Source organism: Symphalangus syndactylus, chromosome 22 (assembly GCF_028878055.3).
Source record: "Symphalangus syndactylus isolate Jambi chromosome 22, NHGRI_mSymSyn1-v2.1_pri, whole genome shotgun sequence".
NCBI lineage: Eukaryota > Metazoa > Chordata > Mammalia > Primates > Hylobatidae > Symphalangus > Symphalangus syndactylus.
The window spans coordinates 71,701,994-71,774,082 of NC_072444.2; the positions used below are offsets into that span (position 1 = coordinate 71,701,994).

Genomic DNA, 72,089 nt, shown 5'->3' on the forward strand with positions numbered 1-72,089 from the left:
GCATTCCTTGAGCTAGTCACAGGACCTGACATTTATAATAAGGCTCAATAAGGATTAAACAATGATATGTGAAATATGAAGAGCTATATTCGACCCACTCGGGCACTTGGAGTCTCTGTTCCTCCAATCCTTCACCTATAAAAGAAAACAGTCATCTAATCCAGATGTTGTGAAAATAGTTTAGATAAGACTAATAAATCTGAGTCATTGCTCTACTATTACAAAATATGGCTTGTAATAAATTTCTTTCCTTCTATACAAAGAACACCTGAAACCACTGTAAATCAAAATTTATATGCAAGGAGGCAGCTGTGGTGCTTCAAGAGTTTTTTTCTGGCCAAGAACCAAAAATCTAAGATCTACCATGCTTTGACCAAAGATTTCCTAAAGAACTCAAGATGGGCCTTAATTGTTAAAGGCAGAGGTACAGACTGTCATTAGCTAAAGGGAACACCATGTTTTACTTTTGATTCAGATTTAGTATGACAAGACAAATAAAAATAGCTTTTAGAGCAAAATATGGAATACAAAAAATCCATATGTCAGAAAACTTTCAGTTACACCTCTTGACTTCCATCCCTTTGGATCCGTCAGGGTGTCCGCTGTGCTCCTGATCCAGTGAGGCGCCCACTGCTGCTCCCGATCGGGCTAAAGACTTGCCATTGTTCCTGCACAGATAAGTGCCCAGGTTTGTCCTAATCAAGCTGAACACTAGTCACTGGGTTCCATGGTTCTCTTCTGTGACCCACGGCTTCTAATAGAGCTATAACACTCACTACATGGCCCAAGATTCCATTCCTTGGAATCTGTGAGGCCAAGAACCCCAGGTCAGAGAACACGAGGCTTGCCGCCATCTTGGAAGTGGCCCATCACCATCTTTGGGAGCTCTGGGAGCAAGGTCCCCCTGGTAACATTTTGGCGACCCAGATGGGACCTCCAAAGCAGTGAGTAATATTGGACCAGTTTCACTTGCTATTCTGTCGTATCCTTCCTTAGAATTGGAGGAAAATACTGGGCACCTGTCGGCCAGTTAAAAATGATTAGCGTGGCCGCCGGACTTGAGACTCAGGTGTGAGGCTGCCTGGGGAAAGGCTTTCTAACAACCTTTCTGGGTTGGGAGCATTTGTCTACCTAGAACCAACTTCCACTTTCAATTTTCCTGGGGAAGCCGAGGGCCTACTAGAGGCAGAAAGCTGTCATCCCGAACTCCCGGCATTAGTCAGTTGAGACCATTGCACAGCCAGAAGTCTCTATTCAACAGTCGCCCATGCGTGCACCCTACCTTTCCTTCTGACCCATACCACCTGGGTCCTGACCACGACCTTCTTGAAAGTGTAGCCCCAAAATTCTCCTTACCTCTGAATCTACTTCCTCTGATCCCTGCTTCCTAGGTAGTAATGGTTCAGACTTTCATTTCCTCTAGCAAGTTGTATCTCCAAAGGGATCTAAGGAAGCTCTGTGCTGCGTCCTTAGGCATCTAGGATATAAACCCAGGGAGACTTGTCCCTGGTGTCCCTACCGATTTAGGTATATAGCTCTCGACATGGGCAGTTATGTGGGACCCGTTCCCCATCACCCTTGCCAGGGCCCCAAGTTTGTAAATGGCTAAGAGAGGTAGAGGCAGACAGAGAGAGAGACAGAGAGACAGGGAGGAGAGAGAGAGAGACAGAGAGGGAGTCAAAGAGAGAAAGAAAGATAGCAATAGTAACACAAAAAAAAACAAAAAAAACCAGTGTGCCCTATTCCTTTAAAAGCCAGGATAAATTTAAAACCTATAATTGATCATTGAAGCTCTTCTCTGTGACCATATAATACTCCAATAATACCTTGTTGTCAGTGTAAACGAGTGTCTGAAAACGCTGGGACCACTGACAACCCGTAGTCTTCCTATCAAAAATCCTTAACCCAGTGACCCACGGATGGCCCAAATGCATTTCAATCTGTAGCAGCAACTGCTTTGATAACAGAAGAAAGTAGAAAAGTAATTTTTAGAGGAAGCTCATTGTGAGCACACCTCACCAGTTCAGAATTATTCTAGGTCAAAAAAGCAAAAAAGTAGCTTACTAAATCAAAAATCTTAAAGTATGGGGCTATTCTGTTAGAAAGAGGTAATTTAACACTAACCGCTGATAATTCCCTTAACCCAGCAGATTTCCTAACAGGGGATTTAAATCTTAATTACCATACAAAAGTCCGACCAGACCTAGGAGGAACTCCCTTCAGAACAGGACGATAGATGGTTCCTCCTAGGTGACTGAGAAGAAAAAAAAAACCACAATGGGTATTCAGTAATTGACAGGGAGACTCTTGTGGAAGCAGAGTTAGGAGAATTGCCTCATAATTGGTCTACTCAAACGTTCTAACTGTTTGCACTCAGCCAAGCCTTAAAGTGCTTACAGAATCAAAAAGACGATCTCAATCCTGACTCAAAAGGTTACCCACACCCTCTCTAAATGAATTTGCATAAGAACTGTTGTTTACGGGAATGCATCTTGATGGGGCAGCTGGGTTGTTAGGAAATGCTCAGGAACTCAGCCCAGCTCTAGGACTCACCCCTGAGCGCAAAGGCAATGTTGGGCATGCTGGTAAAGGACCACTAAAATCCAGCAGCCCAGACCCCTTTCTCTGTGGTCAAGAAAGGCAGGAAAAGGGGTGCAGGACTGCTACATCGGTGAGCGCAACTAATCCAGTAAGCAGAGGCCCATGGGTGGTGACGCACTCTGGAAGGGAATACGCATTAGGACCATAGAGGACGCTCTAGGACTAATGCTCATCGGAAAATGACTAGGGGTGCTGGCATCCCTATGGTCTTTTTTCAGATGGGAAACGTTCCCCGCAAGGCAAAAATGCCCCTAAGATGTATTCTGGAGAACTGGGAGCAATTTGACCCTCAGACGCTAAGAAAGAAATGACTTATATTCTTCTGCAGTATCGTCTGGCTACGATATCCTCTTCAAAGGGGAGAAACCTGGCTTCCTGAGGGAAGTATAAATTAATAACACCATCTTACAGCTAGACCTCTTTGGTAGAAAAGAAGGCAAATGGAGTGAAGTGCCATATGTACAAACTTTCTTTTCATTAAAAGACTTCATGAGATCACCTGCAAGGACTATTTCCCTGCATCAGAATCACCAAAGTTAATATTTAAAAGTACGTATTTCTGGGCCTTTTCACAAATATATTGGGTCAGAATCTTGGGTTTGGATCCAGAAATCTACATTTCAACAAAATTTTTTAGGTATTATTTGGCTTACTAAAAGTTGATAGGAAGAATATTTCTCTCCTATTCATTGCTAAATGTCTGGTTTTTTGAAGTGCCTGGCACACAGCAGGTTCTTATAAATAATTGCCAAATGAATGAATAAAAGAAAAAAAAGTAAAGAGCTAAGAACATTTTGAATACTTTTTATCTCCTACTTACTCCTTAAATAAACAATTTCTCTTTGGAATTCTAGAAATATATTCCTATAGGCTTATTTTGTTCTATGTACTGTATTCATTACAAAACTAAGCATACATTCCTCTTTTCCCAACATTACTTATGGATTACTAAGAAAAATGTGGAAACCCCTTTCATGTAGCTGTTTCAAAGTATATACACAATTTTTACTTTTTAATGGATAAGTATGTGGAGACATGAAGCAGATCATTAACCCTGAAAATTCCTTTTAAGGCTTCAGTTATTATCTGCATAGCTTTTCTTTTCTGTATCTTTATATTCATTCTTCATTCCCTCTACCCTACATTTAAAAAATCACCTAAAATATTTCTTAAAACTTCAGTTACTAACCCCATTGCCCCTGACTGCAGTCTCCAAATTCCAACTACACTTTTTCTTACAACATTGCTTTTTATCTGTTTCCTTTTCTCTGATTTTTTTTTTCTTCTCCTTTCAAATGACCACCTGCTTTCTCGGCTCTTGAACTCGAATGGATTGTTAGCAGCAAAGAGATGAGAGACCTTTCTAGCTGCTGGAGAGAAGTTCTGAAGTGGTGTGGATCATCTGGCTCCAGTCTACAGGTCACCTCAGACCGGCAGGAAAAGAAATTAGACCCTCCATTCCATGTATGGAGGCATTTTGTCTGCAAGGCAGCACCCCAGTGATAGCCCAGGCACAGATTGGGGACATGCTGAAAACTTTCAACATGCCTGCTTCATATTTGATGGACACAAAGAGAAAAAAGACTGGCTTTGAAAGACAACTTAACCTTCTTGAAAAGTAAATCAAACTCAGAATCCTCCCAGACACCAGGTAACTCATTTTCCAACTTCATCCTGGCCAGGCTGTTTGACCCTGCTTATTTGGTGGGAGTCCTTGGGGGCATCTTCTCTGATTGAATCCAGCTGCAGTCTAATGGCCAGCTGTCCTCTCAGCCTCTGATCAGGACCTTTCAAAGGTCTAGTCAGAAACTCCTGGGGAGTGGTATATGGTATCAGAGACCTGAGTGTGCTCCAATTTGTCATGGTTCTGATTAAGTGGATACATAACAGATGGTGTCTTGTTTTAGATGGAGATGAGTAGGTGAGAAATTGTCTGGCTATGTTGAATTCTTTTAATTAAAAAAAGAATGGGAAAAATAATCTGCAGCTGGTATGTCATTTTTACCTCATAAGCACAGTTTTCTTTCCATTCAGTCATAAAAGGCAAGAAGAGAAAACGCAAACTCTCTCAATTTGGGACAAACCTAAGAAAGTCATTTCCTCTGTGGTATGAATATTGGATTAGCAAACGATTTCTTTAAAAAACAAAAAACAGTCAAGTGCATTTATTTTTCCTTTGAAATGGACAGCAACAGAATAAGGGCATTATTTATGAAACAGTTACAGGTCCCCAGACCAGCATTATCATCATCACTTGGGAAGGTTTTGTAGACAAAGTCAGGCTCTACACTAGACTTACTGAAATAAGAACTCTGGGTTGAAGAGTCAGTTAGGGCCCAGAAACATGTATTATAACAAGTCTGCTAAGTGATTCTGATGTGCATTAAAATTTGAGAACCACTGTTTTAGAATATTGAAAACTCACTGTACTGGTAAGAAAGCTGTTAATTTTTAAAAGACTTTCAGCATCAATCCCCATATTTATATATATATATATTTTAGTATTTATCAAATGCTTATACACGATGAGGAAACTGAAGCAGAGAGAGGCTAAGTAACTAACCCGAGTAGTGCAACTAATAAGTGGCAGAGTTAGGATTTCGACCCAGGAAGTCAGGCTCTTGAGTGCAGGCTGCTCAGTTTTCCCATGTGCTCTTCAGGAAGCCAGCTTCATCTCCAGACCTAGAGGTACTGTGTATGGCTTAGATACCACACAGTCCATGTCACTCTCAAAAGTTTCAACATCTCCTGTCAACACCTCGTATCCTTTTCTCCTCCAACTCTGTAAACTCTACATTTAGTTACTTCATTACTTCATTCTCTTCTATTAAAATGTAAGTTCCATGCAAAAAGACATTTAAATTTTTTTCTTACTATGGAAATATTCAAACATATGTGAAAGTAGAGAAACAGTATAATTAATCCAATTTATCTGTTACCACTTTCAAAAATACCAATATATGGTCATTCTTGTTTCATCTCTATTTCTACCCATTCCCTATACCCTGGACTATTTTAAAGTAAATCCTGAACATCGATCATATCATTTCTTCTGAAAACATTTCAGAATAAACACCTAAGAGATTAGAGCTCTTAAAAATATAACTTTAATATCATAGCTTTAAAAAACACCTATAATTTCTTAAAGTCTTCGATGTCCAAGCAATATTTAGATTTTTCTGATTTTCTTAAAAGTTGCTTTAAAATATATTTGTTTAAATCAAGATCCAAATAACGTCCATATATTGTGATTGGCTGGCAAGACTCTTTAAGTGGCACTAGGTCTATAGGTTTCCCCGTCATCATTCTATAAATATTTCTCCAGTTTTTTTCTTTAAGTATTTTGTTGTTATTATTATTGATAAAATCAGGTAATTTTGTCATGTTAAGTAGAGGTTAGCAAACTTTTTCTATATAGGGCCAGATAGTAAATATTTTATGTTTTGAGAGTCATATGAGCTCTGTTTCAACTATTGAACTTTGTTGTTCAATCATAAAACAGCATAAACAATATGTAAACAAATGAGCAAGACTGTGTTGCAATAAAACAGCATTAACAAAAATACGTGAGGAACCAAATCTGGCCCACAGGGCATAGTTGCTGATCCTTCCTATGGAATGCCACAGTCAGATTTCATTAATTACCCACCTATGGAATCCTTTATCAGGTCTTCTTTTCCTTCTAGTTTCTGTAAATTGGTAGTTAAATCTAAAGGCTTGATCAGATGTAGGTTTTTGTTTTCTTGATCATATATTTTTATTTTATGAGACAACTTATATACATACATGCATATAAGTATACATATTTTATGTATACAAAATATGTATATATGTATACATGTAGTATATAAGTTCTCATAAAATAAAAATATATGAAAAAATGTGTGTGTGTGTATATACATATATATATGTATATATATATAATTTTCATTAGGGGGTTATTACAGCAAATAAAACAAAAGAAAACCAACAAAGAAGCAGTGCATATTCATCATAGGGTACTTCTGTCACATTTTGAGGTGTATTTATTCATTAATGATCATTGCCCAGATCTATTAATAATAATATCTCAAGAGCTAGAAGATAGTAATATTCTTATTTCATTATTACTTCTTTATTTATTAGATAGAACAGTGTTACAAAGAGAAATTATCTTTGCTCACCCTGCGGTACAGTTCATACAGGAAAGACAGAATAATTGCTTGATGATTTAGCTTATCATAATGAGTTTGTTCTCTAGCATCCTTAAAAGATATCTAAACTTTTAAAGTATCAGTATAAACCTATGATATAAAGTTTTTGAAGTTTTTAATCAATTGTCCTTGTTATTCATATGGCACACACATTTTTCCATCTTTGTTCAGTAGAAGTTTTTCCAAATTGTGTCTGATTCTTTTTGGCACAATCCTACTAGTCTTTGAAAGCATCCCTATTTTAAATTATGGCAAGATGTTTCAGATTTATCTTATAAATTATCTGCCCCAGATGCTGAATTATCCATTTCTCCAATGAGTCCTGGTTCCTTTTACTGACAAAAGGCATTTAGAAACCATAATCTGAGCATTAGGGTTGTACTTGCTAATGGGTTAGTCATTGTTTCTAGGGCTATTCATTGAACAGAGTTGGAAATTATTTTCTTAAGAACACATATATAACAAATTCATACAGAAGCCTCAAAAATTTTTGGCCAGGTAGAGGGGCTCAGGCCTGTAATGTCAGAACTTTGGGAGGCTGAAGTGGGAAGATTGCTTGAGTCCAGGGGTTTGAGACAAACCTGGGCAACACAGTCTCTACAAAAAAACAAAAAAAATCAACCTTATCAACCTTCAATCTGTATCTTCTTACAATCATGCCAAAAATCTCAGTTCTCAAGGACATGGACATGATTACTTATTTGATTTATTAAATATCTCACAGTATAGACTAACAGACTCAGAATAACAATAACAATATTACTTTCAAAAGTATTATAACTTAAAATCATTTAATATTATTTTTAAGTTCTTTTTGTCATTTTAAGTTCTTTTTGTCTGAGGGATATACAATCAAATTCCTGAATTTTAAAATCACCTGGAGTAGTTCCTTCCTATGTGACTATTCTGTTTCTGTGCTGTCTAGTATGGTAGTCATTAGCCACATATGGCTAGTAAAAATATAATTTAAGTTACTTAACTATAACTTAAAATTAAGTTTCTCAGCATACCAGCTGCATTGTAAGTGTCCACTAGCCATATGTAGCTAGAGGCTACTATTAAATGGTGGAGATATAGAACATTTTCACCATCACATAAAGTTCTATTGGGTACATGGTTAAATTTATTTTCTTTCCTTTTAAAACATTTTTAGAAATTCTTTTTGTATGTATTTTATTCTGTTTTGTTATTAGGTGAAAACCTACATAATTCCAAAGACAAATCAAGAAACAATATATACTCAAAGAAGTCTAGTTTCTATTCCTGTTCCCTCTGCCCTGTTATCTCCTTCCCATGATAGATCAAGTTTTAACACTTCTGTGCTTTATCTTTCTATTGGTTTTATTCTTAATGTGAACAAATATATATATATATATATACACTTACATACATATATATAATTCCCAATTTTCTTAGATAAAGGGCAGCATACTATTTATTATTTAATTGAATAGTATTTTTCTATTACTTGCAAAGAAAAAAATGCAGTATAATATAACCACTAATTCTTTAGAAATAAATCAGTGCTGACTCACCATTAAAGCCTTTTTTAAAAATGAACCTGGAGATGTGGAGAAATCAATGAGACACTAAATCCCAGGGAAACTTAAAGTTTTGGACAGTTATTAACACAGTAACTTAAAGCTCAAGTTCATGATCAAAAGTAAATTCTGAAATCCCAAGTGGTGAGTGAAGGGGCCATATGTGTTGGAACACAAGAATGACCAGACCAGCCCAAGAGGATGCCAGAGAGTGATACTGACTTGCTCTCCAATAAGAAAATTTCAAATCCATCTGAGTTGGTTGCCAGCAAATGCAATTTTTTTTGAAAGGGTGGAACATGTTCATATTTCCTTAGTTTTTGTCAACAACTTAACAGCTGTGTTCCAAATGGACTGAAGTTGAGCCAAAATATTGTCTGGCAGCCCTGAAAACAAAATCTGACAATAATTGATTTTCAGAGCATTCACAGTACGAATCCCAACATTCCACAGTCTGGGGATGTTGGGGAGATAAGAGGGTGGTGAACATAGGTCTTTATTTTCTTAATTCTAGATAATACATGACCAAAGAAAATCTAAACAAGAGATTAGCCCAATCATTGTGTTCTGTTTCTTAAGATAGAGTGAATTATCTATGAGATATGCAAAAAACAGCATCTTTTTCTGCCTGAATGCTTCATACTAATCTAGAAGGAGCCTTGGCTACCATTATGCCACTTTAATGACCCAAAATAGTGTGCATGTAAGCATCATATCCCCCATTTGAAAATAAGAGAAACATCAAGTATTACATGCAATGCTGAGGAATATATGGAAGGCAACTCTCACAAGTTCTCAGAAACCTGTGATTCTTACAAGAAGAAATAAATGAAATATAAAGTACTGAACATATTTCCCTTTGAGACATTCTCCAAAGCTAGTGGAAGGCATTGCAGAGATGTAAAGTATTCCATGAGATTGTTTAGCAATTCCATCTGTGGGGGAGAGAAAATGCAGCTAAGATCAACCTTGGGACACCCCTCTAAACAATATCAATGCCTGCTTTTCATCCTATATTTTGTTTGAGATCAAGTCATCTGACAGTACACTCAAATTTTCACCTGAAATATTTACTCAATTTTTAATGAAAATAAAAATAAAAAACTTTTCTCTATTAAAGAGAAAAGATTTTATATCCTCAGTAAACAACCTGGGACAAATTAATATATCATTGTCACCTCTGGTTTTCAAAATTTGTAGTTTTCCTCAGCTTTTCTGAGCTAGCCATATGTAGATATTTTCACTCAGCCTGACCATATTCACTAACCATATATGTCTACCTTTTTGGAAAATATTCCCTATATAAATGTGAATGAAATTATAAATTTGAATCCTGCATACTCATTTTTTGAACTCTATTTACTCACTAGCCAATATTCACTTAATTTGGAAACCTGTATGGTGAATCTCCTATTCATACGTTTGATGCTCATCTGGGTCAACCAATGAAAAAGGGGGAAAATGAATTATGCTTTTTAAAATCATTAATAAGGTATAAATCTCTAATAAAAATGCATGAATCACAAATGTGCTGTCACAGAGAAAAATAATAAGCTGAAGAAACCTCAAGGTCCTCTGGTTCAATCCTTTTTCTTAGTAGAAGGAACTGAGGCTCCAAGAGTTTATGAGTGTGTTTATCTTGCCATACTTTTCTAGCACATCAGGAGCAAAATTAAGCTAGATGGGGCTCCTGCCTACCTGTCCAGAACTATTCTCTCATAGCATCAGGTTGTGTATTATCATGTATGAGCAGGTACCTGGATTATTCTTGTTCAAAATAAACACTACCAGTGATCATCAGAATGAGGGTGTTCCCTGCCAGGATCACATCCTTTTTCTGATTCACATTTCCTGACTTGGAGAGCACCTACCTGCCCTCACTGCTGGCACCTCACAAATCTGGGATGATTTAGCTGACCTGGGCTGGAGGTGGTTGGTTTCCAGAACTTTGGCTCCAAGAACCCATTGATGGGCTGTGATCTTGGGGCATATTTGCTCTGCTTGCTGCAGCCAAAAATGTGCTTGCGTCCGGTCAGCATTCTTGAAAGGTTTGCCTTTGAGTCACACTTTTCCTATGGACCTTTTGTTCATACACTGCACTTTTAATCATTATTTAACATTTATTTAATACCTCCAATATTTCATCTCACCACATACCACTAAGATATTCTACAGAACAATGATTTTACTTAGATGCTTAGAAACAACAGTAATAAACACAGTAGGAACTACAATAATTTGAGTACTTATTATATGTTAGGCAACTTACACACCTTTTGTCACTTAATCCTGAGAACCTCCCTTTAACACACACTGTGAGACAGGTATTATTAAATTGATGTTACAGATGAAGAAACTGTTTCAGAGAGCTTAAGTAAATTGTCTAAGGTAAATGGGAGAAGCAGGGCTGTCTAACCCCTAAGGTTCTGTTCCTGATTACCATTGTCTTGAAATTAAGAAGTACCACCTTGCCCATTTCATGGCCTACAGCTGGATCACAGTTTATTAACGCACAGTTGGGAAATCAAGACTGTGTTGGAACATATTCAATAAGGGGAAAAAAATCAGTCATTACTTCAATAATTACATTTCACCCTTTTAAGGAACCCCTCCCTCTCAGGATAACTTAAGATCTTTTAGTTATTCTTGAACATTGAATGTAAAGCCCTTTATCAATCATACCGCACATACTCCTACTCCCTCCTCCTAAATCCTCCTTCTTCAATACTCCAAAACTTTTTTCTCTTCTAATAGCAGCTCTTTCAAGCTGGTCTTCACCAAACAAACTTACCCCAGTCCCTTTAACATTTTTAATGATGTGTTTTCCTCAAGTTTACTTGTTTTTTTGTTGTTGGTTTTTGTCTTTTTTTTGAGACAGAGTCTCCCTCTGGTGCCCAGGCTGGAATGTAGTGGCGCGATCTCGACTCACTGCAACCTCCGCCTCCCGGGTTCAAGCAATTCTTCTGCCTCAGCCTCCTGAGTAGCTGGGATTACAGGTGCGCACCACCATGCCCGAATAATTTTTGTATTTTTAATAGAGACGGGTTTCACCATATTGGCCAGGCTGGTCTCAAACTCCTGATCTCCCTGCCTCGGCCTACCAAAGTGCTGGGATTACAGGTGTGAGCCACCTCGCCCAGCCAAATTTGCTTCTTTTTAAGATCATCTTCTAAAACTATATATCTAAGTTGTTGGCCACTATTGACAGAAACTTTCAGATTATATTTTTTTAGTAAAAATAAAAAAAAATTTTTATAAAGTAGTTAATAGTTTTATTGAAGTAAAAAATTGTAAACCAGCATCTTGTTGATCCATATTATTCAGACATTTCCTTTTTTTCTAGCTCATCTTTCCACTGCCTCTTTTTACCCCAAAAGGAGACAAAACCGCAAGTGTTTCACAGCTCATTAAGAAATTGAACAAAAGATGAGAAATGCCTCCTAGAAAATTTAGCTACACTAAAACTGCCATTAAATCTAAATGCACAGCTAGATGAATGTTCTTTATTCTGTCATTATTTCAGTATCATGATAGTGAATGTGAATGAACTTTGTTCAAACAAACATACCTCAAGGGATTCAAAGAGTATCCCTCATCACATAATCATGCCATTACTATTCATAGCTTTAAAAACATCAAGCTGAAATATATTTCTATCATAAATGTAGTAAGAGCATAGAACTTGATAGATTTGGGAATCAACACAGAACATTCTCTCTTCTTCAGATGCATCTATTGCTCCTAGACTGATAGGAATCAAGCCTATTATAAATATATAGATTCAAAATGACCTCTCTCAAACATAACTTGGGACTCAGACAACTTAGTTGGATGCAATCTGTCCCTGGATCACTTCCATCTTGTCTTCTTCTCAAGGGAGTTGGGCCATAATGTGTAACTATTCTCAGAAATGGGTAATCCTCAACCCCTGGGCATCTCTCATGAACGTTTTTTCCAGCCAAAACTACTTCAGACTTTGTAGCTTTTTTTTTTGATAGGCCAGCTTACCATCTCTATACAAATAGTTATCTCACTATTAATATCATGCCTCCCTTCCAAAGCCCTGAAATCTAGAAAATACGACACAAGCACAAGTCCTTATAACAGCCATGAGTTAGTTACACAGGTAAGAAGCAACAGGAAGATAAGGAGATTCCCAGAATCACCCTTAAAAATCAGTAAGCTACAGATTGAATCTCCACACTCTGATTCACAGACATTTTTTTCCTCCTCAAAGAAACAACATAAACTCTTAGGAAAAAAAAGAAATATTGATGAAAAAATTTAAGTTCCAGAAAAATGCCAACAGCCTCTTGAATCAAATGATACAAAATTATAAATGAAATTGAGCATGATCTCCAGGTACTGAGCCTATTTATTTGATGCTAAACGAATGAATGTGATCATACCAGCAGATGTGGTGGGGGCAAAACCAACTGAGCCAAATGGACCAAGATGATGCCAAGAGCCTTAAAGAAATCAGAAAAAGGAATTCAAGAATCAATCCTGGCAATATAACAGAGAGCCGATGTGAAGATTGCAAATGTGATGAATATGCTGTGGCCACCTGTAAGAACACATGCTGCTCTGTTCTGGGGAGGAAAAGTAGGATTTTGTCATTCTATGGCAAATAGAGGCTCTTGAAAGGCAGTACCTTCATAGTAGAGAGCTGAGTCCTCAAAGTAGGGAAAAATATGAATGCCGGTTCCTGATTAACCCCAAGCCCTAAGTACAAAGAAAGAGTTGGTTATCAACTAAATTCTGATAACCAACACTTGGCCTAGGCTACGTTACCTGGGCTGTTTCTTACACTGTCCTTCAATGTAGGCCAATTATGTAATATCAAAGCACAATACAGTTAAGCAATTCTACAGAGGGGCAAAGGAGCAAGTCCATTTATGCAACGCCTTCTACTAATCTGCTTAATCTGGGAATTGATTTTAAAGTAACTTGAGAAGTGTAGGAATTGAATATCTTTCTGAAATTTTTTCAAAAATACTGCTTTTGCAGCTGAGCTTCTACAAAGAGTTGGACAAGAGTAAGTTCAAGATTTTACTCCTGGGAAGTTACCTAGAGAAATATGATCATATATAGTCTGTAAATAGCAGAGAGTAATAGCATACAGGTAGCAACAATGGTGGTAACAATTTAAGAATGGATATAGCAAATATAGTCACGAGCGTGCTGAAAGAGGGAGGCAGAAGATTTGATCACAGAAGAAGGCAATGTGACAATGGAAGCAAAGTGCACCACTGTCTGAGGATGGAGGAGAGGGCCAGGAGAGAAGGATGCAGGCGGCCTCCAAAAACAGGATAAGGCAAGAAATGGAGTCTATCCTGCAGCCTCCAGAAGGAATCGTCTCTGCCAACACCTTGATTTTAACTCACTGAAACTTATTTTGGGTTGCTGACTTCCAAAACCATGAGAAAATACATTTGTGTCATTGAAGCCACTAAGTCTATGGTAATTTGTTAAAGACACAACAGAAAGTAAATACACATGATGATCAAGAACATGGTCTTCAGTGTCAGGGACATCTAAATTAGAAAACTCTCTCTGACACTTACCAACCTGGTGACCTGGAACTTAATTTAATTTCCCAAAGCTTCAGCTTCCTCATGTTTTGAGCAATTAATGAGATGATTCATGTTAAGAGTTTAAGCACAGATTATGACACAGAATGTGTACAACTAATGGAAGCTAATATCATTAGGGAGGAAAGGAATCGATGATTATTGAAGCCAACTAAATCCCAAGTACTTCATGGCTCCTGTCTCATTTAAGTCCCATGACTCTCCTAAAGGTAAGGATTTCTGTCTTAGATGTTTTACAAAATAGGAAACTGAGATTCAGAGATGAAGTCAGTTATGTAGCTTATATTAGTTTATATTTATCCCAGTAACATTCACTATCTCTCTGTTGATACTCTGACAATAAAATCCTTCATAGAAGTTTTTTCAAACCAAAGCAAAATCAAGATGAATGTACCAAATCCAGTTGGTGGAAAGAGTGTAGTTCAGGTATGAGGCCAACCTAGTCCTTTGCCCTCCTCCCTGTGATCAACTAGTCATAGACTTGGCTATGCCTATGTTTCTTCACAAGTGAAAATAAACTGGTTGAAAGATTAATAATGAGATAAACATGTAACTTTTTAATTTTCTAGACAAATCTTATAGTTGAATTGTTATCAACTATTTTTATACATAATGTCTCTAGACTAACCAGCAATTTTTTGCCAACTTGATTTTGCAGAATAAAAGACACTATAAACTCGAATTGAATTGTAGCATTCTAACTAAAATGCAACTATATCATTTCAATAAGACAACATGGAATTTCCACTATATTCTTAGAATCAGTAATATTCTTTCTTTTAAAAATATACATTAATAGGTTGGGCATGGTGGCTCACTCCTACAATCCCAGAACTTTGGGGGCCGAAGTGGGAGGATCACTTGAGGCCAGGAATTCAAGACTAGCCTAGGGAACATAGAGATATCCTGTCTCTACAAAAAATTTAAAAAATTAGCCAGGCATAGTGGTGCATCCCTGTGGTCCTAGCTACTTTGGAAGCTGAGACGAGAGGATAGCTTGAGCCCAGGAGGTTGAGGCTGTAGTGAGCCATGATCGCACCACTGCACTCCAGCCTGGGTGACAGAGCAAGATCCCGTCTCAGAATGTATATTATGAACATACACATTAATAAAGGTTTGGGAATTAAAAAAAAATGCTATTCCCTGGTGTTTATACTAAATCAAGTAAAATCCTTTATGATGACCACAGAGACATTGTTAGAGAATAACAAATTAATTGGTTATAAAAGTTTATTCAAGGACTTGCTAACACCATGTCTGTTTCTGTGGCAGCACAGAGAACACTGTAGAATATGAATCTTTGTTCATAATTAGCCCTCAATATAGACACAATTTTTATCTTCAGAATTTTCTCTACCATGGCAACAGAGACTATTTAGACTCTACTTACTTTCTAGGGACACTGAAGGCTTTAAACTCCTCAAACAGCAGAGTGTCTTAGCATCAGAGGACTCAGGCTCAGAAGACTAGATCTAAAGATGACTTACATTTCACTTTTAATTTCCAAAAGCTGTCTTCTATGTTTTCTTATTCACCAGCTACTCTGCGTATGCGACACTGATGGAGTGCTTAGTAATTACACAATGTTCCAGATATCTATTTTCTAGATTAAAAAAAAAACAAAGTTCTGAAAGGCTGAAAGGTGAAGTGATATATTTCAAGTCATACAGCTGACCACCTGTAGAACAAATATTAGAACTCAGGCACCCCAAATCTTACACCCACTCTTCTCTTCCCACACCATCCACAAACTATAGCAACCTCTGTGGAAAGACAGCAATATGTAGATGCTTTATGTGCTGCCTGAACTGAAAAATGTCATGCTTGTAAAAACTGTCATGGCTGGTTACCCAGAGGAAGTACTACTTATCTTTCCATTTCATTAGCCCAGTTTATTTTTAATAAAAGAAAACAAATGGTTCTCAAAAGTATTCTATACCTTGTAGGCCCTGCAAAGAATCGGAATGAATGGAAGGACACAACCACAGTAACCAACCCTGACACTGTCATTTCTAAGCTGTACAGCTTCTTCCTAGAAACTTCATTCTCTGAACTATAGTTTTTCTCATTGGCAAAAAAAAAAAAAAAAAAAAAAAAAAAAAAAAAAGCCTGGATAGTAACATTCTAAATAGTTAATACAGTAAAATAGAAACCTATGTCACAGGACTGTTTATGTGGGGGAGGAAAAAATAATTTTCCCTGTAACCTTCTGAGTTCCTAGCTTAGATCTCTATAACGTAGAACATATTAACAAGAAAAAAAAACAAACATGTTTACTAACATGTGAGTTTTATATATATGGGGGAGACTACTCAGATAAAAAATATTTCTCAAAGAGGTAGCTTAGAATTCCAGCTTACATGCCATCTTCACCGAAAAACAACATATTTTTTGAGAAGTGACAAGACAAAGGAAAAGGACCTTGAATCTCTAGGGGCAGGAAATGTAGGAAAGTGAACACAGTTGACCCTTGAACAACACAGTCTGAATTTTGTGGGTCTACTTATACACGGATTTTCTTCTGTGTCTGCCACCCGTGAGAAAGCAAGACCAACCCCACCTCTTCCTCCTCCTCCTCGACCTGCTCAATGTGAAGATGATGAGAATGAAAACCTTTATGATCATCTACTTCCAATTAATAATAGTAAATATATTTTCTCTTCCTTATGATTTTCTTAATATTTTATATCTTTAGCTTACTTATTGTAAAAATACAGTATATAATACATATTACATACAGAATATGTGTTAATTGACTGTGTTATTGGTAAGGCTTTCAACAGTAGGTTAATAGTAGTTAAGTTTTTGGAGAGTCAAGTTATACAAAGGCCAGGTGCAGTGGCTCACACCTGTAATCCCAGCACTTTGGGAGGCCAAGGTGGGTGGACCATTTGAGCCCAGGAGTTTAAGATCAGTCTGTATAACACGACAAAACCCCATCTCTGAAAAAAAAATACAGAAATTAGCTAGGTGTGGTGGTGTGCACGTATAGTTCCAGCTACTGGAAAGGCTGAGGTGGGAGGATCACTTGAGCCCAGGAGGTTGAAGCTGCAGTGAGCCATGTTCACACCATTGCACTCCAGCCTGGGCAACAGAGAGAAACCCTGTCTCCAGAAAAAGAAATGAAGAAGGGAAGAAAGGAAGGAAGAAAGGAAGAAAAGAAAGGAAGAAAAGAAAGAAAGAAAAGAAAAGAAAGAAGAAAAGAAGGAAAGAAGGAAGGAAGGAAGGAAAGAAGGGAGGGAGGGAGAGACGGCAGAAAGAAAGAAAGGAAAGAGAGAAAGAGAGAAAGAAAAAGTTACACATGGATTTTCAACTGGAGTGGAAGGAGGGGGCAGTGCCCCTAACCCCCACATTGTTTAAGGGTCTACGGTATATGGGAAACTGTTAGTAGATAAAGGCCAGTTAGAAAACTTTGTGATGTAGATTCCTCTGGTGCAGTCTCTAGGCCAATCAGGGTCTAAAGTTATCATTGATAATGAACAAACTCTGTCCTTTCTGAGGGAGCTGTTTGGACAAACAACTTTGCAGATTTATGTCCTGTTTTTATGCAAATAGGAAAAGGGCAAAGAACTTTTCTGATACCTGCTTCTTCTCAATTGCCTTCAGCTCAAAATAACCCTTATGACGAGGTAGGTTATATTTTGGGGTGGTGTATTCTGCTACCTTTCATTTTTCAGGTCAAATAGTAATGACAGCACTAGTTAATATCACTTTTTAAAATTATTGTAAATTAAGCATTCTGCTCAGCAGTTTATTCATTTAATTTTATTTGATCCTTGCAATCACTCTAAGAGGTAGATTCTAGTATTATTTCCATTTTGTAGATCAGGAATTAACCTTGAGTGTTCAAGTCATTTGCTCAAAGTCACAAAGCTAATTTTAACTCCTCTTCACCAGTATGGGTAAGAACTTTTAAAAATATAAAGCACTATAAGATATAAATCACATATTCCTCGGTTTTGTCTCTAAGACTGCTATAGTGGATAAATTGATATACATGCTTATTGCAGGAGCCACCTCTGGGATAGTAAATTAGGATAATTGCTTGTCTTTCTCTCCTTTCTTATTCCCATACTGTCAGCAGCTTAGGGATGAATTAAGAAAGCTGATGAGAAAGACAATAGCTGTGTCAGTTAGTAGGACACTGTAAACTCCTGAAGGCAGGAACTGTGTTATTTCTGTGTTCTATTCTCTGCTCAGTGTTATATACTGAGTGCCTTGCCCAAAGTCCTGCTCATAGTGGAGGTTCAATAATATTTGTTGAGTGAATAAACAAAATGATAAATACATGCCTACTAGGACAGATTTGAGTGTTGTCTACATTCAAAGTACCCATAAAGCTGACAACTATCACTAAGAACAAATTGATGTAGATGGCCAGGAAAATGCAATGTGTTCACCAAATTCTGGTTCTGTTTCCCCCAGGGCATACAACCAGACCATATTTCCTAAGCTTTCCTGCGGTTACTTGTGGTTCATGCAACCTAGATCTGCCCAATAGAATATGAACAAAATGAGCTATACCATATTGAAGCCTGGACCCCCAAACCTTGTAAGCAATTCTTCAACTCTTCCTTCTCTTGACTTCTGGAGACACAGAATCCAGTGGTAGATTCCAGAGCCCTGGGATATGGTGAAGCCACTTGGTAGAGGGATTGTGGGTCCCTGAGTACGTGGAACAGGACACCACCACTACCACCACCACCATCATTGCCACCAACTCACAATGGCATGTGAGGGAAACAAACTTTTAATTTATTAAGCGTTTTAGTCCATGTGGACTACAGTAACAGAATACCATAAATCAGGCAACTCATAAGCTACAGATATTTATTTCTCACAGTTCTGGATACTGGGACGGCCAGTATCAAGCAGATTTTGTGTCTGGCGAAGGCTGCTTTCTGGTTCACACCGTCTAGCTGTTTCCCCACATGGTGGAAGGGGCAAGGCACCTCTCTGGGGCCTCTTTTATAAGGGCACTAATCCTATCACCTGATCTTATCACCTTTCAAATGCCCCACATCCTAATAAAATCACACTGGTGATTAGGTTTCAATGTTTGAATTTTGGGGAACACAAACATTCTGACCATAGCATTAAACCACTGAGATTTGGGGAGCTCTTGTTACAGCACTGTGTTTCTCTACATTTTTTCTCCTTTTCATACACTTTTTCCTATACTCTTAGACTGCCTTCATTTCTCCTCCCCATGTATTGCCTATGGTTGTTGTTGATCTTAATATAATTTGTATAAAAATACTTATACCACAGAGAGGAACAAAAAGAACATCCTAGGCCCCAGAAATTCAAGGATGAGAGCTCAAGAAATAAATCCTTCTAGTTATCATGTCTGATCTGCTCTTACAAAAAAGCTAGGGTGACACAACACTTGGGAACTCCTTGGCTTAGAAATACATACAGGTTTATAAAGAGAATATGCAAAGCTAAAACTTCCACCTAGGCAGCAAATATTGAAGAGATGGACAAAGTGAGCCTGAGCCCAGAGTTAAAATCCATTCGTTTCGTTTGTGTAAAAACTTGGACTATAAGAGCCTATGGTTCCATACAGCCTTTAGCTAAAAAGAATTTGGATTTAAACTCGATGGCCTGGGAGGGTGACATGAAAACACCTTTAAACACTCTGAGTGTGCGTAAATCCCTGTCACAGGAAAGACTATGTTTCTTTCTATCCTTTATTATATTTTCTGATTGCTCTTCTAATAATTTGTGTGATATTTCCCAGTTGTGAAATGTCTCTGATTGCCAGTGATTAAGATTAAATGAGAAGACTGCACTCCTCCCCCAGGTGGTTGTTAGGAAACATCTGAATCATAGTGATTTGTTGGATGAACTAAGAGATTGCCTATCCCTAGCCATCTCGGGTTTACATAAATAAACATTCAATATATGCCACACCAATACATTTATTTGCACTGCAGGCTTCTGACCTGCAGTATCCAGTTTCTTTATGGCTTAGCAAATCATAAGCATGTTTGGAAATACAACCGCCTGGATGTCAAGACTCACGGTTTTACACATATTAAATACACCAGGTCTGAGTTTCAAAAGAATGCGGGCATTTGAGCTTCATAAATATAAAGGCAATATAATTCTCAATTGATGATGACATCATCCACAGTTCTGTTATACCCAGGGAAATATTCAGACTTGTCTTATTCTTTGGTCCTATGAAAACACTGAAACAAAAACAAGAGGAAATAAAACAAAAATGATGTTCCCAGAAATGATAAAGATGTGGCCACCAGGAGGAAAAATGTACGGGCCACAATGAAAGGCTGTGTCTGTGGTGCAGCTGACATGGAGGTGCGGTGCCATCCAGTGGTCTCCTTACATTGGGTGATAACGTGGACATCAAACTTCTAAAAAGAATAACCAAAACCTTTTGGAAACTTTGGCATAGTTACATGATATTTTTTACTGTTTTTTAGATAGATAGTAGTATAAGCACACCACGCACTGCCATATTTTTATAGTTATTTGTTCCTTCCTCCAAGAATATCTACCTCCTGTATTTGGGGTCAAGCCGTTTCTCAGTCTTCAAATCTTGCCTCAAGAATCACCTCCCGGCTGTGGTCACCTCTGAGCCTTACAGACAGAACCATGATGTCCTTTCTCTCTGCCCCTGTAGCACAGTCCACTAACTCTAATCCAACTATTTAATAACCTGTGTCTCCTTTAGAAAATCTAGGGCTCTTCAAGGGTATGCACTTTGTGATAGTCATCCTCAGGCCCTACAAAGATGTACTGTACTCATGGAGTGTTCAATCAGTGTTTGATTTCTTCATGAAATGGTTCTCAAAATATGGCACGTGAACCCCTGGGTGTTCCTAAGAATTTTCAGAGGGTCTGTGAGGCCAAAACTAGTTTTATATTAATATTAGGGAGTCATTTGGTTTCCCACTGTGTTGTCATGTGCACTGATGGAGCAAAACCAGTGGTCGGTGAAATGACTGGGGTCAGAGCATGAATCACATCAATGGCAATAAACACCATTAGCAGTCATTGTATTTTTCACTGCCATGCACTTGCAGGAAACATAGCGCTCATTCCACTTACAAATGTCCTTTATGAAGCAGTAAAAACATATGAGTTTTTTAGATCTTAACCATTGACTACAAGTCTTTTAAATATTCTGCATGATGAAATGGACCAGATGGATGAAAGGCACTTCTGCTGCATTCTGCAGTACAATGAGTTTCTCAAGAAAAATTCCTTGTCTGATTTTCTGAGTTGCGAGCTGAACTAGCTGCTATTTGTTTAGAGTGCTACTTTTACTTGAAAGAGCCACTGACTGGTAAGCTATGGTTATTCAGACTGGCAGTTTGGTAGAGATTTTTACATCATTGAATGGAGTAAGCCTGCCATTTCAAGGAAAACAACTGGCAATTATGTTGCTAATGATGCAATTTAAGTTTTTGAATGAAAATTAGAATTTTGGAAAATGTATATCCTCTACTTTTTGCCTGACAACTTCACAATACTTACAACTTTTCCAATGGGATCAGTGGTGATATTTACAAAAGTGAGCTTTTGGTATTTTACAATGAAATGTGTCAACCTTTGGAGATGTGTGTATTTGTTCTAGTCCTCTGTAAAGTAGGTGCTAAGATCACAGCAGACATTCAAGAAAGCTGCTGATGGGAATACCTGTGAAGGATAAAGGGAGAGAGCCAGAGAAGGCAGAGACAGCCTTTGAACCACAATGCAGGTCTGACACCGAAGAAGGAGGGAAGAAGGAAAGTGCATGGGGTAAGAAGAGTTCTAGACTGCAGCAGTCCCTGGAATGTTTCAACTAGACCAATGTCAAGTTCTGGAGTCAAACTCACCAGTTTAAGGAGGTCTGCATCTCAGTGGGGTGGGATTGCCTTAGTACTTCTCTTATGTGCAGCCCCTGGCTGGGAGCAGCCATGGGAAGCGTGACCTCGGTACAAACATGATGGTAGTTCCAGAAGGACAGTTGCAGGTGCTATGAGTCAATCATATTCCCTACAGAGAAGATCTAAATGGTGCATTTTCTTACCCACCACAATCTATATAACTCAGACTATATTTTCCAAAGGAGCAATGCATATTGTTATACAGACATGCATGAGTAAAATATTCACTAAAACTGAGTTTTTCAAAGTTATTCGTATTAACTATGGTTTCTGATTCCACATTGACACTAATATTTAAGTAGTATTTAAGAAACCACCAGTTGTTGAGTTTGATGTAGTATCAAAGAATAGCCATAATGATTTGAAAAGGCTATTAAAATACTCCTTCTTTTAAAACTATACATATGTGTGAGGCCAGATTTTCTTCATATACTGTATTTCAACAAAAAGACCATGTCCCAACAGATTGAATAAGAGCAGAATGAGCATACAGGTATCTTATATTAAGCCAGATAACAAAAAGAGTTACAAAAATGTAAAACAATGTCACTATTCTCACTATTTTTCTGAAAAATAGTTATTTTTTATTAAAATATATTATTTATGTTAACATGCAATGGAGTCATTACTGTTATTTTAAAAAATAAGTTGATACATTTTTCAAAAGTTCTGTTTTAATTTTGAATGCAATAAAACTAGATATTACCTATATATTAGATTGGTACAAAGGTAATTGCAGTTTTTGCCATTATGTTCAATGGTAAAAGCTGCAACTTCTTTTGCACCAACCTAATAACAGAAACTCTCTTTGAGGTCTTCAATAATTGTAAGGGCATAAAGTTTACCTGAGACAAATGTCTGAGAACAATTGAATTAAAGAATCATTACATTTAGTTGTGAGCAGTGAAAAAAAAAATCTGTACCCCACTGAAGAAGGCAGAGAACCTGGTAGTTACGAGAGCGTCTCTGGTGTCAGAAAACCAAAGTTTGGATTTTGGCTTCTATATGTGCTAAAGAGAGTCTTTGGACAATGAATTAAGCTCTGTGAGCCTCTGTGTCCTTATATACAGAAAATAATATCTATCCATAGGATCTGGGTAAATATTAAATTAGATACAAAGTATTTATTATAATTAAGATGACACAGCGAAAGCTCAATAAAGTTTAGTTTTTCCTAGTAATTATTGATAATATTATTACTCAACTGCTAGTAATTTTCTCCTATTGGAAATCAAAATAAACACCCACTCACCCTTCCTCCACAGCAGTACATAGTAAATAATCCTTGAATGCTCTGCATCAGAATCATATAAAGCGCTTATTAAAAATGCATAAAACCAAGGTGTTAGGTTAATTCAAGTCTAAATGCTATTAGAACAACTAAATATCTGTATAAAACAAAAATGAATCTCAACTCCCTGCCTCATTACACACACATAAATACACATACACACTCAAATTTATAAGATACCTAAACATAAATGCCAGAACTATAAAGCTTCTAGAAAATAATATAGGAGAATATCTTTGCAATTTTGTGGAAGGAACGATTGAAACAGACCAAACAAGAACCAACCATAAAAGAAAATATTAACAAATTAAACAATTAAAATTAAAATTTTCTGCTTGAATGAAAACACAAATAATTTTTTAAATGACAAGCTACAGGCTGGGAAAAATATTCTGAACACATACATCTGACAAAAATGTGTATTCCAAAAATGCAAAGGACTCATACAAGTGAATGATAAAAAGGCAAAAAAAAATTTTAAATATTCAAATAATCTGAATAGACCTATCATTAAAGAAAACATTACAAATCATCAATAGATATATGAAAAGGAGCTCCACATTTTTAATTATTTTTTAAAAAATTTAACACCACCAAAGTTTGCGAGGACATGGAAAAGCAATTCTCCTGCATTGCTATTGAGAGTGTAAAATGCACCCATTTTGGAGAAATGTTTGGTGGTTTCTTAAAAAGTTAAACATACATCTATCTTTCGAGCTAGCAATTTCTCTCCTAGATATTTACCTAAGAGAAAGAAAAACTTATGTTCACAAAAAGAAATGTATAAGAATATTTATAGCAGAATTATATACAATAGTCAAAAATGGAAAACAATCTACTTTAGTCCATTTTCACACTGCTACAAAGACATACCTGAGACTGGGTAATTTATAAAGGAAAGAGATTTAATTGACTGGCAGTTCCACAGGGATGTGGAGGCCTCAGGAAACTTACAATCATGGTGGAAGGGGAAGCAAACACATCCATCTTTACATGGCGTCAGGAAAGAAAACAGCATGGGGGAAACTCCATCCAATCACTTCCCATGACGTCCCTCTCTCAACACATGAGGATTACAATTTAAGATGAGATTTGGGTGGGGGTGCTGCCAAACCACATCATTCCAACACTGGCCTCTCACAAATTTCATGTCCTCATATTTCAAAACAAAATCACGCCTTCCTAAAGTCCTAACTCATTCCATATTAGGGGAACTCACCCCCAATATTTCAACATAGGTTCTTTCTATTTTCCATAAGTGTTGGTCGGCTGAGAAATAAAGAGAAAGAGTACAAAGAGGAATTTTACAGCTGGGCCTCCAGGGGTGACCTCACATATCGGTAGGACCGTGATGCCCATGATGCCCATCTGAGCCACAAAACCAGCAAGTTTTATTAAGGATTTCAAAAGGGGAGGGGGTGCAAGAACAGGTAGTAGGTCACAAGATCACATGCTTCAAAGGGCAAAAAGGAGAACAAAGATCACATGCTTCTGAGGAAACAGGACAAGGGCAAAATCACAAACTCCTGAGAAGGGTCCAACAAAGATCACAAGGCAAAGGGCAAAAGCAAAGATCACAAGGCAAAGGGCAAAAGCAGAATTACTGATAAGGGTCTATGTTCAGCGGTGCACATATGTCTTGATAAACATCTTAAACAACAGAAAACAGGGTTCGAGAGCAGAGAACCGGTCTGACCTCAAATTTACCAATTTGAGGGTGGAGTTTCCCAATCCTAGTAAGCCTGAGGGTACTGCAGCAGACCAGGGCGTATTTCAGTCCTTATCTCAACTGCATAGGACAGACACTCCCAGAATGGCCATTTACAGACCTCTCCCCAGGAATGCACTCATTCCCCAGGGTATTAATTATTAATATTCCTTGCTGGGAAAGAATTTAGTGATATCTTCCCTACTTGCATGTCCATTTATAGGCTCTCTGCAAGAAGAAAAATATGGCTGTATTTTGCCTGACCCCGCAGGCAGTCAGACCTTATGGTTGTCTTCCATTGTTCCCTGAAAATCACTGTTATTGTGTTCTTTTTCAAGGTGTAGTGATTTCATATTGTGCAAACACACATGTTTTACAATCAATTTGTACATTTAACACAAATATCATACTGGTCCTGAGGTGACGTACATCCTCAGCTTAAGAAGATAACAGGATTAAGACATTAAAGTAACATAGGTGTAAGAAATTATAAGAGCAGTATTTGGGAACTGATAAACGTCTATATTAAAATGAAATATTCACAATTTATGTTCAGAGATTAAAGTAAAGACAAGCATAAGAAATTATAAAAGTATTATTTGGGAACTGATAAATGTCCATATTAAAATGAAATCTTCACAGTTTATGTTCCTTTGCCACGGCTCCAGCTGGTTCCTCCACTCGGGGTCCCTGACTTCCTGCCAATTCCAGCATTAACGCATAAGTCCAAGTCCAAAGTCTCATCAGAGACAAGACAGGTCCCTTCTGCCTATGAGCCAGTAAAATCAAAATCAAGTTACTTACTTCCAAGACACAATGGGGATACAGGCATTGGATAAGTGCTCCCATTCCAAAAGGGAGAAATTGGCTGAAACAAAGGGGTTACAGGCCCCATGGAAGTGTGAAATCCAGCAGGACAGTTATTAAACCTTAAAGCTCCAAAATGATTCCCTTTGACTCTACGTCTCACATCTGGGACATGCTGATGCAAGGAGTGGGCTCCCACAGCCTTGGGTAGCTTCTTCACAGGCAGGTGTTTAGTGCCTGAAGCTTTTGCAGGTGTACAGTGCAAGCTGTCAGTGTATCTCCCATTCTGAGGTCTGGAGGATGGTAGCCCTCTTCTCACAGCTCCACTAGGCAGTATCCCAGTAGGGACTCTATGTGGGGACTCCAACCCCACATTTCCTTCCATCGACTCATGGGGAATATAAGGATTACAATTCAAGTTGAGATATGGCTGGGGACACAGCCAAACCATATCACAGTCCAAATGCCCATTAAAATGAAAATAACAAACAATGTGTGGTTTGTCCAAACAGTGAGATATTAGACAGCACTAAAAAGAGAATTACTAAAGCACACAACAATATGGATAAATATGAAAAAATATATTATGTTGAACAAAAGCCAGAAATGCAAAACTGTATATAGTATATAACTCAATTTACATAAAATCCAAGAAGAGACTGTAGCTAGAAATCAGAAATTGGAGGGGAAGGGCAGTAGAAGTTAGAGGAAATAAAATTTTTTTGAAAGGGGGACAAGGGAACTCCCTGTAGTAATGGAAATATTCTATATCTTGTTTTGTATGCATGAAATTGTTAACACTCAATGAACTAGATCCGAAAAACATGTACATATTATATATGTTAATTATATGTCAATACAATATGTAAAGGAGAAGGAGGAAGAGGGAGAGGAGGAGGAAGAGGAAGAAGGTTATAGTAGTTGTTTGTCCTGCACTGCAGATCTAATAAATGAGAAATTCTGAGGGTGGGGACTTGGAATCTGTCTATTTTGCAAGCCTCTGAAGGGGTTTCGATGAACTCAGGGGTCCTGACAAGAATTGTCCTCATCATTGATCCACAGCTGTAAAAAACACTAGCTTTAAGTGGAAGTAAGTCAAACAGGACCTCTTGTGGCTTAGACCTTTCCTTCAGGAATCCTCTATACTTGGGTCTCCTGAAGCAAGATTTCTATCATATCATTTATCAGATTCTTATAATTTTTTACCTTGATCTGTCGATTGTCTTTTAAAAGTTATACTCTATTTCCTCAATGGATTATAAACCCCTCAAGCTCTGGTCCTCTCTCACACATCTGTGTTGATTCCCCACAAACATTGTTGTGATGAGGTTTCTGAGGAAGGATGTCCTCTGTTAACTCTCTCTACCATGAAGCTTGCACTTAGAGAATTTCCCTAGGCGCAGCCCCCGCCCCTTAAATACATGAGACCCCATGGTATGATTGTTTCCAGCAGAGGGAAAGCCTAGGCAAAGAAAGGTTAGGTGCCATCCAGCCCCAGCCTCAGAATGAGTCTGTAGGATCACCGGAGTGAGCAGAGGGCAGCCCAGGGCCATACCTAGGCTATAGAAGTGTGGGGAGATCCTGGACTTTTCTAAGAAAGCCCATAAAGCCAGGAGCTTAGGGAAGCAAATTGGACCATTGTTCCCAGCATGCCTAGCTTAATGCCCAGGATTAGCCCTCCTCTCAAGCAAATGGGTGTAATTTCGCTTCCACAAAACCTCTTCCCAAAATATCTCACACATGGCCCTTCTGGCACCAACTATTAAATTAGGTGAAACGAAAGGTTCAGCAGCCTGTAGCCAGATCTCCAAAAAGAAAACCACATTACTGGCAATGGCAGTGAAAGCAAAGGCATTCTATAAAACCTGAACATGTTTTTGTCACATTTCCTGTTGAAGGGCAATTGTGCAATGTCTAAAAACTGAAATACAAGATTCTGGACAGATTTAATGAAGAGCTGAGTCACTTGTTTCATTGATTGCATGTCTTAAATGGATGGGCACATTTCCATTGAGAAGAGCACAATTGTGTTGTAACTATGCATTTTATCCATGGCTAGCAGAGTCAACAGTTCTCAAGATGTTTGAAAGCCCATTATAAGTCAGGCATCTATGAAGCAATGTATGTGAATAATCATACTTAATGTTCACAGTAAACTAATAATGAGGCAAAGACCATTATAATTGTCATTTCACAGATGTGAAAACTGAGGCCAAGAGTACCTAAATAGGGGACCCAATGTTATTTAAGAAATAGTCAAGCTATATTAAGATCCAAGTGGTCTTACCCCATGAGTCATTCATTTTTTAAAACATTTTTCCCACTGAGTAAATATTTATTAAACCCTTATTATATGCCAGACACTGTTTCTAGGCATTGGGAACATGATGACTGTCAAACAAAGTTTCTATACTCACAGAACTTACATTCTGGTGAAAAAGAAAATGAGTGACTGAAATATTTATAATGTAATAAGCAATGATGAGGGATAAAAAGTGATTATGTGTGTTGGAATCCTTCTTAGCGAGATAGAATGGTCCCAAATGCCTCTTTGCAGAGGTGTCTTTGCAATGAGACTGGACCAACTGAAGGTAGGAAGGCAGCCAGGCACATTTGCAAGGAAAGAATCCCAGGCAGTAGCAAATTTCTTGCAAGGAAAGCTAGTCACATTAAAAGGATTGAAAGGAGGCAACTGGGGCTGAAGACATAAGCTAAGGAAGGAATGGTTAAAAAAAAAAAAGTACTAAAAAGGCTCTTAGAGGCATATTTTGTAGGACATTGTGGAACATTTTATTTTGAGGAAGGTCAGAGCCTGTGAAGGCTTTGAGTAGGGGAGGGGCATGGTCTGCTGGCTGTGGAGAGTTCAGACTTGGGAGGGGTTACAGCAATAAAGGACTCTGGAAGATCAGTCAGGGGACCATAAGAATGTAAACCAGAATGGTGTAGTGGTAGGAGTGGTGATAAATGGTTGTATTTAGAATAGACTGTGGATATATGGCCATGAGATTTGTTTAAGGATTGCATGTAAGATGTGAGTCAAGGATGACAAGGATCCTCTTTCACTATTATGGTGTACCCTCCATGATAGTTACTCACCAATGAGGAGTAAAAGTTAGTATTTTCCCTTCCAGGAAAAGGGAATGAGATACGAGAGAAAGCCTTTCCCTAGAGATGAGCAAACTTTTATCTCTACAAAACAAAACAGTAAGTGAGTGGTTTTCCTGGTAGTGAGTTATTAGCTTGGTGAGAAGGAAACTCCAGGCTGTTACAAAACAAGGAAAATTAGACTAAGTGTCAGAAGAAGTGGATTCCATTTCTGATTCAACCATTTAAGGAGAGTGTGATGCCAGCAAGATGCCTAAGCCTGCTGGTTTTATTTGCTTTAAATATTAAATGGGCATAAAAATTCATGCCCTCCCTACTAATGAGATTGTTGTAAAGAACAAGTGAAATAAAGTAAAGGAATATATCCTAAAAATTCTAAACTGAAGCATATCTGCAAAGCATAATAAAAATTCTATCTTTCCATGTTTCGTATGTCTATGTAATGTTGGCAATGCAGTTAAGTCTTGTTACATATATTTTATAAGCTGAGTGTTAATACATCTCTGATTAAGACTTGTCTAGAAGCTGAGAGATTTTCCTTTTATCTACAGAAAAAAAAAAGCCATGCCAATGTTTCCCCATGCACATGTAGCTTTCTCTCCTTTCCCAAGCCAGGCCAATTGCTGTGTTCTAATATCAGCTCTGCTGTCTTTATTTTCTTTGTACCATGCAGCTGTTTTTGCTTATATGGAAAATATGGTTGGAAACTCAAAAATAAATACAATTGCAATGAAAAAGAAGATAAAATAAACAAAAGGCGTAACATGTTCAAGCTTTAAAAGTGAATCTAGAAGTTTTAAAACAATTTGAGGAATTGCAGCCTCAACATTCGAAGAACATTGGGGCTACATAAATCCACTATGAAGACACAATAAACAGTTTAGAGGAATGCTCAGTGTATTAGCATACATGAGACTACCAGAGACTGGGTAATTCATGAAGAAATGAGGTTCAATTGGCTCACAGTTCTGCAGGCTGCAGGCTGTAGAGGAAGCAGGGCTGGGGAGCCTCAGGAAATTTACAATCATGGCAGAAAGGCAAAGGGAAACGAAGTGCATCTTCACACGGCAGCAGGAGAGAGAGAAAAGGGGGAAGTGCTATGCACTTTTAAACAACCACATCTCATGAGAACTCAACTCACTATCATGAGAACAGCAAGGGGGAAGTCCGCCCCCTTGATTCAAACACCTCCCACCAAGCCCTTCCTCCAACACCTGGGGATTACAATTTGACATGAGATTTGAGTGCGGACACAGAGCCAAACTATATTATTCTGTCCCTGGCCCCTCTCAAATCTCATGTCCATCTCACATTTCAGAACACAATCATGCCTTCCCAACAGTCTCCCAAAGCCTTAACTCCTTCCAGCATTAACTCAAAAATCCAAGTATGGTCTTATCTGAGACAAGGCAAATCCCTTCCGTCTATCAGCCTATAAAATCAAAAACAAGTTGGTTACTTCAAAGATACAATGGGGATACAGGCATTGGGTAAATGCTCCCATTCCAAAAGGGAGAAATTGGCCAAAACCAAGAGGCTACAGGCCCCATGTAAGTGGGAAACCCAGCAGGGCAGTCATGAAATCCTAAAGATTCCAAGCAGAAATCTTAGTGTTTCTTGATTTGTAAAACTAAACTCAGAACCTACTGTGTAAACCCATTAATGTATCAGGTACTATTCACTTTCCATTTCTCAAGTAAATGACATTCATAGAAACTTCCAGGAAGTCTACACCAGCACATAAGGGAAGTTAAGTGGAGTGGCTTCCTTCTTCATAATTCTCAAGGATGTACGTATCTTGTGCTGTGTGAACAGTTGTCTGAATATTTGGGGTTGGTCAGTACAGTCACCCTAAAATTTAAAGAGTTGGAGATAATCATCTTGAACTCTAAACTTTTAGTCTTACTATTTGTATTTGAACAATCAGATGAAGAAGTATCTAGCGAGTAAAAAAGAAGTGATTTTAACAAGCTGCTATTAAAACAAGCAGATGAAGACTAGAGAGAGGCCCTGACTTATGAACCAAGACACAAAACCCCACCAGGCTTTTCCTGCTTCTACCTGTATTGCTCATTTCCACTTTCAAAATACCCCACTAGCCTCTTCCACCTTCGTTCCTTGTCATTTCACTGCCATAAATTACATCACACATTAACCAGGTTAAAGCACATGCATGTACACACACACACACACACACACACACACACACACACACGTCATAGATGCCACTGTATTGGGGCTGAAGAGAAGAAATTTTGGAACTTCAAATAAGTTCTGGTTTCAGGTGGGAAAAAAAAAACATGAAAAAGATGAACAGCTTAGCCCAGGAACAAATGCCCATGAGTAACAGTGGGGCAGAAAGTATTAATATTCACGCTATTCACGTGCTCCTCTACACGTCTGGATGTCCTTGCAGTTGGTTCAGACCTGTAATGGAGCTCTGGCCAATGTAAAATAGGCTGAGAAGTGCTATGTCACTTGTCTAGTCTGTCCCTCTTATGTGGTATTTCTTTAACAGCTGGAATTGAAGGACTCTGAGGTGACAGTGCAACCTGTTTCCCCTGTTGGAGAAGAGCTGCCCAACTTTCACAGGACCTTGTGCGAACAGAAATAAACTTGTATCTTGTACTTCCACTGAGATTTTAGCATTGTTTCAGTAGGTAATGTTAATTAATTTAAAACAAAACGCTTTGAAAACTAATTACATGTTTTCTGGAGCTGTTGCAGCCAGAGCCAAGTGCTGAAGCGTACGAATTTGTAGCGTAAATTCAAAAAGTTCAGGATGTGAGGCTCCACAAGCTATATGGTGGGAATTGGAAGTTAACCTGCTTCTCTGGTGCTGCCCACACTTTCACATACCAACACCTCCAGCTTCCATCATTGCATCATTTACCTAAACTTATACACTTGGGTCAACAAGTCCACTTTTAGTAAAAAAAGGAGTTATGAAGAAATTGTCGGTTTTCTACACCATAGTGAGATTTAGTTGGTTCTGATTGATTTGTTCTTAGCAAATGTGCTGAGAAAATTGAAAATTGAGGGATGAAAGAGCACAGATCCTTAAAAACATCATGGTGGATGAGGTGCCTGGGGACAAATGCCTTAGGGAAGGAGAAATGTATGTTGGCATGGGGAGAGTCACAGAGTGAAGGAAGAGAAAGCAGGGAGGGTTGTAGAAGGATACCCGGGTGCCAATCTCACAGATTTTACATTTTTGCTTAAGGCCATCTCCAGGAAACCGGAAAACCCATTCTCCTGTTTAACTGTCAAGGCGGCTTGACTCCTATTCCCAGGTGGTCTGGGAACACACTGCAGTTCTGCTTCACGAATTGAGTAAGCTTTTGTTCGTTAGCCTGACACCCTAATCCCCAGTCAATACACTGTCTCTAGGAAAGAACACTTTCCAAATTCCAGACGAACAGTTTTAGAATACAAGCCATACAACCTATTCATAAAATTTGAAATTGTGCAAGAATCAATCCATATACTTCCTTGCCAACACCAAGACTAAATGGTTTGTCTTCACTGCACATCTTTTTGGATGACCTTTTAAAAGCTTATAAGTTTTTTTCTTTGGGTTAGCCCTAGATCTTTAATTTTAACCTGATTTCATCCAGTTGAATGCATTTTAAAATTTAAATATTAAAAAAATTAAATTCTAAAAAAGGGATTATGAAGAAAACGTCCTGCGTCATGGATCAGAACATTATATAAGTAAGAAAAAAATAATAATCAATTGTTGATGCCTAGCAAATATCTGTTGGAGGAGAAAGAGTTTATCCTTTAAGAGGGGAAAACCCATGCCAACATTTCTCTAAGAAGAGCTGCTAACAGATGCAGATTATAGTGAAAAGGTTCTTTGGGAGTTTCAGGGAGGAGTGAGGTAATTCACATACTGAGGAGGCAAATGGATAACTGGGTCTTGATAAATAAGAAGGCTGCACACTACAGCAACTGAAGAAAGCTTCCTTTTCTACGGTTCCTTCATCCAGAATCACCAGCAAGAGCTGCTTTCTATAACTAATGTCAAATTCATACTAAAAGATAAAGAAATGTTGCGGGAGGTGGCAGGTTGATGTGGGGATTCCCCGTTTCAAAGCCTTCAATTTAATCCGAGTGCTACAAATATGTCATAAAAGTAGCAAAGACCTTATCTCCTTATTGGCAGGAACTCAAGTCGTGTAGTGGAGAACACACACCTCTGAGAGAGGATATCACAAATGAAGTGTTCACGTCGTTTCTAAATACCAGGCTCAGACGCACAAAGGCAGGGCTGGCCCTCAGCAAAGTCAGTCAATTCTGCTTTTCCAACAATTTTTACCACCATCCCATCTTCTCTGAGCCTGACATAGCACTACTACTTCTCTAACCTAACTGTAAAGTACTCAGAGATCCCAGGTCATCTGGGAAACATACAACTGTATTTGGGTAAAATTTGCCACATGTAATTAAACATGGGCAGTGTACTGAAAGAGCCAACCTAGGAAGGTTGTCAAAGTTTTACAATTGCCCTGAGAATGAACTCAGGTTCCTGAAACCTGACACTTAACTGAGTTCTTTATTAGTCAGCTTTAGCTTCTTCCCTGGATTATTGTTTTAAGAACACCCAAGAAAGACTTCTGAGAGCTTCCCTTTGTAGCCAAGCTCTGCTTCTCAAAATAAACCATTTCTTGCAAGCATAATATTGATGTAGCAACTGTTGATGTCTCTCTGTTCCTTCCTTTGGAATTAAATCTTTCATATCCCTGGTCTCATTTATTCAGAATCCTAGTCTTTGACAAGTTATTGTAGAAATGAGTCATTCTAATACCTGCATTTATCCAGTTGAAAGCCATACATCTTCTGAATGTTATTTCAATTAAACTAAATTAATTAGGTAGGCATTAATTGCTTACTACAAGTCAGGAACTGATTTGGGAAAGTGGGGGAATATAAAAAAAATTATAAGTTTATCTATGCCTCCAAACAGTTTATATTTGTGGTAACCAGACACATTCTAGGCAAATAATTTATTAACGTGGATTAACTTGAATGGGTCAAAGTACTCCAAGCATATTTCTGGAATGAATGAACAAATAACAAATAACTGCTCGAATGAGCAACCCTGATAACAGGGTTAGCAAGGAAGTATCTAAGATTATGTTATCGCAGGATGGGTAAACAAAGTTATCTGAAATTAAGAAAGTTCATTCCACTTACACGGCACAACTTTCTGCCCCAGGAAGTGACTGTGAATCCTCCATGGCGGCTTCTGTCTACAGGAACTTAAAATTGAACACAGAAAGTCACATTTGCCCATCCTTGGCATAGTCCCCCACCCTTGATCTACTGCTGCCTGCTGAGCAAGGTCTTTGAAATCCTTGCCATCCCAGACCACTTTTGGGTCCAGAGAAGTAGCTTTGTAGTGCATCAGAAAATTATGACTATAACTTAAAGACTAGATCAAATAGTTAAAAATATAGTTTACCTAGGCACTGGATAAATTAAACTCCCCTCAGTTACTAAAAGAACATGTTGTATTGGGTTGCATCATTGGAGATGCTATCTACTCTCTTCGTGGTGAATAGAGTTCAATGTGCTCCTTAAATAATACAAATGCTTAGCTCTTCCTCATTCCAGAGTAGTAATACTATGTTCAAAATCTTGTCTTCATCTTCATACTGACCTGAGCTTAGCAGCTCATCTTTTGTCTGATTCTATTGATTTTTGAAAAGTTCAAATTAGGTCCAATTGCTACGTAAATACATAATCATTACATAATTTGGGTTGGAATCATTCTAGTTGAAGGTGCTGGCCAGACACAGCACGTGGCTGAATACCTTCTCGTCTGTCTACCAACATACTTTTCCTTGGTGCCTTGCCTCTCTTAGAGGGTTTTCTTAATGCTAAATGTTTGTGGGATTTTTTCATCACCTCCTTAATTTGTTAATCATTTAAGTTCCCCATGTTGCCTTTTTATTCAAACAGGATTTTCCTATATGCATCCTCTTAATTCTTCACACTGTTATTGTTGATAAAGTGCTTTGCGCTGTTTCTTTCTCTGTATATCTAATTAATGACTTTCTTTCTTAGGACAGCTTCTGGGCCTGTTTAATAATTTTCTTCAAACAAGTCCAGTGGTCTCATTCACCACTGCCATTCTGACATTTCTTCACAAATCCTTTAGCCCTATTTCTAAATCAGTCATCAAAATCAACGAATACATCTTAGGGTCTTTCCCAAGGCCTGGGATTCAAGATTCCTACAACATAATCTGTCTGAACTTTTGCCCACATTTTCTGTTGATGAATCATCACAATGGTTTTATAGTTCCATAGGAAGCTTCTGTAGCTCTTCTAGATTTTCTTATTTGCATTGAGGACCTTAGGAAAATCAATTTAACATACTTAATATATCAAGCTAGGGTGACCTATCTAATATAAAATTGCCATAAACCAGGAAATAATTTCTGGGTTTTAGAAGTATGCAAATAAAAACTTCACACATTTTGATCTATAAAAAGATTAAGTGTTCACATAACTTCTTGGAGTCTTCAACATGTAAGGAATTTTGATTCAAGTTGTGCCCCAAGGGAAAGAGGATTAGACTACGTAGGGCAAGGGCCACCCTGGGCAAAGTTGCTGAAAAATATCCAATGAACTTGGTGTGTCTCATGGCCCTGAGACCTCGCTCTCTCTACCAGCCCTACCCATTGACAGAAGGGAGAAGGATATTTGGTATCAGAGATCATGCCTAACCAGAATCTCTTCCAGTAAGAAGCCAACTATTTGCTTAACTCATCACCTTACTATGAGAAAAATGAAAATACTAAGGATGAAGCAGCTAAAGATATTTTTATTCTTCTCTTACTCTCCCTACATGTGGACTAAGAGATGACCAGGCAAGTCACAACATTTAAGTTTGTAGAATTATAGGAATCACATTGTTCTTTGGAATATATGGGGATACTGTGATTACCCAAAGAGAAAAACGAATGTAAGGTAGCATCAAACACTATTTGAACATTAGCATGTACATACATGTGAAAATAAGATATTGTTTTTATGAATGCTAATATAACTGCAGGAAAATGTATTTTAAGATTTTTTTTTAGTAGGATGGATAGACAACAATCATCTAAGATCTTCATGAATCTCTCATTTGACACAGTTCATCCAGGTCTCAAAGGCAGGAAGGGAGAGCTGCAGTTGGAAGAGGAGAAGAAAGAAATAACCCACTCAGGTGTGTTCAGAGACAAATCAACAAAATCAACCAAATCAGGGTATTTCTTAGGTGCAGGGTTGTAATATACAGGTAGGCCCCTAAGAAAATAACAAACAAAAGTTCAAAATAGCAAATTAACACTGTTTGGGTTTTGATGGGAAGTAAGTTTAGAAGGGAATGGAGAGAACTTTTTAGTGTTCAGAAACCTAGTTTACAACATGCAGACGAAAATTGAGCCTATCAATTGGAATTCACTCTGACCATGCTGGAAATGGATATTATGATACTTATTTTATCATACACAAAATTTCCAAAAGAATTCTACCACACTAAGCAGCACACTGAAGAAAATGTGACAAAATGGACAATATGATTTACTTTGCTTGTATTCATAGGATATTAGCTACCTTATCCTGTTTCCTATTGGTTGCCATTTAGATAAAATTTACAGGTTGATTCAGCTGACAGGAATTATAAGCAAAAGTTAGGAAGGCAAAGAATAATAAATATGACAGAAAATACTGTTTTATAAGAAATATGAAGTTTCATTTCTTCAGAGCTAGATCTGTGAGAATCAGCAGAACTTAGAATGGGAAAATTTCCATTGATATAATAGGAAATTATCTAGAAAGCCTTTCTAGAGAAGCAGATTGGGGGTAGGGGGATGGATACCAAACTCCAGACTGATGAGGAAAAACACAAGGTCATTCTCGCAATACGTTCTGCACCCACACATGTAGCACATACAGTCAAGTTCAGTAGGAAAAAAAGATTCTCCCCTTGTCATTTAAGGAACTCAGACTCTTGGCTGGGTGCGCTGACTCACTCCTGTAATCCCAGCACTTTTGGAGGCCAAGCCAGGCAGATTGCCTGAGGTCAGGAGTTGGAGACCAGCCTGCCCAACATGGTAAAACCCCATCTCTACTAAAAATACAAAAAATTAGCCAGGTGTGGTGGTGGGTGCTTGTAATACTCGGGAGGCTGAGGCAGGAGAATCGCTTGAACCCAAGAGGTGGAGGTTGCAGTGAGCCGAGATTGTGCCACTGCACTCCAGCCTGGGTGACAAGAGCAAAACTCCATCTAAGAAAGAAAGAAAGAAAGAAAGAAAGAAAGAAAGAAAGAAAGAAAGAAAGAAAGAAAGAAAGAAAGAAAGAAAGAAAGAAAGAAAGAAAGAAAGAAAGAAAGACAGAAAGAGAAAGAGAGAAAGAGAGAAAGAGAGAAAGAGAGAGAGAGAGAGAGGGGGAGATAGAGAGGGAGGGAGGGAGGGAGGAAGGAAGGAAGGGAAGGAAAACTAACTCAGACTCTCAGGGTAAATTCTCGAGTTTTTTGTTTGTTTGTTTGCTTGTTTGTTTTGTTTTGTTTTGTTTTTTATGTCTATCACAGACAGAATAGAAACACTTGAAACATACTGAAATTTGGCCATGTCCAGTTCATCCAGTTGCCCCAAAGTTGTATCTCCTTGGGGCCAAAACAGCTGTTGTTGTTTATTTATTTACTGTAAAAAATACAGTAAATAAATGAATTTAAATGGTCTCTTGTCAGTAAGCAATCAGTTTGATTCACATTTAAAGTGAGTTGACTCAATTTTCTGACAATATGGAGATGTTCATTGATTTTTTTTATAGCGACAAAGGTATGCTCACGTTTTCCATGTGATTCCATCTAGAGTGTTACAAAGTATGAAAGATGATGTGGTAAGGTAAGGCTTATGGCATTCCTACTGCCATACAAAGGACCATGGAGTAAACTATTTGTATTAGTTTGTTTTCACACTGCTATAAAGATACTACCCAAGACAGGGCAATTTATAAAGAAAAGAGGTACTCACAGTTCTGCATGGCTGGGGAGGCCTCAGGAAACTTACAAACATGGTGGAAGGGGAAGCAGGCACCTTCTTCACAAGGCAGCAAGAGAGAAAGAAGTGCAAGCAGGAGAAATGCCAGGCACTTATAAAACCATCAGATCTCATAAGAACTCACTATCACGAAAACAGCACGGAGAAACTGCCCCCATGATCCAATCACCTCCCACCAGGTCTCTCCCTCAGCACTTGGGGATTACAATTCAAGATGAGATTTGGGTGGGGACACAGAGCCTAACCATATCACTACTTAACACCTGAAAGAAAATCAATCAGATATAAAGGAAAATGCAATATATATAGAAATGTGGGAATTAATGACAGAGCAAAGTAATCAAGTCACCTACATTTTGCTGATGTTTACTGTCATCTTATACATGACTTTCTCTACTGAAAAATGTTACTTCAAAATTAAAACATCATAGTACTATGTTACTGAAAGACTTTTTTGAGAGTAGCAAAATTCTAGATTTCATTCTCTTTTTTTTTTTTAAATTGAGACAGAGTCTCACTCTGTTGCCCAGGCTGGAGTGCAGTGGCGCAATCTCGGCTCACTGCAACCTCCGCCTCCCGGGTTCAAGCAATTCTCCTGCCTCAGCCTCCTGAGTAGCTGAGACTACAGGCACACACCACCACACCTGGCTAACTTTTTTTATTTTAGTAGAGGCGAGGTTTCACCATGTTGCCCAGGCTGGTCTGGAACTCCTGAGCTGAGGCAATCCGCCCACCTCGGCCTCCCAAAGGGCTGGGATTACAGGCATGAGCCACTGTGCCCGGCCCTAGGTTTCATTCTCATCTCAATTCTTCCCCCTTTGGCTAGAAGCTTAAAAAGCAGAGCTAGGTATGTCTTCAAGGTAGAGGAAATACGTGTTTATAATCACATGCAAGCTCAGTAGTGGTTGAGACTATTGTGGTCAGAATAAAAAGATGGCTAAAGAAGGGAGTGGTTGATAATGTCAAGTTAAAAGAGGATACAGGAGGCCTGGTCTCTAGTTCAATTGCAAAGGTTCACATATATTGAAAACAAAACAGTGAGCAAGATAATTGCTAGGTTTTTTATTAATCTAAAATCATAGAAGATGAAAAAGAAAAATGGAGATTTGAGAAATCACATGAGTTTCTTTGGATTTAATGCACTTACTAATTTTTAAATATTTTTAATGAATGAACAATCATCTTACCAACATTGAGTATCTCCAATATTGAGAATGTTGGGCATTTATTAGAACAAAGAGTGTATGTTTGTATATATATATATACACACAAAGATGTGATAAGTAGAAAAATTTAAAAATGTATCCATTTTAGTGTAGTGCAGTACACCTCAAATTTGGGTTCTGTAACCAACCAGCAGGAAGACATTGAGCAATTTACTTAACCATATGGCGATTCAGTTTCCTTGTCTGTGAAATGGGTAAATATCAACCTCACAAGATTATTATGAAGATTAACTGAATTAATATATGTAAACCAATGGGAACAGAGCCTCATACATAGTAGGCACTGTAGACGGTTAGCTTATTTTTATTAGAACTGTAACATGGATGAGGAGCTAAGTATCCCTAGCAGCTTTGTTAAAGAGAGCTAAAGTGTAAAGATGTGACACATGGGCTAAGAGGAGAGGTAGAAAGCAGAGAGCAAGGAGTTGGAAAAAATATTACAGGTACTGGGAACAGCTGTTGTCAGATGCAAAGATGAAAGTATAAACTCCTGGTAAGTTTGGTATTTCTAGAACTAAAGTGAAGAGACAGGGGAAAAATGCTAAAAAATTAGGCCAAAAAGGATAGGACCTCGTCATTAAAGGCCTTGTGTGCCAACTAACACACTTTATTTTATTTTGTGTGGATGGAGAGATCCTAAATAGCTCTAATCAGGGAAATGACGTGATCACACTGGATTTATTTCTGGAAATGAAAAGATTGATTTTAGAATATCTTAACTGGAAGATTGAAAGATCATGGGCCTATGATTATTTCTGAAGTTAAATGACTATTAAAGGTTAATGTATAAATAAAAAATTAATTCACCAAGATTAGCTTCTTATCAATAAATGATAATTTAATGCCTTTATCTAAGTGCTTCCTATAGCAAGACTCTATGGTAAAAGATCCTGGGAGCCACTGTGACCATAATTTGTTCAAATCTAATGAAAAGGTTTAGTAAAATAGAATCCATATGAAAAATAGCAATGCAGACCAAATACTAAGCAGAGTGCTTAATCATTCAATAAAATTTATAGACCACCCACAAAATGTATATCTAAACTCTTTTCATGGAATGTAAATCATAAGCAATGTCATCTTACATTGGCATAATGCTGTATAAGCTACTTTCACTGCCACTCCTCCTTTTCCTGCTAAGATTAAAATTTCCATCTTATTAGAGAGGGTTGAACATTTCATTTACTAAGAAAACATTTTTAAGGTGCTTGGTATATGGCAGGCAGCATTCTGGTTGTTTTACAAATATTTGCTTTTTTAATTCACATAACAACCTTATGAGGTGGATGGTATTTTTAACCCCATTATAATATTAGGAAATTGAACTATAGAAAAGAAGCTTACCCAAGGTCATTATACAAAGGCAAAATTTGAATCTACATAATCTAGCTTCTAAGCCAAGCTCTTAATCACTAGACTGTACCTTCTCTCATACATGGAAAAATTTTATTCTAAAGGGAATTCTAGGTAACTTTAACAATTCAAAAAAGGCAACATTTTCCCCTTTTGTTTAATACTACTCTGACACTGCTAAAGATGTCTATGAGATGAAAATAATTCCACTTGTTTGTTCACAGATTTTCAAACTAAATGAGATCGTCTCTCAGCTCTCTCTTCCATTTGCTTCTTTATAAGCAAAGAGACGACAAACTGACTTGAAAAGAAGAGGCCGGGCGCGGTGGCTCACGCTTGTAATCCCAGCACTTTGGGAGGCCGAGGAGGGAGGATCACGAGGTCAGGAGATCAAGACCACGGTGAAACCCCGTCTCTACTAAAAATACAAAAAAAATTAGCCGGGCGTGGTGGCGGGCGCCTGTAGTCCCAGCTACTAGGGGAGGCTGAGGCAGGAGAATGGCGTGAGCCCGGGAGGCAGAGCTTGCAGTGAGCCGAGATTGCGCCACTGCACTCCAGCCTGGGCGACAGAGCGAGACTCCATCTCAAAAAAAAAAAAAAAAAAGAAAAGAAAAAAGAAAAGAAGACTATTTGCTGTTTCCTTCTTCTTGTGTTCCAACAAATATAATCCCTACCCTGGCCTTGACACTTAATTCCAAAAATCCAAGCTTCTGTCTACTGAAGAAAGAACCTAGCCTTTCCTCGGGCAATTAAAACTGAATTGTAAGCCTGTTTTTTATAGTGGTCATCTCAGATTCTGCTTTCTTAAGACTCCAGTGATCTCTCTATGTTGGTATCTAAAGGGCCCACGGAAGGTTTGGCCATCACTGAAGCAATGTCCGCCTTCAAAAGAAGACAGTGAGGCCGCACATGATTTAAAAAACGACTGGGTGTGGTGGCTCACGCTTGTAATCCCAGCACTTTGGGAGGCCAAGGCAGGCGGATTACCTGAGGTCAGGAGTTCGAGACCAGCCTGGTCAACATGGTACCCTGTGTCTACTAAAAATACAAAAATTAGCCGGGCATGGTGGCATGCACCTGTATTCCCAGCTACTCCAGAGAATGAGGCAGGAGAATCACTTGAACCCGGGAGGCAGAGTTTGCAGTGAGCCGAGATCGTGCCACCGCACTCCAGCCTATAAGCCAAGCTAGGCTCCTGGCCAGAAAGGAACTACACATAAATACATACAATAGAAGAAGAAAGGAAGGAAGAAAGGAAAGAAGGGAAAAAAAAGAAAATGTACACCTACCAAGAGAGTGTGGAAAAAATGGCTAACTACACAGTAAATTTAAATAAAAAATCCAACCTGTTTTTAGAGCCAGCCTCAGGCTCTTTAGGGAGCCCAAACTGGATCCTTATGCATAAAGTTCTCCGCGAGAGATAATCCTGCTTCTTGGCTTCATTCAAATAGGAAGCAGAAAGACCAGAGCCAGATACTACTTCCATAGAGGGGCCTTATGGGAAAGAGCCCCTAAGAGACTCAGGTATAATGGCTATGGATGTCCCAAAAAGATAATTTTCAACTGGCCTATTGTCAGCCAGCACAGAAGGCAAATGATGAGTCCTTAAAATTGTCCTACCCACTGTAGCAATAGTAGTTTGCTCTTTAAGTAGATTTTAAGGGAAGCCTAATTAGAACACACGAACTGCCTATAGGTGGCAATTGCCTCAGAGACCTGGGAGGGAGCTGTGTAAATGAGCTAAGACTAAGGTTTCTAAGCATTCTTATAAACACGATAAAAAGCAAGGTGATAGCAAGCGCTGAGGCTTAACATCCTTAGCACCCTCTTTCCTTTACAGCCTTTTAGGTGCAAAGATGGCAAAAAAAAAAAAAAAAAAAAAAAAAAGAGGCCCATAAAAGTCTCCTTAATAGGCTCTGGGTAGAGTGCATATCACTATCAGCAATTACTATAACTGCTGTAATCTGAGATCACAGAAATGGCAAGAACATTTTTTAATTACTTTATTAATGATTTCTGAGAATTTATTTCAGGGCTGAGACACCAAGTTCAATAAAGAAGAGGAAGAGGAAGCTTCTATGTCATCCAGATCCACAAAATGCAGCAATATCTGATGCAACTATCCAAAATCATTCTCCTGTGCAGCCATATTTAGGGAGAAATGTAGCCTAAGGAGCCAATGACGTCACTGCCTATCATGTTAATAACTGTGACTTCACCCAATTTAAACATACTGAAGGCACTAGGATTATAGAGGTATTTTCCAGCACATCTAATTATTGACAGGTTGAGGAGCTTGGAGTTCTAGTTCTAACACGCCCTTAAATAAAGTAGTTAACAAGAACAGCTCTTCTCAAATTATTGTAATCATGCGGGGTTCTGAACCTATCTAATCTTTCCCTTAGGAGAAGCACAAAGTCCACTTCCATTATGAGCTTGTTAAATCCTATAATATCTCTCTCTATTGAGAGAGTAAAGATTGTTATGTTTATCATAAAAAAAGATGAAATGGAAAAAAGAGACAACTCTCTTGTGGAGAGTTGTGTTTGCCGAGAGAGGTCATAGTTCTCTAAAATTTTTTATCATAGAGTTCTGTGTCTTCCTTTGCATTTCAAGGGACAGGGATATCAGGAGAAGAGAAGGAAGGGGGTGGGAAGAGAGAGAGACTATGCCGATGTGCATAATAAGAAAACACTTCTACAGCACTGAGTAATCAAAAAGGATATTGTATGTGTGCCCATGTGTGTGTACTTCTTACTGGAATGATCTGATTGCCTAAGTACCTGACTGATTTCATCTAAAATTGTCTGAATACTTCTGAAATTATGAGTATACCTCTACAAAATACAGTAGAAAGGGGAAATTACATAACAGCGCAATGCACTCAATATCTATAATTAACTTTCACATACAGCTTTTATAAAATTTGAATCTTATTATCCTCTCTATTCTCTATCATGACCAGGCAGAGAAGACACAAAGAATTACATGGAACTCAAACGCTGAACATAACTTTCAGCTACACTCAAAAAATACCTAAGAAAATGTGAAAAGGAGAAAAAGAAAAATAACACAAACAGCACTTTTAAAGAAATTTGTGAAGCTATTTCTTTTTTGAGAATATTTTACATGGTAGAGAGAATGAACAGAGTGAACATTTCTTTTTTAATGTTTTGCCCTATAGAGAATATCACACAAAATTATTTTTACCAACGTTTGTAAGATATTTGAGAATGTTGGATAGAGAATGGAAATATAATACCATATTTTTTCATCTTTAATCTCAGTTTCTTAGGCTGTGTCATGGTAGTCCTCTTTAGGATTAAACAAAAAAAAAAGCCCTTTGTCTTCTTGGACAGGAATATTCCTGAACAGGAAATAGTACTCAGAAAAGCAGCGCATTCAGAGGCATAAGGCATAAGGTTAGAGAAACAGAAGTCTCTTTGCTGTATTCTTTCTTGCAAGGTCACAGCCACTTAACATTTAAGGAAGGCAGAGCTAGATATTATGTGTCCACAGACCATAGTGCATTTTAAATTTCTTGATTTAGAAGCATGAATAGTTAGGAAAATGTAATTTATTCCATTTCTCCGATTAAACAGCTATTTTCTAACTATGTTAAGAGGAACGTTCTGCATTGGTCATCTGTAGGTCAAAAAGTTAAAAGAAAACTGTATTTTAAAAGCATGCTCTTCAAGAAACTGAGAAGACAAGCCACAGACCAGGAGAAAATATTTGCCAAAGACACATCTGACTAAGGACTGTTGCACGAAATATAAAAACAACTGAAAATATGAAAACAAACTCAACAATAAGAAAATGAACAACCCAATTTTTTAAATGGACCGAAAACCCTAAACAGGTCGCTCACCAAAAAGATATACAGATAGCCAGTAAGCCTATGAGAAGATGTTCAAGGTCAGATGTCACTGGGGAATTTTAAGTTAAAACAACAAGGAGATAGCATGACACATTAGAATGGCCAAGATCTAAAACACCATATGCTGCTGAGGATGTGGAGAACTAGGAATACTCATTCATTTCTGGTGGATATGCAAAACGGTACAACCACTTTGGAAGACAATTTGGCAGTTTTTACAAAACTAAACTTACTCTTACCACGTGATCTAACTATTGTACTCCTTGGTTTTTACGCAAATTAATTGAAAACTTTTGTCCATACAAAACCATGCAAACAAATGTTTATAGCCAAATGTTTTATTTATAATAGCCAAAACTTGGAAGCAACCAAGATGTCCTTCAGTAATAGTGAATAAATAAACCATGGTACACCCAGACAATAGAATATTATTCTGTGCTAAAAAGAAATGAGCTAGCATGCCATGAAAACACATGGAAGAATCTTAAATGCACATAGCTAAGTGAAAGAGGTGAGTCTAAAGAGGCTACACACTGTATGATTGCACTATATGACACCCAGAAAAGGCAAACCTGTGGAAACAGTGAAAAGATTAATGGTTGCCTGAGATTATGGGGAAGGAGGGATAAACAGGCAGTGCACGGAAGATTTTTAGGGCAGTGAAACTATTCTGTACGATATTACAGGATGGATATATGTCATTATATATTCATCAAAACCCACAGAATGTACAACACCAAGAGAAAACTTTAATGTAAACTATGGACTCCAGGTGATGATGTGCCAATGTAGGTTCATGGATTGCACTAAGTGTACTACTTTCGGTGCAGAATATTGATAGCAAGGGAGGTTCTGTGTGTGTGGGAATGGGGAGTATGTCGGAAGTCTGTACTTGCCACTCAATTTTGCTGCAAACCTAAAACTGCTTTAAACAATAAAGTTTGCTGATTAGAAAAAAAAGCATGTTTATGTACTCTGCTTTTTAAACATGAACAAGTTCATGTAAGTATTTAAATATAAAAAAGTTCACATAAATTCAATGTTTTCTTCAGTCGGTCATCACTGATTTAACATTTTGTTTCTTGTATTTAACCAAGAGAAAGAGATAGAGAGGCCTCTCCCATATCAAGCCAGAGGCCTGCATTAGCTGAGAACAGAACTGTCCAAAGATTCTCCTTCAAGCTTTGAGGGATTATTAGACCTCATCAACTTCTATAAATTAGAAGCATTAGCAAGAAATATACATAGCATCAGGGCTGGTAATTTTGAGCATTCCTTTGGTATGCAGCATTGATTTTGAACCTATTTAAGGCTTTCTAGCTCACAGAAGAGTATACCTATAAATTATCTTCACTATGACCAGAGAGCAAGCAAGATGGACAGGCAAATTATTGGCAATAAGGTTATCAGAGGGTAAATGCTCCCCCAAATGCCCTTCATATTAGAATAATTCTTCTATATTTAGTTACTTCCCCAAACTCCGTTCACATATATTGTATTTTTCTCTTAAGCTCTAATTAGTTGTGAGGTAATTCAATCATGAGGCATATAATTTGGAAACATATGGGCAAAAGGGGGCTGGAAAGAGATTCATACCTTATTGTGACTTAGTTGAAATTTATGGTTAAATAGTTTTGATCATCAAAATGATAATTTATGATGTCCCTGGTACTAGGAATTTAGTAGCTGAGAATAACTTAACATTTCATTACCATTTTTATTGCCATTTTGGAAAACACATCATGAACTTGGAACAGCCAGTCAGCCACATTTATTGAGCGTCACAGCATAAGAGCCCAATATTGCATAGTATGGGGAGAATACAAAGAATCTTCTGTTCATAGGTCCAAAATCCAGCTTGCAGAAGCTTAAATCTTAAATAATTGAATAAAAGTTTATGTAATCTTATATAATGTAATTTGAGCCCCCCAAAAAGTGGTAAGTATGAATGCCTGCAAAAAGAGGCTCTGAGTATTTAAAAGGACTAAAATAGGTAATGACACATTGCTAAGAGGAAGAGCAGACGATGAAACCATGCATAAAGAGTCACATGAAAAACATATACAGGACCAGGCACGGTGGCTCACGCCTGGAATGCCAGCACTTTGGGAGGCTGAGACAGGTGGGTCATGAGGTCAAGAGATCGAGATTATCCTGGCCAACATGGTGAAATCCTGTCTCTACTAAAAATACAAAAATTAGCCAGGCATGGTGGCGGGCGCCTGTAATTCCAGCCACTCTGGAGGCTGAGGCAAGAGAATCACTTGAACCCGGGAGGTGGAGGTTGCAGTGAGCCGAGATTGCGCCACTGCACTCCAGCCTGGACAACAGAGCAAGACTCCGCCAAAAACAAACAAACAAACAAAAAAAAAAACCCACAAAAAATAGACACGAAAGGTCATCATGTAAATGGTGATTATCTATTACAGCTGAATTACAGATGATGTTTGCTCTCTCTATGCCTTTCAGTGTTTTCCAAATTTTCAATATTAGGCTTGTATACTATATTAATAAAGATAACAGATTTTATGTTAAAAAAATAAGCCAAAGAAAAAGCTCTTATTATTATGGATCTAAGAAGAAAGTGTATAACAAAGAGAGAGAGACAGAGAGAGAGGGAGAATAATTATCTTTTCTCTCCCCCAAGTAGCAAAACTATGGGACTGAAACAGAGTTCAGTTTATCTAACGGCAAGGTTTGGCTCTCAACTTTGGTTTGCAAAACGAAGGCTTGATTACAATTTGAGCCAGGAGGGGGCAGCAAGGAGCTGCTCATGAAAACAAAACAAAACACAAAGGCCCACGCCAGGGGCCTTTGGACTGGAAAGAGGAAGGTAGTGGAGCCAAACAGAGGTGGATGTGATACAGCATAAGTCAGGGAAAACACCCAATGGAGGTGAGTCCAAACACAGCCAATAAAACGGAACCAATGAGGAAAGACATCACTCCAGAAGCTGAGAGCTGAAAGCAGTCATGGCGGCACAGGCCAAAGCTGAGTTCTGCGGCAGGTTTAGGTACCAAGAGAGAAATAAACATCGAAAGAAACAAACACCTCCAAAAGATTGCTCTACGGGGTGGAATCCAGAACAAGAAACCCAGTGATCTTCATTGGTTCCAATGTCAGGAGCTGAGGGGTCCCATCTAAAATGCTGATAAACAGAGCTATAAAGGATGCCTTCTAGGCTCAAACACAAAACTCCTGTCCTTACCTTTTCTGCTCTTATCTATGTGTCCAAGGAACCATGTAATCCCCAGTACAAGAGTAGATCATATAATTTACACATATATAGTGGATCAGAGACCTAATGTAGAGACGACAGCCATGCCCAGTCTTACCCAGCCACACTCACAAATCAAATCCTCCTGCTTATCAGCTTTGGGCTAGATTTTGAACTTGGCTTAATTTTAACCCTTTTTCTGGCACCTACAATTTTGTTTGGGAACTAGGCTTGCACTAGTACAATAGGCTTGCATTAGATAGATTTAGAATATTCCTATTTTACTCTTCATCCTTGGACAGAATTTAGCTCTCTTTCTCTCCCTTGCCCTTTCTGCCTATTGATTCCAAAGGCAGTGTTGCCTCTAGATTGGGGGCCCAGAGATAGGATTCAAATCAAAGTATGTCGAATTGCAAAGCAATTCTCACTGTTGCATAACCTCTCCAAGTCAGTTACCCTATCTTAAAACTAATCAAAATGTCAAAGAGCTATAAAGAATAATTTATATAATTAACTTACATAAAGCACTTTGTAAAATGCCCTGAATGGTATAGGCACTTAATAAATACTGGCCATAGTTTTTTATCCTTTGCTATATTCCCTAACAAACCAAACAAAAATCAAAGCACAGTCTTTTCATGGGGCTCATTGAATGGTCATCATACCCTCTTTCCCTCTATTGTTCCTGGGACATATTTTAAGTATTTATAAATGCTGTTCAGATTGGTGACAATTTTCATTTCACAAAATGACTCTTCTTACAATTATGCTTAAAGTCCTCTCTAAATGGTTCTTAAATATATTAATTATGCAAAATTTATTACCTGACATATGAAAGGCTAACTTTTCAAATGATTTCAGAGTAAATGGAATGCTGAGCCTTCTCCCAACCAGTAATAGCAATGTGTTCATTTGAACCAGGTCATGAGCCTGCCTGCCTAGAGAAGTGAAGCTCCTGGAATGTCTCTGAAGCAAATGGGCAGGTGTGTCTGCATGAAAAAAGGCAAAATCGACCATGGAGCGTTGGGTTAAATGCAGGATGATAGGTGACTCTGCAACTCACTTTACAATCACTTAACCTCTTTTGGTCCTTTGAGACCTAAAGGTGGTGCTGACAAGAAACGCAAGCCTGTCTGTATAGATATTATGAGTCCAGGATAATGGTCATATAGCACTTTGGAAATAAAAAGTATTTAACCCTTCTAGCATGTTCCTCAGTCAAGAATGAAAATATATAACTTTTAAAAGCTCAAATAAGTATGTATTCCCCTGTGGGGGGAAAAAAAGCTTCTGGCTGAATTTAATATTACTAACAAAACTACAACTGTAATAGGAGAACTTGAAGGAACAATTTGAGCTTACTCGAATTTGTGTCCTTAGAAGGCAGTAAATAAGTTTATCATTTGACAGGGAAGACCGCCTGAGGTGCTTTGAACAAAAATAGGACACTGTCTTTCTGATCGAATGCTTTCATCTGAAGACTTCTTCCCCTATCCACAACAGTACTTTGAACTCAAATGACGTTTGTTTTATATATTAAATGAAGGGTTCCATTTTCTTGTCTTTGTTTTCACTAGTGTCCAAAAAATTGTTTCTACATGAAGTAGTAGGACCCCCAAAAAACTCAATAAATTATTACAGCCCTAATAGAACAAGCAAAGGTAAAGAAATGGACCCCAAATTCAAGATCGAAATCCATTAAAAAGCTACAGCCATGCATTAATGGCTTTGTTAAGAACCAAACAGAAACATCTTTTTTCCTCACTCCACCCCCTTCAGCTTTACTAAAATAAGCCCAAGGAGCACCATGTCATTGATACTTTTCTTTGAGAATATCAGGGACAATTTAATTGAACACAGAATAGAATCATTTACCTTTGTGGACCACTGTATACACTTTCCAAAGTATTTTCACATATATTATTACATATTAGCATAAATCTTTTACAATCAGGGAAACAGATGTACACAGAAGTTAAACATCTAGCTCTCAGTTATTAGGCTTATTCATGTGAACTCATGAAGAGACACATCCAGCCAGTGGCCACAGATATCATCCAAAAATTATTTACAAGTTGGAAATATAAAACTTGAAGGTAACTGAAGCTGGACAGGATTCTCATTTCTACAGTATTTCAAAGGAACCTTTATTTTCAAGAGCAAGAGCCAAAGATAGGGTATTTGACAATCCAATAATGTGTTTGTAAAGCTTTGAATTAACTGCAATTTCTGGATTTTCTGTACTGAAGACCATCTCCCCTTTTTTGCCCTGTGAATTCTTTCTCTGGTAAAGTGGGTGTATTTGATGACAGTGTAATGAACAATATAGGAGGTAGGATATAGAATTTACATGGTATTTTTGTTAAATATTTATGTCACTTTATTCCTACCAGAAGTAACCCATGTCTTTTACACAAGAACATCAAATTTGATGTAGAAAACAGGTGGCAAAAACAAGCCAGTTAGGAGGATTCCAGGAGAACTCCAGGCACCTAAAAACTCGGGAACATTATCTGCCAGTGACCACAGTTGTGCCAAAATTAATATTTTAAGTATTCATTTCCCCTCAGATATGCCAAATGTCTAATATGATTTGCATGTGTGTGATATTAGCTACTTAAAGTGCAATGTCAAAAGTATTACATCAAGGACTGAGAAGAGGCTTTGTGGAGCGTAATGGTGTCCAGTTTGTAAGACCTGCTATGGAGATGTCTTGCTTATGAATCTCCCATGGTGGAGGCCACTTTGGCCACATTCTACCAATCTAAATAAAAAGCTATGAAATGAGGACTGGCAGTATTCCATAAAATGTTCCAATCTTACCCAGCATTTATTCAAAGTGGGTGCCTCTGAGCTCCTTTAAACTATTCTCTCAGAAAGACCATTAATGGTGCTTTTTTGTACGCAACACACAGTGTCTCTATATCAAATATGAAAATGATTCTACTCAGTACATCCATGGGTATGGAAATGACAAACTGTGATTTGATGTAATCTGTAATGAATGAGTAATGGAGTCAAACAACTAAGGGAAGGAGTCTATTTTAGAATTCTCACTGTGATATACAACATGGTTGTTAGACAAGTCATAGATAGAACGATCTCTTGGCTTAGACTCCTTTCTAGGTTTTATGGCTTGCTTGGGGGGACAAGAGTTCTGGTTTCTATGACCTGCTGTGGGGGAGAAATGGGAAAAGGAGAAAGGAGAGAGGGAGAAACTCAGGGAGAACTTCTTTTTTTCTGAAGCCCTTCCAGGCTCCTTCAGTCCAAAGTACTCAGCAGGCAAGTGCTGTACTTTGGGGTATTGTGTTCTGAACCCCAATACAGTTTGCTGGGAAGTGCCCTTAGAATACCTGTAGGGAGGTTAAGACAGTGCCATTGGGCAGAGAAGAGTGGAGCTGCACAATAAAACTCCAGATGATTCTAAATTGAGTTCTGGAACTAGACAGACCTTTAATACTTCCCCACCTTGAGGCAAGAGGGCTAGGCTCTTCATTAACCCCCTTGTCCATTAACAATTCCTTCAATGCTGGTATTTCTGTATTAGTTCAGGCTGCTATAAAAATTACTGTAGGGCTGGGTAGCTTAAATGAGAACTACTCCTTTCTGTCAGCTCTGGAGTCTGGAAGTTTGAGGTCAGCATGTCAGCATGGTCACTCTATAATAACATGACTCTCAAGCATTTGCATTTCAATATGTTCACTTCAGTGGGAGGGAAGCAAGGAGGTTACATCTACAGAAATAGGGCACACACAATATCAAAGCTTATTTTATCTGTGCTGTAGCCTGTAATAAACAACTTCTCATACTTGTGGTGATTGCAATTTATTCATGATATTTCAATTTTCCATAAAATGCTTGTGAATTTCAGGGGAGTATACTGTGCACATGAACATCAGCCTTCCCTCTTATCACAGAATCCAAAAGCATGAAGCATGCTAGTACTTTGCTGTTACCCAGTAGTTTTAACATTCTATTTCAAGGCTTTCATGAAAGCATAAAAGATGTTTTACTTTTTCTTCCCTTGTCCCCTCTTGATGGAAATGATTTCCTCAAGCAAGAAAAAAAAGGTTATGACAGCACCGTGAGGAAGACACTATTCCAGGAGCTCAGAAATCTGGTCCTTTTCCATTTTCCCAAAGCAACATAGAGAGAGAAAGGATAAAACAAAGTTGTGCTGTTTATTCCAAAACAAATAGTTGAAGGCAAAACTTCTTACAGGAAATGTAGTCTAGAAGGAAAATGAATTTAGAGAAAAAGAGAGCTTTGCTTGAAATGTGTGAATTTTCTTTTTGGCTGAGCTTCAGCTGCTTCCTGGGTCAGTTGGCTAACGGCACATACCCCATCTCTCTCTAAGTGGGCAATGACAATTCCAGTTAGTTTTTCTTCAACTGACTGTTTAGACAGAAGAAGAGAAGGAACGATGTAATTATAAATGTTTAAAGGCCTTATGAGCTTCTTTGCTTTTCCAAGAAAATAAACAACGTTGAGAGTTCTCAAGTGGGATCCTTGAAATCAAGATGTACTTCCTGGCTTGGGGCTAACTTGCTATGGTTTATGGACAGTTTTTCAGCTCTCTGAGCCTCAGTTTCTTCATCTATAAAAGTAGACAGCTGGACTTGATGAGTTTTAATTTGCCTTTCAGGTTCTGTGACTCAAGAGAGGCTGTGTTGAGTACCGGGACCCTGAGCTCAGCCCTGCCTGGGTTCAAATCCAAAAGTACCACGTCCAGCTGTGTGACCTTGGGCAAGTCACTTCCCCTCCATGTCCAGCGTCTTTAACATATGGTACTAATAGTACTCACCTTGTGGGTGTATTCTATTAAATATGTTAATATGTAAATAATGTAAACAGTTCATAGCCTATAATAAATATTTAATTTTTGTATTATTAACTTGTATAAAGAACATTGTAATACCTTAGATTTGTTTCAACCTTGGATCAGATCAGGTGTTTCTTTCACTACAATGTAAAATGTCAATATATTTTATCCTTGGTCCTGTGTATTCAAATTGTGAAAAAAAAAATTCACCAAAAGTGAAATTTTTATTTTATTTATTTGTTTATTTTTTTGAGACAGGGTCTCCCTTCATTACCCAGGTTGGAATGTAGTGGCATAATCAGAGTTCACTGCAGTCTCGAACTCCCTGCCTCAAGCAATCTTCCCGCCTCAGTACCACCCCCAACGCCCACCCCAAGTAGCTGGGACTACAGGTGCACGTTTACCATGCCCAGCTAATTTTTTGTATTTTTAGTAGAGATGGAGTTTCACCATTTTGCCCAGGCTGGTCTCAAACTCCTGGGCTCAAGCAATCTGCCCGCCTTGGCCTCTCAAAGTGCCACCTACACATTCTCTAAGGAGTCTGCATACAATTTCCAAAATAAGTTAACCTGTGGATTTCACAATCTCCCTCCTGTGCCACATTCTAGTTCCTCTTTAAAGGTTAATGACTTAGGAAATTGCTTTTCTTAACTTGCTTTTTCTAAAAAATTGTCCATTTCTTTTTGAATCCTTCCAAATATATTAATCAATTGGTATAGGCTACTAGATTACTTGTAAAATATTGATACACATTTTTAAAGTAATTGTTTATTTTGTTACCAAAAAAGATGGATAATAGTGAAAAATTACCAGAAATGTCTAACATTCCCAGATTATAGCCTTTAACTGTAACAGACCCAACATATATAGAAATCATATTACTGGAAGGATTGCACAACCTACAGTAGCCAATTGTTAGCAGGGCTGCCAGAAAGCAATGTGTTCCATTCTGAAATTACATGCTTATTGTTCATGTTGTTTTATTTGTTCTAAAGGTTAAACTTGTTGCTGGCCTTAAAATGTCATGTGTAATTCTTTGAAAATCATATTTTTAAAATGCTGAACTTAGGATTGTATTTCCATATAACTTACCAGTGGAAAAAGAAAGACATTCTTTATAGTCTGTTCTTCGGTGAAAAAGGATCATTTAGAAACAATAGCATCTACTTTTCTGAAACAAGGGAGTTATTTCCAACCTGGGGCTCATATGTTTGAGAATAAGCCAAAAATTTAATGGTTTTTCATAGAGCCAATAACCATTTGAAGTGCAGTCTAAAACCAAAGGACAAGAGAATGGAGTAAAAGAGAACTTCGGCGATTGACTTTAACTGGAGAGAAAAAAAATAAGGTGCCCAAACTGTGGCCTTTTAAGAGTTATTTCAAACCTACCTAAACAAATGTTTTTGAGCTAACATGTAAGAACCTGCTGAATTCTGAATTTATCCAAACAGCCCTCTGGGCTGAAACAAATGGGTAAACTCGTTTCAACTCGTCCTTCTTGTGAGCATTTCTGAAAACATACCTCCCGAAATAATGATATATCTTAGCAATCAACATCCTTCCCTTTTCTGAAACTATTAAGTTATTATAAGCTAAGTGCGTCCTCTCTGAATTAATAATATGTTATTTTCAAAGTCAACAGTCTTGTTAATTTGCATGACTTTCTGTTTTTCCTTGGAATAAACATATTCTGGATGTGTCCCAGCACTGTCCTGCAAACATATCTCCTTCTAATTACTCTTACTATAGAATTGGTGGTTTAGCAGACTAGATGCAAGGAAAAGAAAGCTGCTGTTATTCCAGGGTTGGGGTGGTGGGGGAACTATTGGAGCTTCCCTTCAGATATTTCTGCTTTTGTGAATACAATATTCAGCTGAGCCACAGCTCATTTGTTTTTCCTCCCCTTGGAAAATTGGGAATTACAATATTTTATATCAAGACTATATAAGCTACACCATTACAATATAGAATTATAGAATACTAATGCTTGAAAAAGCTTCTCATACTCTAGTTCATGTATCTGATTTTATAGGCAACAAAATTGTATTAGTTCATGTATCTGATTTTATAGGCAAGAAAACTGTATTATAAATGACTAAACATTTTAGAGCATAATAAAGAACAAGATCAGAAATTTGGGTCCCTTGACTTTCTCTCCTGTCGTCTTTCAATATGTCATTTGGCCACGAATGCCTTGATGTTTATCATATAGTTTAATTATATGTAATATCTAATTATTTCCCTCTTTTATCCAGGTAAAACAAATACCCTATGTTTTAATATGATTAATCTATTAGCTATGGTGATTCAGTTTTTCTAACAAACAGGATTACCACAGGGGTATTTTATGACATATTTTACTCTTTTAACTTAAATGTGACTCTACCAATTGGCATTATGATCTGGCAGTTCAAATATCAATGAAAGATTAACATCATTTTGGATAACTTTTAGTTTTGGGATTTGATCAAATGGAATCCTGTTTGGGGAGATGAATAGAGTAAAGCAGTCTGCAGTGACCTCTGAATTAATCAAAATGGAGGGGTCATGTAGATAATAAAACAGAGGTCCACATGTAGATCAGAAGCAGAAAACATGCACCAAAAGAATATGGCAAACAAAATGAAAGTGGTACTTTTCTCATCCTTTTTCTTCCTGGGAGCAAGATGCTGATCAGTCCCCAGAACTCTGTGTCCATCCTTGCCTCTTTTCCAAATGTCATGGCACCTATTCCAATACCCATCATTTGGTCATTTACAGGCGTATCCCCAACCCCAAATACAGAAATATTGCTCCAGGAAAAAGTCAAGAAACTGTCAGGAACTTTATAGATCAGCTCCTCTTCTGTGTTGAAGGCAAAAATAGCTATGGCCTCTTAATGAAACACTTGGATGGTGACGTCAGGGGACCACAGCTTGGATAGAGGAAGAAGGGAATCTGTCATACATCTCTTCTAACCATTTCAAACTTGGAACCTCTTGTGGCCACATCTGTGCCTGATACTTTAACATGTGGAATTGAGGGGAGCCCCATCTTCCTCTCCAGACATGCATCTGAGACCTGTTTTTCTCCATGGTGATACAGATGGGAGACAGGGAAATACCTGATGGAAGAGGGTGGTTCCCTGGCAAAGACCCCACCCTCAAGCCTGGATACCCACGGTCCTAAGTGAGAATAGGCATTCCTGTTTTTGCACCCAGAAAGTTGCCTTTTGGCCTGCCACATCCCCTATCCTGTACCCATATAAACCCTGAACCCCAGGCTCCAGAAGGAGACAAGAGCAGATGAGCAGATGAGGAGACAAATGGCAGAATGGCACAGCAGAGAAAGAGACAAGAGGAGGAATGTCTGAACACCGAGAGGAGTCAGGCTGAGGGCAGTCAGAGAGGAGTTCAGGCACTGGACAGCCAAAATTCCAGAAGAAGATCATCTTTCCACTCCATCCCACTTCCAGTTCCTCATTCGTCCTGCTGAGAGCCACCTCCACCACTCACTAAAACCCTGCATTCATCCTTCAAGTCCATGTGTGACCTGATTCTTCTTGGACACTGGGTAAGAACTGGGGATACAGAAAGTTGTCATACTGGCCCTCTGCCCTTGTGAAAAGGCAGGGGTCCACTGAGTTGGTTAACACTTAAGCCATCTGCAACGGCAAGGCTAAAAGAGCACACTGTAACATGTACCCACTTGGGCTTTGGGAGTTGCAGACCCCCACCCCTAGATGCTGCTGTGGGGCCGGAGCCCAAAAGTGCTTGCCCTGGCTCCTGCACCTGCCCACCTGCATGCTCCCCCTCCCATCAGGGCTTTGAGCAGTGGCGGCAACTGAATAGGCAAGCCACAACCCTGTTGCACATACTACAAGGGCAACCGGGGAACTCTCCCATTTCAGTGGCCCTTTTCTCAACATCCTACCCACGCTTCCAATCCTCCTTGCTCTGAACTGCATGACAGACTTTAACATTAATGATGGATTCTGCCCTTTTGCACTCTTGTAGCACGACTCCTACCTGTTGTAATACTGAACCAGAGTGGCCATTTATTTGTTTGAAATTGAGTTCTACCTTCCAAACTCTCCTTAATACCCCTGTATTCATGTCCATGTCTACACCAAACCCCTCCTTACTCCACTATCTTTCACACTCAGCACGATGTGGAGCCAGTGTGTCAACACCTGGTCAGAGTCAGGGGGTGGAAAACTGGCTTTGCTTCAAGCTTACCCAGATGTGGTTTCGACATTCACAGATTAAGACTATTCCTTGTTTGAGATCATTACCTCCCTTGGAAAAGCTGGCTATTGTCCAAAAGTCTACCTTTATTACCTGTCAAGAACCATCCAATCTCTTTGGACCAGTGGTCTTCAAAATAAAGTGCGAGCATCACAGTGGATGGCCAAGATGACCTATTGGGCCAGATGTGTAAAGAAATATAAAAACTGACATTAACATCTATTTTTATCTTGACAATAAAAAGTTGACTTTTTATTGTCAACTTTTGCAAATACTGAAATATATATATATATATATAATGCTACTATAGTACTTTTTATAATATATAAATAAACAGCATATATTAGGGGTGAAGGCAAAAATCATTTTTACTGATAGAGGTGCATGACCAAAACATTTGTATACTACATCCTTTTTCTACTACCTGGAACAAGCACTGTCTGACCCAAAGTAAATAATCTATAAATTATTTTTGAGCGATCAGTTAGGTAATGGTTAAACAAAGCAGATGAAACTACTGTTATGTACGATGGTACACTCTTAAAGTCTATCTTCATACTACCTCATTTACCCCCAATTCAGTTTTTGGTATCATCCATTCATTCAAGTGTCCAGGAAAGAGAAAATCTGTCATCAAAAGCGGGTGGTATGGCAGTAGACGGACATCTCATGGGATTGTAAAGTGTCATGGATAAAACTAATGGAAAAGTCAAATTTGATGAGCAATGGTATCAGCTGTGAGCCTCAGAATGTGTTTTCCTTGATCCCATGGGCTTTGATTTTCTTATCTTAGAATTACTGAGAAATCCAATATTCCAGCACTCAGTCAAACTAGCTATACCTTGTTGGTTAAAAAATAATAATAATATATGTGTGTGTGTGTGTGTGTGTGTATGTATATATATGTATGTATAAGCAGAATAGCTTATTTCTGTTCTGGGGATCTAATGTACAGTAGTAGCAAACAACACTGTATTGTCTAGTTGAAATTTGCTAACAGAGTAGATCTTAAATATTCTCACCGCAAACACACACACAAAAGTTAACTATGTGAGGTGATGGGTATGTTAACTAACTTGATTGTGGTAATAATTTTACAATATATAGATACATCAGATAAAAAAGAATAGCATATTTTTGCCATGATATTTTGGAATATTCAGCTTGATTTAGAAATATTCAAACATATTCAAGGGTAAGCCATAAAAAATTCTGAGTCCAGAATTTAAAAGGAGTTTAAAATGACAGAGTCATCGTCCAGTGTAGCTGTAGGTTAGAGTGTTTGAAGTTGTCTTATACATTTCTATACCCCATGCAGACTATACTCACGGGACTCACATATTTAAGTGACATGATTATTAATAATTTATTCCATCCAAAGGTAATTAATGTAAAATAATTTGGAATTTGGCTGGGGCCCTTGTGTTTCAAACACAAAGTCTATGGGCCCAAGTGAGTGAATGCTACATAACCAGCCAAATCTTTTAAGTCAACATTGCTTTCTTTTCACCATTTTGATCAGAGAAATTAATTTTATTGTGAGAAGCAATCATCCAATAAGAGATAAAATTTTAATGATAGGCATTAATAGAAAAATTTGGAGAAAAACAAGTGTCTGTGGGAATATTCTTGATATGAGGATTTGGGAACTCTTGTCGGTCTCTGGAAAATACCTCACTTTTTGAACTAACAGTGATAATTCCACATATGGAGTGCCTACTATGTGTTAGGCTTTGTACTAGGAGCTTTAATTGATTTTTCTCATTAAATTCTGACAATAATCAAATGGGATTGGGAACTGAGATTTTGTGAGATTAAGGGCTTGCTCAAGGTCACAAACCTTGGAAGTGGTGAGACCAGATTGTACAGGTTAGTTCATCTGATCCCCAAACCCCCGCCCCTCCTTGTCCTGCTAGGATATAGCATATATCCTGGCCTTTGTGCAGCCAGTCGGATGCCCTGCCAGGACTTCACATCTTCAAAGACAGATAAAAATGGATGGGATTAGAGATTACTCACAATGGTTTCAAATTAATTCATTTTCCAAGGGCAATAAAACTCCCAGTGGCATCCTCAAATACACCAGTTTTGTGGCAGGTGTTTGCCTGTATCTGCCACCTTTGGGTCCAGGCAGTCCTGGCTCTATACCCTTCCCATTGACATCCTTCCAAAAAATCCCTTAGCCAAAATTGGTTTCTGTTGCTTGCAACAAAAACCATGATTATTATATACCAGAATGGACATCCGTGGCAAAAATGATGCTAGGGAGATATAAAAATAAAACTTTCACTGAGAAATATTTGGGGTGATGGATGAAGACTGAATCATGTGTCCCAAAGCACTATTTGAACAAAGGTCATCCAGGGTCTACGTGGTGGAAAGGAAGTGGGCACGTTAGAGCCCTGCCAAACATCCCATTGAAACTAAGGAAATAGAGACTATCTAACATATGTATCCAAGAAGTCAATACCAATGATATTGATGTGGGAAGCACAGGCACCCCTTCCCTCGGTGGCCCAGTGACTCATTTAGGGTCATCACTGGTAGCTCAGTCAATACCTTACCAGACTCTTCCATATCATATCTGTGTATGGGGATAGTCCCAAGCTCCCCTGTAAGACTGAAATCTACACAGATCTAGAGAGATGGAGACTGATACAGGCCCAAGGTTAATCCTGCTACTTTCTCAGCATCATTCATGACATGCTCCAGTGAAGACTGTCTCGGGAAATTACCACAGTCACATTGACTCTGTAGAAATCCATAACTCAGATCTCCAAAATAAGAACACACAACTGAATTCTATAATTAATTCACATTGTGGCAGTTTGTGAATGATAAGTTATAAACTCAATATAGAGTACAGTAGTCCTGCTGTTCCCAGAATGTTAATTTCCATGGCTCAATCCCTATAGCAACCTTTCCATTTGCCGAATGTTCGTATTCCTCACAACCAAGCCTTGCTTGGCAATGTAAAACTTCGTAAGCCAGAATTTCATTTGACCCTCAGAATAACTCTGTAGGGTAAAAATGATTCTCATTTGAAGGTCAGGAAACTCGGGCTCAGGGTGACTAAGTGTCTTCTTCAACAACACACAGCTAGTAAATGGCAGCTCAAGGAAAGAAATTTACCATAAGAGCTTAGTGATATTGTTAGAAGATGTTTGTTTCTTTGTAATCTGTACATCATGAATATTGTCTTTTTAAAGCAAGTCTAGGGCATTATTTTGGTAGGCAGGGCATTAGTATTTTCTACTGACTAAACTATCTCTCTGACTGAGGACTGAAAGGCATTGCTTTGTGTTAAGCATGTTTTCTTTCTCTGCCAACCTTCTTTTAAAATGCATATGCCTCTGAAAGGATAACACATTGTATCAATGATTTTTATGCTAATACTCTTTTCAATATCTGATTAGTCAGTAACAATGACAACAACAACGCAAAGGTTTTAAAAATGCTTAAGGGGTAAAAGGGAAAGGAAGAAATTAGAAGACAAGCATGTGCTGTTCGCAACTTCCTGGATCACAAGGGGCTTCTTCACCCTCCATTTCCTTCCCTAAGAGTTCCCAGAGCCCAGGCTCAGTTTCATGCAAAGAAACAGCAACAGAGATGCTAGGGCCCAACCGGTTTCGGAACTCACTGCCTCCCATAAAACTATGTCTCTTAATTCTGGTGCAGATAATAACAAAGGCAGATGACCAGCCAACAGACATTTTCCCCATGCCGCCTTCCTTATATTAGTTGAATACATGTAAGCATATTAGGTTCGTTGCGTGATGCACACAGCAAGTCACAATGCCAAGACACCAGGTTGCAGCAGAGAAAAATGTTTAATCATAGGGTCACTGAAGGAGGAGACAAGAGAAAACCTCAAATTCATGTCCCTGAGGAATTTAGGGGTAGGGTTTTTAAGGATTTTCGAGTAGGCTAAAGTGTGGAGACCCTTGACTGGTCACAGAGCGCAAGGTGAAGTCATTTTCCTGAAGACAGGAAAACGAAGAAGCTGTATTTTCATGCTGATCCTGTTCCTCTGTGAGGGTCTTCAAACTGGTTGTTGGAATTCAGGGTCTGAAAAACATCTCGTGCAACTCTTAAAAAAAATGTCACAGATCCTGTCGATAGGAACCATGGGTATGCAAATCAATTCTTAAACAGCCTTAAAATCTTAATGTCAGAAATCCTATCAGCAGAAACCATGGAGATGCAAATAGTCAGTATCTAGTGCTGCCTGACTTTTAGCAACAAGGAAGTGGGCCAAAGTGCAGCCTAATTAATCTTTAATTATAACTATATTTCTGACCAGTACCTGGCATGCAATTCTTGTCAACCCTGTAAGGATGGTTTCCTAAAGGTATGGAGTGGTCCATCCATCATGTGAACCCTCCACAGACCCTGAAACTACCGTGGAAGATCAGATGAAGCTGATTCACATGCACTAGCCTCAGAAAATTCTACCAGGACACAATTGACCCTCTACAAAACAATAATGTATGGAGCCTACACAAGTCCTTATTCTTTACAAAGCTGAAACCTGAGAGATAAAGCTACTTTCACTGAGCTCTGAAACATTTCAGACTCACTTAGTGGAACCCTAAAACATCAGTTACTCTGAGTCCACCGAATATTTTAAGTATTCAAATGCATCCTCCCTCTAAGCAACCCATAATAGACATTCATTATAATGGTTTTTGCATGTTAGTAAGATATCTTTTCTGAGATAGAGGTTTCCGGTAGTAGTTTATTAAAATATTAGATATTAGACCACCTTGTAATTCTTACAGATTTGTTTATATTTTCCCTTTGTCCTCTGTATTAAAAGGAATAAAGGTTTTGAAGGTTTTTCCCTAAAAATAGAAGTAATTTACTTAAAGAAAAAATAATTTAGACCTTGGTTGAAATTATTAGACAATAAGAATTATATTTAACAATGTATTTTCAATTAATTTTTAATTAATCCAGATAAAATTATGAGAAGGGTGTATTTGCCAAATATAAAAATGAATGATAACAGTATAAAGACAATTAGTCAAACAGACTGAGAAGCCAAAAATGAAATTACATCTAATACTTTTGTTAATGCAAAAGAACAAATGGTATCACATTTGGAAGGTTTTCTTTTGTAAAACTGCTTAATCAACAGCCTGAGGCTTCAGTACTGCTGGACAGTAAAGTTAGACTACTCCCCTCCCTAACATCCATTTGTATCGTAGCTTAGATCTTTAGCTAATTCTGTTAAATATTGATTTTCAACCACTGATTTACACAGGAGACCTGGAAGTGAAGCTATTTTTAATACTCTCTTCTCATTCCTCCAGGAGTCAGGCCATGGCTCAAGACTCCATGGAGATACACATGTGTAGAAATATACATCCAATGGAATAGTTGTTGGATGGAAGTGAGATTTCAGGAAAATAGTAATGGACTCCTCAGAAGGAGCACACATTACGGGGTAAAGAGTAGGGACCAATGAGTTAAAAATAGCCCTCCAGGATGAGGGAGGTAGAGGAGTATAGGCTCTGAGCCTACCATGTGGCTTAAAGAGAACCCCATAATTCTGTCACCCTGGAGTATCAGATGTGCCTTTGGAAAAAAAGGTGTGTGTGCGTGTGTGTGTGCACACATGCATGATCTGGAGAGCAGTGTCACGAAAAAACTATAGCTGTCTGCACTCTAGACAGGTTCACTGTGGGACACGTCTTAATAAAAAGACAGAAGTAACAAACAGCCTTTTATTTTGTCAAAACTGAATGAGCAAAGTATTGGAATATCTCTTATAAAATTTGCATTGCAATGGCAATGGCAGGAAATAACCCAAGACGCAAGAACCACTCCACAGAGCTGTCAGCAAAAGGCAGCATTGGCTCTTGCCAGCAGAAGAAGAGAGGATTTTGATGCTACAACCAGGGTTAACAGGTTTTGGCCACTTAAGGTTCTGGCACCTCCACGTGGCTTTCAGAAAGGTCAGTGTTGTTGCAGCTCAGTCTTTGACTACAGTTCAGCTTCTACTTTGGCTGTAGAGAAAATGCACAGAATTATTATGTAGGCACCAATCTCAAGCCCTGGAGGTTTTGAAAAAATTGGAGGAGAAAAATTCCAGAAAGAACCGGAGATCAAATTTGTAAAGCAGATGAGGATTTGGGACCATCATTATTTCAACATACATGTAAATGTGGCCGTATTTATACATACTTTCTTTAAGGCTTATTACATGGTAGGTAATCACTAATCTGGTTTCCTAATTTGTCCCACTTCCCTACTACAAGGAGGTCAAAAGAGTGAATGATACAGCTCAGACATACAAATCCTATATTATTCAAACGGGTGTTTTCATATACATCTATATGCTGAACATTTCTCCATTCATTGCAATGTTTCTAGGGACAGGCTACAGCTCCTATTAATAGTTCTTTGAGACTAGAATATTTAATCATATGACTCAATATACATCAATACCTTTTGATATTTTTTAGATCATTAGAGCCTTTTAAAAAGGTTATGAAAGATACACACATTCTCCCTAGAAAAAGGCACATGTGTGCATAACTTTAGGGTATCCCCATTTATAATCCCCTTTGACATTTCTCCTCCAATATCTCTTTCATACCTACAATCTCTCATTGGAGTCCTCCAAAAATCTTCCTGGCATCCAGCCTCCCCAGCTTTCCTGCCTCTTTCACCCCACCCTCACCCTTCTCACACAGCAGGAACTTTCTCTGGCTTATTATTCACACTCCTCTGGACTTGACATTTCACCGGGATTCTCCACGACAAAGGAGAGCCCAGCAATGTTGACTTAGCTCTTAAGAATCCTTTTTTTCCTTCAATCTGTTCAGCCTTGTTTTTCTCTTTATGTTTGTTTGATTCCATATTCTAAGATTAGGTACAAGGCTGAAAAAGAAAAACCTCTCTTGGGAGAGTAGAGGAAGAAAAGGCGCCAAGCAGGCAGATGCCTAACCACCTTATGGGAGTGAAGAAACATCAGGTCATTACCAGATGACGACGCATTTGTCCCCATCCTATTTTCATGCACACAAACCTTTAAAAACAAAGCTGAAGATGATGTCTCTTCTGGGGTTGTGGGAGGAGAGAAACAGGTGAAGAAGCCCTCACACCAAGATTGAGATTTTTTTTGAGTCTTTGATTTTCTCTAATTGACTGTCGAGCAAAAGATTAATTTTATTCAAGACAAAATGATTTGGAAAAATGTTCATAGCATCTCAAGTAATCATATCTATAGTTTGCCTTGAAACTCTAGAATGCTGCAAAGATATCTCCTAGACTCCTGGAATACAATCCATAAATATTTTAAAAAATCAATTGTGTAATAATCGCCATCTCAAAGGCAGGAATAAAACCAGAAAATGCTACACATTCCAGGTGGCCTGGATTGACATCCCATAGAGCAAACATTGAAGTCAAGCACAGTGTCCTTCTAACTATGGAGCCAGATATATTTTCTCTCTGTTTTCTTCTTCACGGAAACTATTTGACTGAGTTACTATTTCACAGGATCCTTTTCCCCTTAGAGATTTGTATTGCTGACTGTGCTATTTTACTTAATAATTGGGTGTCCATTAATTATTTATCCTTTCATTTAGCAAACACTTATTAAACATCTTTAGGCACAATGTAAGCATAAAAATCAACATGATTTGGACTCTGGAGGCAAGATAATCTAAAAGAAGTTATATCCAGTAAAAAGGCAATTATGTAAACCCCTAAGAGGTGTTCCTAACGCTGCCTTGGGGCATCAAGAAAGGCTTCCTGGAAGAAGTTTATCTAAATCAAGAGCTGTAGTATAATTAAGAGTTAGCCGCAGAGCTATAGGATAATTAGAAGTTAGTTGGAGAGCTATAGGATAATTAGGAGTTAGCTGGGTAAAGGTAAGAAGAGAGTGCCAGGCAGGCTTCCTCACTAGAAGGATGAATTTGAAGCAGAGAATACTGGATGAGAAAGTTTAGCCTCAAATCCAGTTTGTAAAGCAAGATTATTCAGGATGGAGAGGAAAACAGATGTGTATTAAATCAGGGTGCTTTAATTATGAGCTAACATTTGACCCCTTGAAATTAAAGCTTGTTATGGTCATAAAATTCTCCCAGTGTGTGGGAGAGATGATAGTGTCGAGTGGGCATCCAGCACATCCTTGTTGAACTGATGTAAGAAGGAATAAGGAACAGAGATTTATTTCCTGCGAAGTTGATTTCCAAACAGTTTTGGGTAGTATGCCATAATTGGAAAGTTACCAATGCTGGTACTTATAAAGCTTTAGAATTTTGCTTGAAATATTATAAATTCCATGATTCAAATTAAAAGTGTTAATTTAGACTCCAACGCTAAGGAGAAGTTACATCTAAATTATTGACAGCCTTAAATTATCCATTCTATTCTTTGAATTTCCTCCATTAGTGCATGTAATGACAGTCATCTATATGATTGATGATATGGTTTGGCTGTGTCCCCTCACAAATATCATCCTGAATTGTAGTTCCCATAATCCCAACATGTCCTGGGAGGGATTAGGTTGGAGGTAATTGAATCCGGGGGGTGGCTACCCCCATGCTGTTCTTATGACAGTGAGTGAGTTTTCATGAGAGCTAATGGTTTTATAAGGGGCTTTTCCCTCTTTGCTTGGCACTTCTCTCTCCTGCCACCATGTGAAAAAGGACATGTTTGCTTCCCTTTCCACCATAATTGTAAATTTTTTGAGCCACCCTCTCCCCCAGCCCTGCGAAACTGTCAATCAATTAAACCTCTTTCCTTTATAAATTACCCAATCTCAGGGAATTCTTTATAGCAGTGTGAGAATGAACTAATACAGTGATTTTGTATCAAGGGTGTGGGGCGCTACTATAAAGATACCCAAAAATTAGAAGCAACTTTGGAACTGGATAATAGGCAGAGGTTGGAACAGCTTGGAGGGCTCAGAAGAAGACAGTAAAATGTGGGAAAGTTTGGAATTTCCTAGAAACTTGGAGGACTCAGAAGACAGGAAGATGTGGGAAACTTTGGAACTTCCTAGATACTTGATGAATGGTTTTGACAAAAAAGCTGATAGTGATATGGACAATGAAGTCCAGGTTGAGGTGAGTGCAGATGGAGATAAGAAACTTACTGGTAACTGGAATAAAGGTGACTCTTGCAATGCTTTAGCAAAGACCCTGGCAGCATTTTGTCCCGGCCTGGAAGATCTGTGGAAGTTTGAACTTGAGGGAGATGACTTAGGGTAACTGGCAGAAGAAATTTCTAAGTGTCAAAGTGTTCAAGAGGAAGCAGAGCATAGGAGTTTGAAAAATTTGCAGACTGACAATGCAACGGAAAAGAAAAACCCATTTTCTGGGAAGAAATTCAAGCGGCTGCAGGAATTTGCATAAGTAATGAGGAGCCAAATATTAATCACCAAGACAAGGAGGAATATGTCTCCAGGACACGTCACAGACCTTCACAGCAGCCCCTCCCATCACAGGCATGGAGGCCTAGAAGGGAAAAATACTTTACTGGACCCAGCCCAGGAACCCCGTGCTGTGTGCAACCTCGGGACTCGGTGCCTTGCACCCCAGCCACTCCAGCCATGACTAAAATGGGCCAAGGTACAGTTTAGACCATTGCTTCAGAAGGTGCAATCCCACAGCCTTGGCAGCTTTCATGTGGTGTTGCTCCTGCAGGTGTGCAGAAGACAGGAATTGAAATTTGGGAACCTCCACCTAGATTTCAGAGGATGTATGGAAATGCCTGGATGTTCAGGCAGAAGTTTGCTGCAGGGGTAGGGTCCTCATGGAGAACCTCTGCTAGGGCAGTGAGGAGGGAAGACATGTGTTTGAAGCCCCCACACAGAGCCTAGTGGAGCTGTGAGAAGAGGGTCACCATGCTCCAGACCCCAGAATGGCAGATCCACTGGCAGCTTGCACCATGAGCCTGGTAAAGCCACAGACACGCAATGCCAGCCTGTGAAAGTAGCCAGGAGGTGAGGGCTATATCCTGCAAAGCCACAGGAGTGGAGCTGCCCAAGGCCATAGGAGCCCACCTTTTGCATCAGCATGACCTGCATTTGAGACAGGGAGTCAAAGAAGATTATTTTGAAACTTTAAGGTTTAATGAGTGCCCTATTGGATTTCAGACTTTCATGGAGCCTGTAGCCCATAGCCCCTTTGTTTCTGCCAATTTCTCACATTTGGAATGAGTATATTTACCCAATGCCTGTGCCCCCATTGTATCCAGGAAGTAACTAACTTGCTTTTGATTTACAGGCTCACGGGTGGAAGGGACTTGCCTTGTCTCAGATGAGACTTTGAACTTGGACTTTTGGGTTAATGCTGGAATGAGTCAAGACTTTTGGGAACTGTTGGAAAGGCATGATTATATTTTGAAATGTGAGGACGTGAGATTTGGGAAGGCCCAGGGTGGAATCACGTGGTTTGGCTCTGTCCCCACCCAAATCTCATCTTGAATTGTAGTTCCCATAATCCCCAGGTGTCATGGGAGAGTCCTGGTGGGAGGTAATTGAATCATGCGTGTGGTTACCCACATACTGCTCTCATGATAGTGAGTGAGTGAGTTCTCACCAGATCTGATGGTTTCATACGGGGCTTTTCCCCCTTTGCTTGGCACTTCTCTCCCCTGCTTCCATGTGAAGAAGGACATGTTTGCTTCCCCTTTGCCATGATTATAAGTTTCCTGAGGCCTCCCCAGCCCTGTGGAACCGTGAGTCAATTAAACCTCTTTCCTTTATGAATTACCCAGTCTCGGGCAGTTCTTTATAGCATTGTGAGAACAGACTACTACAATTAAAAAGTATCATGGAGACCAGGCACTGTGCCTCATGCCTGTAATCTCAGCACTTTGGGAGGCAGAGGTTGGGGGATTGCTTTACCTTGGAGTTGGAGACCACACTGGGCAACACAGTGAGACCCTGCCTCTATTAATTTTTTAAAAAAGTATCTTGAAGAAGAAATAGAACATTTTATTCCAAAAGTACTCCACATACCAACCATAACATCTTCCAGGATGATCATCAAGGGAATATTGCCCACTGAGGAAGTCAAAGTCCAGTACTCAGAACTCAATAGTTCTATAGGTAGTTTGCTGCTCGGCCTCAGAAAAATTATCTCCATCTTTTTTGGTGTTTTTTTTTCTTTTGTTTGTCTGTCTGTTTTAAGAAAACCACCACTCTTTTCCAGAAATATATTTGTTCTAGTCAGTACTAGAATAATTTATAGTCCTCAGATTTACGTATATTCTACAATTGGAGTTTCTCTGCTATTGCATTATTTTTCTATGCTGGAATCATGATGGGAAAACTAAGATAGTATATAAGTTTATTAATTTGTTCTAAAACTGAGATCTTTCTAAGCAGTATCATAATAAGTGCCAGGTTGTTGTTGGGTGTTTCTTTTTTCCTACTTCTTAAAGTTAAAAAAAAGTCACTTTGAAACATGTTTGTTAAGTAAAAGCCCCCAGAGAGTGAGAGTAATAATGAATGGTGTTTCTGTACACTCTCCAAAGATTCTGGATTATTTCACAGTTTCACAACTTGAAATGTGAAATAGGTCCAGACAAAATTCAGGCCTTGATTTTTCATATTATTTTGCCTGGCACAAAGTCTTCTGCCAATGGCTATGTTCTGACCTTACAGGCTCATTAAGGCAAGAGTATCTCTAGCCAACACTTTCACTAAAGTAGAGCAGAGTATATGTCTAAACCCTTATATGAGGGCCCAGAGTATATAACCTTCCACTTTCCTTAACCTCAGTGCCTTCATCTAGAAAAAGTTAGAGAATTTTGGGGAAGCAAACTCAAATATAGGAAACTCATGCTGAGTCTTTGTTCTGCAGCTTAACTACCATATATTTTTTAAAACATTATTTACCCTAAGTCTTATTATCCCAGTTGTACTTATGGGGAAGCTAATACCTACATATGTAGGTATTACATTATCTCATTAAACCTATGTAAGGTTTAACGAGATTAAATTTTTTTAAAAATGTTTTTTAAAGTATTTCATAAAATAGTCATATGCACTTCTATCAGATAGTTCCCTTTGCCAAGGCCGGAATATGTAAATATGTTTTCAAATGAACAATGGGAGGCTTGAAATTATTTAATTGGTCCTTTAGCTTTTCAAAACACGCATATTTTGTTTAATTATTTCATTGAACAAATATGCATTAACAGCGCATTTCTAATTTTTAATCGCCGGGGAGAATTTTAGGTTTTGGGAATATTGTGAGGCTCAAGCCACATGGGCGACATTATTGGTGATTGGATATGGCTCCTCAGAAACAGACAGTGAGCCAAGCATCATCATGACAGCAAGGCACAAGGTATACATAAATCTTTCATTCATGTAAGCCTCTCAAACTATACATTAAACCCAAATTCCAAGTTAACTGATATACTAGAACTGTTATGCTGCTCCAAGAATGCTTTGTAGAGTAGCACTGTTCTGCAAAAATAACTTTGTCTTATATTAAAAAAAAAAAAACCCTGAAAGATCCTGGAATGCCATTTCTTTCCAAAAGAGTAGCCATATTTGAATTTTCTTAGCAGCTTGCTGAGAGAGTGCAAAGCTAACAAGAATCAAAACAGACTCTTTACATAGTTTGTTTGGGTCTAGAGGAAATCTGTCCATGAGCTTTTGTGAAGGGGCCAACATGTCAGCATATGCCTGACTACAGTGAGTTTATCTTTCAATTGATTTAGTCCATTCTGGGGAATCGAGATGATGCAAGAGTATGGCACATAACCAAGAGCTTTCTCTTTTCATTGACAGAAGTGACAGAAATATCCTTACTCTTACAGATCACTTGATCAGAAATAATAGAGTCAGATACTCTATTGTTTAGATTCCTATTACTGTTATTTTGTTCATATTTTAAGATGTTATTAACATATGATGTAATCTTTGTAACAGTAATGTTACAAAATCAGTGGTGAAGAATGGGATGGACCCCATAATTCTGTTGTTCTGAAGTTTACATATAATTTCATGGAACATATGTCCTATTAATAGAGGCTTTGGATGACTAGAAATGCTCAAAACTGAGCTGCAAAGGTGGTGGGCATACTTTCTGTGTGTCACACATACAGAAACACACATACTTTTGTGTGTCACAAAAAAAAAATTTCAAATTGGGTGTTCCAAGAAAGTTTTGTTTTCTATTCAAATTTTTTATTTCTTTGAAATCTAATGGTAAACATACAGAACAGGAGTATGAATTAAGGTTAACCTGAGATTAGGCAGCTGACTTGAGGACACCTTAGGCTCCTATTTCTTGATGTTATTTTATAATTTCTCCAGGTTTTTTTTGCAAACCAAAGACACAGAACTCTAGAGAACATGACAGCAGGTGTCAGAGGGGTTCAGCTCACATCTGACTAGAGCAGCCATGCCCAGCAGGCTTTTCCTCATATAGAAACATAAGTGAAACACCTCTGGGACCACAGAAACTTGTGGAGTTGGGGGAAATGTGGAGAGTGCCAAGATCTCACAGAAGCAATAGAAGAATGTTGAGACCCTGACTGACATTCCAATGCAAGGTAGTATAAATCCCAATGCAATCTTATTCCTATCCACAGGCTGGTGAAACCTAATAGCATATGGTTATACGTAGAGTCAACAAATATTACTTGAGAAGTTAATAATTAATGTGTTCAAGATATATGTGTGTGTGTGTCTGTGTGTGTGTATATATATATATACACATACATATGCTGTCAATTCTAGGAGATACTCATTTTAAAATGAGAGACTAGGGTCTAACCGCTTTGCATATACTAATCTTGTTTCTAGTTGAGCTTCAACTGAATGATATTGAGTCTCTGAATAAAATATATAGAATGCCTCAGGTTTTTTAATTATTATTATTTAATTTAATTAATTTATTTATTTTCTTTTTAGAGACAGAGTCTTGACCTGTTGTCCAGGTTGGAGTGCAGTGGCATAATCATGGCTCACTGCAGCCTCGAACTCCAGGGCTCAAGCAATACTCCCACTTCAGCCTCCCAAGTAGCTGGGACTATAGGCATGCCCCACTATACCCAGCTAATTTTTTTTTTTTTTTGGTAGAAACAGGATTTCATTATGTTGCCAAAGCTGGGAAAGCCCCAGGTTTTAATTCTGGCTTTCTTAACCTTTCTTGGGTATGATTGTGTTTTTCCACTTATGTTAGGTATATTCCTCAGCTATAGAATACAATAACTCGAGAAAAAAGACACTGAATGAAACCTGCGCACCTTCATTTTGAATACCAGGAAACAAAACATATCCCAGGCCCATCACAATCAATATGGTTCCCTCTCCCTTTCTACCTTGTTGCTTCCAGCTGTTTGTCTTCAAGCAAATGCTACGCCCGATCATCAGGATTAAAGAAGTCAAGTATCAATTAGCAAAACCTTAACTAACTGCTCTCCCTTTAGCACCTGGAAACTCTTGGCTCTCCACCATGTCTTCTGCTTATTGCCCCCCAAAAGTACTCTTCCCACATCTTCTTTATCCCTAAGTCACTCTTGCTATCAGCTTTGCCTGAGATGCAGCCTTCCCTGACCTCTTTCTGTTTCCTCCATCACATTATTCTAATGATCTTTTCTCTCCCTGATACTCAAGTAGAGTCTTGTGCCAAAGTTATGAGGTGGAAAGAAACATAACATGTTCCATACCTCTAGAAACTAAATGTAGCTGGTGCATGGCCATGCAGTTTTACTCAGGATGAATTAGAGAAATAGGGTTTAGTTAGATAACATCTTACAGTTCAACAGTTAAAAAAAAAAAAAAAAAAAAAAACTAAACTTTTATCCCAAGCACAATTCAATGTCATTGTAAAATGAGAGGCATACACAATATATGCTGAACATTAATCAAGGAAAGAGACCATATGAGCTGTGTAAGGGAAGATTTCACAGAGAAAAGAGCCTTTAAGGACGGGTAGGATATGCATTGCCAAAAAAGAGGCAGAGATGTCATGGATATAAAAGTCATGTCTGGATGATGCTAAATCAGTAATTCTGGCTGGAATGATGTTTGGGGAGAGTAGTGAAGAATAGGAGTAAAAAGCCAGAGTGGAGCCATACTATGAAAGGCTTTGAAGCTTGGACTGATGAATTTGTGCTTGATCCTCAGAACCAGGCTTCTCCCATGCCTTTTACTTATTTGTCTCCCAGAATCAGCTCTGGGTCCTATTTGCTCTCCTTATCCATCTGCCTCATGGTGAAGAGGTGCATGCATCTGTTCTGAGATTCCTGTCAATTTCTCCATGAGGCAGATGGTCTATTTCTGATTCCAGACTTTGCCAGACCCCCCTGAGTTTTTCATCCTCTAGCCCCGGGGATTTATTGCCAGTGTAGCAACAGATACCATGTGGCAGATGAGTGTAGAGAATAAGTTTCAGTAGATGTATTCACCAAGGGGCCATTCCAGCTCATTAGCTCATGTCCTTTTCAAAAGGTAGTGTCTTCTTATTATAAGATGGAATGGCTAAGAGGAAGATTAATGCAATTTAAATTGGGATTAATGTAAATTATTTTATTGATTCTCCTTAGATTATTTTAATCACTTAGTTTTTCTCCCCTGCAATGAT

The 72,089-nt window shown here is 38.4% G+C and overlaps 1 long non-coding RNA gene across 1 annotated transcript; it reads left to right on the plus strand.

Moving 5' to 3' along the window:
- Positions 1–858: 858 nt before the first annotated feature.
- On the plus strand, positions 859–11,697 carry LOC129472681 (uncharacterized). The gene is made up of 5 exons (XR_008654013.1): positions 859–944; positions 2,930–3,150; positions 3,945–4,252; positions 11,214–11,331; positions 11,679–11,697. It is a non-coding gene; the product is annotated as an uncharacterized lncRNA (long non-coding RNA).
- The last annotated feature ends 60,392 nt before the right edge of the window (positions 11,698–72,089 follow it).